The 64,011-nt window shown below is 48.6% G+C and overlaps 2 protein-coding genes across 6 annotated transcripts; one reads left to right on the forward strand and one right to left on the reverse strand.

Moving 5' to 3' along the window:
• Nucleotides 1-2,408: 2,408 nt before the first annotated feature.
• Nucleotides 2,409-6,994, forward strand: snu13b (SNU13 homolog, small nuclear ribonucleoprotein b (U4/U6.U5)). The gene is made up of 3 exons (XM_070900801.1): nt 2,409-2,572; nt 5,642-5,762; nt 6,562-6,994. Exons 1-3 carry the CDS (start codon nt 2,570-2,572, stop codon nt 6,822-6,824), a joined length of 387 nt encoding a protein of 128 aa, XP_070756902.1. The 5' UTR covers nt 2,409-2,569; the 3' UTR covers nt 6,825-6,994.
• A 4,566-nt stretch (nt 6,995-11,560) lies between these two features.
• On the reverse strand, nt 11,561-57,132 carry LOC139225838 (kelch-like protein 3). 5 transcript variants are annotated; one of them, XM_070856691.1, is made up of 9 exons: nt 57,092-57,132; nt 49,705-50,403; nt 41,540-41,726; nt 38,844-38,990; nt 35,268-35,396; nt 27,202-27,378; nt 26,264-26,410; nt 25,649-25,814; nt 11,561-12,016 (listed from the first exon to the last, which is right to left on the reverse strand). In XM_070856691.1, the coding sequence occupies exons 2-9, from the start codon at nt 50,386-50,388 to the stop codon at nt 11,857-11,859; spliced, it is 1,797 nt and encodes a 598-aa protein (XP_070712792.1). In that variant the 5' UTR covers nt 50,389-50,403; nt 57,092-57,132; the 3' UTR covers nt 11,561-11,856. The 5 variants fall into 5 exon arrangements, with proteins under 5 accessions (XP_070712792.1, XP_070712790.1, XP_070712791.1 ...); XM_070856689.1 differs by having other exon boundaries at nt 38,799-38,990; XM_070856690.1 differs by having other exon boundaries at nt 38,844-39,017.
• Nucleotides 57,133-64,011: the final 6,879 nt, after the last annotated feature.

Consider the following 64,011-nt stretch of genomic DNA (forward strand, 5'->3'; position numbering starts at 1 on the left):
GCATTCGATAAGGTGCCACATAAAAGGTTATTTCACATGATAAGAGCTCACAGGGTTGGGGGTAATATATTGGCATGGATAGAGGATGGGCTAACTAACAGAAAACAGAGTTGGGATAAATGAGTCACTTTCAGTTTGGCAAACTGTAACTAGTAGTGTGCCACAGGGATCAGTGCTGGGGCCGCAATTATTTACAATCTATATTAATTACTTGGATGAAGGGACCGAGTGTAATGTAGCCAAATTTGCTGATGATACAAATATAGATGGGAAAGCAAGTTGTGAAGAGGACACAAAGAATCTGCAAAGGGATATAGATAGATTAAGTGAGTGGGCAAAAATTTGGCAGATGTAGTATAATGTGAGAAAATGTGAGGTTATCCACTTTCATAGGAAGAATAAAAAAAGCAAATTATAATTTAAATGGAGAGACTACAAAATGCTGCGGTACAGAGGGATCTGGGTGTCCTCGTACATGAAACACAAAAAGTTAGCATGGAGGTACAGCAAGTAATTAGGAAGGCAAATGGAATGTTGGCTTTTATTGCAAATGGGGATAGAGTATAAAAGCAGGGAAGTCCTGCTACAACTGTAGAGTGCATTGGTGAGACCACACCTGGAGTACTGCATACAATTTTAGTCTCCTTATTTAAGGAGAGATATATTTGCTTTGGAGGCAGTTCAGAGAAAGTTCACTAAGTTTATTCCTGAGATGAAGGGGTTGCCTTATGAAGAAAGGTTGAGCAGGTTAGGCCTCTACTCATTGGAGTTTAGAAGAATGAAAGGTGATCTTATTGAAATGTATAAGATTCTGTGAGGGGGCTTGTCAGGGTAGATGCAGAGAGGATGTTTCCCCTCGTGGGGGAATCTAGAACTAGGGGGCATAGTTTCAGAATAAGCGGTCGCCCATTTAAAACGGAAATGAGGAGAAATTTCTTCTCTCACGGGGTCGTGAATCTTTGGAATTCTCTACCCCAGAGAACTGTTGAGGCTGGATCATTGAATATATTTAAAGTAGAAATAGACAGATTTTTGAATGATAAGGGAGTCAAGGGTTATGGGGCGAAGGCAGGAAAATGGAATTGAGGCCAAGATCAGATCAGCCATGATCTTATTGAATGGTGGAGCAGGCTCGAGGGGCCAAATGACCTACTCCTGCTCCTATTTCTTATGTTCTTATTAAGGTTCTTTTGAACGTTTTTTTAAATTTACAGGTTTATTGGCTGTTGATCTAATTCCCAATATTTAAAGAGTTGTACCCTGCGTTGCCCGCCAGTCACAGATTACGGATACAGTAGGGAGCAGATAAACCCTGACTTCATTTAAAAAACAATTGCACGCTGCATTGGGGAGACTTTGCAGCCATTCTGGATGAAATCAGCTTCAGATGGGCCGAGTGGTCTTCCTTATATATCAGCTGTGGCTCAGTGGGCAGCAATCTCGCCTCTGAGTCAGAAGGTTGTGGGTTCAAGTCCCACTCCAGGGACTTCAGCACATAAATCTAGGCTGACACTCCAGTGCAGTGCTGAGGAGCGCTGCACTGTTGGAGGTGCTGTCTTTTGGATGAAATGTTAAACCGAGCCCCTGTCTGCCCTCTAAGGTAATAAATCCCATGGCACTATTTCGAAGACGAGCAGGGGGAATTATCCACGTTGTCCTGGAAATATTTATCCCTCAATCAATAAAACAAAAACAGATTATCTGGTCATTATGACATTGCTGTTTGTGGGAGCTTGCTGTATGCAAACTGGTTTCCTACATTACAACAGTGACTACACTCCAAAAGTACTTCATTGGCTGTAAAGTGCTTTGAGAGGTCCGTTGGTCGTGAAAGGCACCAACGTTAGCGTCCTCAACCAGGCCAACATCTCCAGCATTAAAGCACTGACCACACTTGACCAGCTCCGTTGGGCAGGCCACATTGTTTGCATGCCCGACACAAGACTCCCAAAGCAAACGCTCTACTCGGAACTCCTACACGGCAGGCGACCCCCAGGTGGGCAGAGGAAACGTTACAAGGACACCCTCAAAGCCTCCCTGATAAAGTGCAATACCCCCATTGACACCTGGGAGTTCCTGGCCAAAGACTGTCCTAAGTGGAGGAAGAGCATCCGGGAGGGCGCTGAGCACCTTGAGTCTCGTCGCCAAGAGCATGCAGAAATCAAGCGCAGGCAGTGGAAGGAGCGTGCGGCAAACCTGTCCCACCCACCCCTTCCCTCAACCACTGTCTGTCCCACCTGTGACAGGGACTGTGATTCTCGAATTGGACTGTTCAGTCACCTGAGAACTCGCTTTTAGAGTTTCGATATGTTTCTATGGAAGCAAGTCTCCCTCGATTTCGAGGGACTGACTATGACATTGTCTGTAATTGATACAGCCGAGCGGAGGTGGCGCTGTGGCACTTTCTGGGCGGCGAGTGTGCTCTTGCCCAGCGGTGTGTGGTTGGTGAGCGGGGTAGTGAGCAAAGGCTGACAGTCGGGTTGGGTCCTCCGTGAAGCGGCAGCCGAGGGGACATCGCGACATCCAGACATCCAGCGGCAGCGAGTTCGGATTATAAATAAAGACGGAGATGGTGAGTGTGAACGGCGCGTAGGCCCGGCATCCTGCGTGTGCAGGCCGCAGGCTCCCCCTCCGTGCATGCCGCGGGCTGCAGCGCCTCACGTCGCCGAGGCCGCATACTTTGGGCTGGCTGTGGAGGAGGTGGGCCGCCCGCCTGCTGTCAGTGTGGGGGGGCCCCGGTTTAACCGGCTTCAGCGGCCGCTCCCGATCCGCTTGGAAGCGGCGGACTGAGGCCTAGGGGGCTCACCCATACGGTCCGCCTGTGGCTTGGAGCGCGAGCAGCCCAGGGAGGGTCACGTGTCTGTATAACTGGGGCAATGCATGTGGGGAATTGCACCCAGTCTGTGGGCTGTGAGAGAGACTGGGGCAATGCATGTGGGGAATTGCACCCAGTCTGTGGGCTGTGAGAGAGACTGGGGCAATGCATGTGGGGAATTGCACCCAGTCTGTGGGCTGTAGGAGAGACTGGGGCAATGCATGTGGGGAATTGTACCCAGTCTGTGGGCTGTAGGAGAGACTGGGGCAATGCATGTGGGGAATTGCACCCAGTCTGTGGGCTGTGAGAGAGACTGGGGCAATGCATGTGGGGAATTGCACCCAGTCTGTGGGCTGTGAGAGAGACTGGGGCAATGCATGTGGGGAATTGTACCCAGTCTGTGGGCTGTAGGAGAGACTGGGGCAATGCATGTGGGGAATTGCACCCAGTCTGCGGCTGTAGACCATGCTCACGTTTCCCCTGAACATTTTGGCATCTCCTTGTGTGTACTTTCGCTAACTTTTAGGTTGTATTTTGGAAAAGTTATTTAGCCAAATCTTTCCTGCTTATGTAACTGGAAAGCAAGTCTCCAACTGTACGCAGTCACCGGTGATGCCACATTTAGAATGTTATTTGCATCTTTGGACTCCCCGCTCTATAAAAGTACGTGTTGCAAAGGGTTTCGGGAGCATTGTGGGATTCTGAGTTCCGAAGAGACTGATTTAACTGAACTTTTCATTCGAGAAAACGGTGGTGCATTTACTGTCATTGTATCTGAGGGCCCTGAAGTTCTATCTAGTTTATAAGGGTTTTAGAATTTATTGCTGCGAGTACTATGATTGCACTGCTAACTTTTTTTTTGCATTTGTTACTTTCTGAATACAGAATCTAGCCTCTTCAGCTGCATTTTTGGAAATCTGGTTCAGTAACCAGAGCCTCAGCTCTGAGAACTGGGTGGTTTGTGGGGGAATGGTTTGTGCTAGTACAAAAGGGCATTGTTCTACCTTTCAGAGTAGACTCGATACTTTAATCTATTGAAGTTTGATTGAGGTGTATAAAATTATGAGGGGCCTCAATAGTGGATAGGAAGCACTTATTTCCCTTAGCATAGAGGTCAATAACTAGGGGGCATAGATTTAAAGTAATAGGTAGAAGGATTAGAGGCGGATGAGGAGAAATTCTTTCACCCAGAGAGTGGTGGGTATCTGGAACTCACTGCCTGAAAGGGTGGAAGAGGCAGAAACCCTCATTACATTTAAAAAGTAGTTTGATAGGGCTACGGATTAGGCTGGATAGCGCTTTGTCGACCGGCGCAGACACAATGGGTCGAATGGCCGCCTTCTGAACCGTAAATTTCTATTTCTATGATTCTATAACTTGATTTGCATTATTCTTGACGCTCCAGTGCAGTACCAAAGGAGTCGTCATAGGTGGTCCCTCGAACGAGGATGACTTGCTTCCACGAGTTCACAGATGTTTCAATGAAGGACCCGATGTTTCAGTCCTGAACTCCAGTTGAGGGTGGAAGATGCCTGTGCGTGGATTTTTTTAACATGTGGTGACCGTTGCACATCAGCCACCACACGGGCTCGACAGAGCTAGGCCTTTATCCAGTGGCAAGAGTTAACCAGGACGACTGGAGACCAGCTCTGCTGCACGGACCTAATGCGCGCACACATCAGTGTGGGCTGGCCCGTGCTGCCCCTGGGCCCTCGGCTCTTCTGGGCCCCAAACCTGAACCTTCGCCCACGATGTTCCAAAGCCCGACTCTCCAGCTCTATTTATGTGCCCGACCTGCGGTGGTGGTCTCGCACAGGTCGGGGCGGCCCACGGTACCCAAGGGATTGCTATACTGTTGGAGATGCAGTCTTTCAGGGAGATGTTCAACCAAGGTTCTGTTTGCTCCCTCTGGTGTCCTGGCCAATATTTATCTCGACCGTACAGACTACATGCCAGCTGAAAGAACTTTTTCAAATGTGATGGGGCAGAGGGGGGAATGTGTGTACTCCAGCATCTGCAGTATTCTGCTTTTGTCCCAGCTGTTTTGCTGCTGCCTCTGGTTGCTGTTGCAAGTTCACAGTTGCACAAAACTTGGGGCCATAAACCACATCCCCCATAAGCTGCACTGCCCCCTGTGGGGCCATGTTCCCACTCATTTTTGTGGGTGCGCTGCACCTTTAAGAGGCTGTGCAGCCCATTCGCAGTTTGGCTCATGCATGAAATGTAACTTCGAAAGAGCCAGTCCAGGCTGCACAGGACTGGCAGAGCTGCACAGCTCGGAGGGAATGTCGCTGCGTGGTCTCGGCGGTGAGCGGCCTGCGTGGTGGGACCTTCCAGGTGACGGCGCAGCCGCACAGCTTATCGGGAACATTGGTCGTCAATATAAGATGGTCAGTAATAAATCCAGCAGGGAATTCGGGAGAAACCTCTTCACCCAGAGTGGTTAAAATGTGGAACTCGCTACCACAGGGAGTAGCTGAGGCCAATAGCAGCGATGCATTTAATGGGGAGCTAGATAAACACATCGAGAAAGCAATAGGAGGATATGCTGATCCGGTTGGATGAAGTAGGTTGGGAGGAGACTCATGAGCATAAACACCAGCACAGCTTGGCTACAAACTCGGGATTTAATCATAAATTCTTCAGAGAATGTGATTGCAATGTATTTAGTTCTTCAGTGCACACTGATCTCTGGTGGTGTTGCAATACAGTTGCATGTTGTGTTCCGTAACAATTTCTTAACCTGCTCTTTAATCAAGACTTAAATATTGAGCTCCCCTCCTAATCAACCCAACTCTATATTGCTTGCTTTTTTTTTTATTGTAGACGGAGCAAGACGTTAACCCAAAAGCCTATCCTCTTGCGGATGCTCAGCTGACAAAGACGATACTGGATCTTGTACAGCAAGCGGGGAACTATAAGCAACTTCGAAAGGGAGCCAATGAAGGTACCTTGTGTTTGGCTTCCTGGGCATGGTATTAGATGTTAAATTGGTGCAGTTAGGCCACTTATAATCTGCAGGGTGTGATTCCACCAGCTCCTGACATTGTAAGACAGAACTTGCATTTATATAGCAACAGATCACATGCCGTACAACCAATGGATTGCTTTTGAAATGGCAGCCTGTTTGTGCACAGCATGTTGAATGACCCGTGGATCTATTTGGTGCTATTGGCCGAGGGTAGATTGTTGACCAGGGGATGGGAGCCATACACAGCGCATTTCAGTGATTCACATCTGCTGCCATCTGCGGAGGGTCAGAATGTAGGAAAGGCCGAGAGATTGAGTGCAGAACGGAACTCCGGTCATTTGCTTTGGCAAAAGTAAATTCTCACCCATGAATTTGTACATACTGTAGTAAGATTGCTATAAAAATTCAAAGCAATGTAGTCCGGGATGGATCATTGCGTGGGGGGGGGGAAGGTACGACATTGGGAGTAGCCCATTTCCCCGGGGGGGGGGGGGGGGGAATGGGACACTGGGAGTAGCGCTCTTTCCCCGGGGGGGTGGGGACATTGGGATTAATGTTCTTTCTACCCCACCCCACGGGGGAGAGAGACATTGGGAGTAGCGCTCTTTTCCCCGGGGGGGGGGGGTGGCTGGGAGTAGCGCTCTTTTCCCTGGGGGGTGGGGGGCTGGGAGTAGCGCTCTTTCCCCGGGGGGTGGGCACGGACGGCAAAGTATCGCTCTTTCCCTCACCTCTCTGGCAGAGGATGGATTTGATGGACATGTTCCTTTGTTTGCAGCCACCAAGACCTTGAACAGAGGAATTGCCGAGTTCATCGTGATGGCAGCAGATGCTGAACCATTGGAGATTATTCTTCATTTACCTCTGCTGTGTGAGGACAAGAATGTGCCGTACGTTTTTGTGAGGTCCAAGCAGGCTCTGGGGCGTGCGTGCGGTGTGTGTCGGCCGGTTATTGCCTCCTCCGTCACCATAAAGGAAGGATCGCAGCTGAAGCCACAGATTCAGTCTGTTCAGCAAGCGGTCGAGCGTCTCCTGGTCTGAATTGCCGCGGCAGGCAGTGGGATATTCAACGGCGGCACAGCAAATGGCTTCTGACCGTCAGACATGGACATTCCACTCTTTCTAAACTGCTTTAGAACATTGTGATAGGATTGCTCTAATGGCACATTTGTAACGTATGCTCATTTCTTAAATAAAGTGTTTATGCTCAACACTGCCTCAGGTTTGTACCCCTGAAACTTGCCTTTCCAATGCTGGAGCAAAGTACTCGCCTTTCCTGACTTCAGATGGTAGCACAGTTGACTGAAGGCCAGTGTTCTGATCCACAAAGTAAATTTTCAATCTTCCCTCAACTTGGAAACTTTTCTAACCCTGCCTTTGACCTATTGAGCACAAACACTTCTGCAGTAAAATGCTGTCTGTTGCTGATACAAGCAGTGTGCCTGGCTGCTCGAGTTTTGATCCAATCCAACAGGTTGGGTCTCCTCTGAAGTAGGGCTCGAGCGGGAAATGACAAGGTGGGTTGCTGTTGCTTTGCTGATGGCACCAAACTCAAGTAGTTGATAATGTAGGTACCGAACGGTACAGTGCGAGGATGCTATCTCTACAGAAACTTAACAGTACCAGCCACACACATACTGTGTCAACAAGAGGCTGGGTATTCTGCAGCGAGTGTCTCACCATCGATAAGGCACAAGTCAGGAGTGTGATGGAATACTCTCCCCTTGCTTGGATGAATGCAGCTCCAACACTCAATGCTCATCATCATCATCATAGGCAGTCCCTTGAGTCGAGGATGACTTGCTTTCCATACCATAAAGTTCACAGGTGTTTCAATGAAGGACCTAATATTCCAGATCCTGAAGGGTAGAAGATGCCCATGTGTGGATTTTTAAAAAAAGTGTGTGGTGGGCATTGCACACCAGCCACCACACAGGCTTGACAGAGCATGGTCTTGGTCCAGTGGCAAGGGTTATCCAAGATGACTGGAGACTAGCTCTGCTGCACAGACCTAGTGTGCACACATATCGCAGTGTGGGCTGGCCTGTGCTGCCCCTGGGCTCTTCAAAGTGTACTTCATTGGCTGTAAAGCACTTGGGACTTCCAATGGTCTTGAAAGATGTTATATAAATGCAAGTCTTTCTTTCCATCTTGCCCACAAACGATGCTCAATACCATCCAAGACAAAGCAACCCACTTGATTGGCACCTTAAACATTCACTCCCTCCACCACTGGCACACTGTGGCTGCAGTGTGTACCATCTATAAGATACACTGTGGCAGCACCTCCTAAACCCACTACCTCAAAGAATAGGGGTAACAGGCACATGGGAACATGAATGGATGGCGGTGGCTCACAACTACCTTCTCAAGGGCAATTAGGGATGGGCAATAAATGCTGGCCCTACCACTGACACCCACATCACAGGAATGAATAAAAAAAAAAAAATTGCAGCATTTTACACTGGTTTATCCAACTTGTGCTTCTCGGTGGTGGTGGTCACAGGAGGAAGGGTGCTGTCCAAATATGAGTTGCTGTAGTGCATGATCTCACTGCAGCCAGTGGTGGAGGGGTAGTCTAGTGGCAGGGAAACCAATGAGGTGGACTCATTCCTGGTGTCCAACTTCTTGAATGTTGTGGCTGCACCCATCTAGGTGAGTGATCAGTATTCTTTCTTTACTCCCGACTTGAGCCTTGTAAATGATGGAGAAGCTTTAAGGGGTCAGGTGAGCCACTTATGTGCCCAGCTTTTGATCTCTTATGAATAGGATAGGATGGCTATAACAGCTGGTCCAGTACATTCTGTTCAGTGTAACTCCCAAGCTGTTGTTGATGGGGGACTCCTGGTGCTGTTGAAGGTCAGGGGAGATTTCTGGGCTTTCCCTTTTTTAAAGTGGTTAGGAGATTGGTGGAGCAGCAGGAGACAGAATAGGGATAAGGGGCAAGTACTCTAATTCAGGGGGTCTCACCTGGGGTCTGCTAGTGTTGGCAAAAGCAATACTTGTTTTTGCCCTAATGTACAATGGCACCCACTCTCAAATGGACACTGCTCCATTGTGAATGTGGTATAATGAGGGCACGGGAAAGTGGGAAAGTGGGACAGCAGTTGGCAGCATGTTTAATACAAAGCACCTTGCACCAGGGATGGGGTCCAGACCAATGTACTGTCAGGCACCCTTTGGCCCCTGCCATTGTGCGATGTAGTGTTTGACAACATGCTGCTGATTACTGCAGAGAAACATGGCAACAGGGTTTTTAAGGAGACTGGAGCCTGAGGCTGGCTTCGTGCTGCAATCTTGCTCCAGCAATGTTCACAGTTAAGGGAAATCCTGGGGCTACTTCTAACTGCGACTATGCTCCAGGAGTGAGGTTATGGAGGAAAGCTGGATCCAGTCCTTCTCTGAAGTAGCAGAAAGACCAGTTGCATCTTGAATGACTGGTTGGATGGTGATTTAAAGACATTTCTGGGGGCATGGAGACAGAATTTTCTTTTAATAAATGGGACACAGGTCACAGGAGTACATTAGAAGGGATAACCAATGGTGGGTTTTAAGGTGGTGTTCAAGGCCGAGAGTGGAGGAATTCCAGAGCATGCGGCCCAGGTAGCTGAAACCTACATACTGGAAAGTGAAATTGAAGCCAGGAGGCGGAGAGATTTAAAACGAGGCGCTCGGGACTGGCTGCACAGTGATGGGTGACTGGGCCGCAGGGTTGGACATGCTGAAAGTTAGGTGGAAGATGGGGTGTTGGCCAGGAGCATGTTAGAATAGTCGAGTCATGTGAGGGTTTGAGCAGCCAATAGAGTGGATGTGGGGCTCAGCTTGGGGTTAAAAATAGGATGCCGCGGTTGCAAATATCTAGTCCAGTAATTATGAAAATATTTAATACAAAAGTTTATTATACATGTCAATATTTGCAGTGACTTATTAACAGCTTAGTTATAACTTGGATATACTGAGGTATGAAAGCATTCTTGCACATTTGAACAGAGTGGTTTTAAAAAAAAACCATCGGGTTATACAGCTTACATTACTGCTATAAAATCTTTAATGCTTAGTTCATGATTATAGTCTTTATAAGCACGGCATCATTCGAGTGCAATAAAAAATCGGTTTAGCTCTTTTAAAACATTAGAATTTATTTGAAAGATTAAAACTAGTCAAGTTTCCGAACCCTGATCAAATCGTCAACACTTCCAGGGTTCGAGAATGAAGTACCATTTCACTTCGCTAACTAAAGTCCATTTCAGCAACAAGAGCAGACAGTACCGTGAAATGGGCGATAGACAACCACACAGCAGCAATTCTTGCAGCAAATGGCCATTGAGACCCCAATTTGAATAGTTTGTAAAGGTGCCTTCTCCGCCCCGGAATGTAGCAGTTCCCTTGCGGAGATACAGTACCACAGGGCAGCGGCAATCTAGAATCACACCAACAGCCCGATATTGGTGTAGTGTCGGCTGCTGTATGGAGAGAGTGCTCAATACACAAGCTGCCAGCAGGGGCTGCTGTATAAAAGCGAACAGGAGCAGAATCCCTTTCCTAACCCAGTGCCAAACAGTGCCCCGCTAACTCTGGAGTCGGCATAGATCCGGAATCAAAGCCATTGTGACCCAGAAAGAGAGTGTGACTTCGGGGCATTTCTCCCCCACCTTTATAAAGGTTCCAGCTTCCTTACGGAGTGACTTCACCTCTCGGTGAAATCATTTTCTTCCATTCTGATAGCAGAACGGGTTGGATCTCCAGTACGTCTGCTTACTTACAAGATACGAGAGAATCTCACTAACGCCAGCAGGGTAACCAGAGAGTAACACCTGGTATTTGCACTGGGTACTTGCTGTCAAAGTCTGCAAACAGTTTGCAATGGCACGAGAAACCAGAACCTGGCTTTACTCAGTACTACATTCCAACCTATTTTAAAGTATGGGATACTAAAGCTTTAAAACTTGTACCTGTATAAGTGAAGCCTTTCCTGAAGTGCTAGAACAAGTTAAAAAAATTCCCTTGTACAGGTGGAGGGGAGTTTTTAAAACCCAAGCTGTAAACTTGCAGCAGTCTATATGGTGCAGGATCCTGGACCCCTGGGAACACGTGCAGTATCTGCAAATACCAAAAAGATGCAGGAAAATAGAACGCACAAAAATCAGCCTTCAGGAGGCTGGATGCTACTGCAGGAAGGAATGTGCGCGCACATCCTGAATACTTCAACTTCCGATACAGCGAAAGACCAAAGACCATGGTATGAAACACCTTCACATCTCACTGTGCTTCACAGACAATACATTATCTTTTGAAGTGTCAGTCATGGTTTCCAGTAGGGTTCATATTCAAAGAGGAACACAATAGAAGTAAAATAATTCTCAATGCAGGAGGGAATAAGCAGAAACAGCCCCAATAGTTCATGAGGTTTGTGCAGGGAACAACAATTGGACAAAATAAAGCCCCTTTTAGAGAGGACTGCTGCAAACTGAATCATTTATTACAAGGAAATTTTTACTTCAAAAAGGTCAGGCTACCTAAACAGGAAAGATGGCACCACTGCCATGAAAATATGGTTAGATTTTGTCATTGGAGGCAAAGACTTAAGTTTTATATTGCCCAATAACCAGCACCATTAAAGGATTGATTCAGAAATTCATGTTATATGCAGTCAGATCCTTTTGAAATGAATGAGGACATTTTCATCTTGGACAATAACCTGGCGAAGAGACCCCCACCCATGGAGACCTGCCTCTCCCCCAGAGACCCCTGCCCTGCCCTGCCCCCTTGTCCATGAAGATCCCTCCTGCCCTGCCCCCTTGTAAAACCCACCCAGTTTTCATCCAATTAAAAATGATGCAACTAAATCCAGGCGGGTTTTATAAAGGGTTCATGTCCTGCTCCCCGGGATTACTACCTGGGCTGCAATGTTGAAAATGGCCCCCAGTGCGCTTCTAAGCTTGTACCTGGTGGAACTGGGAGTCTTTCTGAAGAGATTACACATGTTCTTATTCTGCAAATTGCTGTCGACAGCCATTACACGAGGTTGCTGACAATGGCACAGATCCAGAGTGCATGAGAGGAGATTTTCTCCTCAATCCACACAATCTTCTTGCTCGGCTGTGTGGCTGGGCCACGTATCCTTCTGTATCTGCACGGAGACACAACTTAACCAACTGCGACTCGTGAGCATCTCTCCAAATATCTCCCATTTACCATTTTCTTCACTGTATTGCTCGATGGTGTCATGGTATCTGGAAACGAGAGTTACTGACAATCAACGAGAAGGGAAAGATGACTGGGCTTTGGTTACACGTTGTACACAACAAATCTGGAGTCAAATTAGTCCTTTCCACAGAATTCTACACCTAGCCAGATAATCACATGGGTAGTTTAAGAAAAACACATGAAATATTCTGTGCTGAATTTTACCACAGTTGCTACAGGACAGGCTCTGCAGTGAATGGAGCGACAGGAGAGGTTTTAATATTACACAATCTCCAAGAACAAAGAGAATTATCGTGAATTAAAACTAGACTTGGAAAGATGAGGTCAGTGATCTTCACAGCCCTGAAGTGTTTGCTGATCCCACCTCCAAAAAAGTCAGTTTGTTCCCCAAGGGCACTTAAGCATTGAAGTCCCCTAGCAACACCTCCATCCCATTACAGCATTACATTTACAACTGCTTGCATTTGTATAGTGCCTTTAACATAGTAAAAAATCAAGGCTTTTCACAGGAGCGTAATCATTCAAACAAACAGACACTGAGCTCAATGGAATATAGAAATGAGAATTACTGACACGAGGGCAGGTGATCAAAAGCTTGGTCAAAGAGGTAGGTTTTAAGCAACATCTTAAAGCAGGAGGGGCAGAGGGGTTTAGGGAGGGAATTCCAGAGCTAGGCAGCTGAAGGCACAGCCACCAATGGTGCAGCGATGAAAATTCAGGGATTTGCAAGAGGCTGAGATGACAAGTGCTCTACACAATTAGAAACAGAAAATGCTGGAAATCTCAGCGGGTCAAGCAGCATCTGTGGAGAGAGAAACAGAGTTAACGTCTCAGGTCAATGACCTTTTGTCAGAACAGAAAGGTCATCCACCTGAAAAGTTAGCTCGGTTTCTCTCTCCACAGATGCTGCCTGACCTGCTGAGTGTTTCCAGCATTCACAATTTATTATATATTTATGTGCCCTCAAATGTAACCTTTAAAATATTGGATACTCTTAAGGGCAAGGGTATCCTTTTGTTGCCCAAATGTCATTGTTGGACAAATGTCCATCCTCGTCAAAGGCCAAAGTACCTTTGCTTTAAAACTATCATCTTTTTGAACACTAAAGCTTGGCTCTGCATCTGCAAAACTGGTGACACAGGCCAGAGCTAAAGGAATACAAGAACATAAGAAATAGAGTCAGGAGTCAGCCATACGGCCCCTCGAGCTTGTTCCGCCATTCAAAAGATCATGGCTGATCTGATCTTGGCCACCACTCCACTTCCCTGCCCGCTCCCCATAACTCTGGACTCCATTATCGTTCAAAAATCTGTGTATCTCCACCTTAAATATATTCAATGACCCAGCCTCCACAGCTCTCTGGGGTAGAGAATTCCACAGATTCACAACCCCGAGAAGAAAAAAATTCCTCATCTTAGTCTTAAATGGGCGACCCCTTATTTTGAAACTATGCCCTAGTTCTAGATTCCCCCACGAGGGGAAACATCCTCTCTGCATCTACCCTGTCAAGCCCCCTCATTATCTTATACATTTCAATAAGATCACCTCTCATTCTAAACTCCAATCCAACCTACTAAACCTTCCCTCCCAGGAATCAATCTAGAGAACCTTCTCTGAACTGCCTCCAATGCAAGTATATCCCTCCTTAAATACGGAGACCAAAACTGTACGTAGTACTCCAGGTGTGGCCTCACCAACGCCCTGTACTGTTGTAGTAGGACTTCCCTACTTTTATACTCCATCCCCCTTGCAATAAAGGCCAACATTCCATTTGCCTTCCTAATTACTTGCTGTACCTGCATATTAACTTTGTGTGTTTCATGTACAAGGACCCACAGATCCCTCTGTACAGCAGCATTCTGTAGTCTCTCTCCATTTATATAATAATTTGCTTTTCTATTCTTCCTACCAAAGTGGACAACCTCACATTTTCCCACATTGTACACCATCTGCCAAATTTTTGCCCACTCGCTTAACCCATCTATATCCCTTTGCAGTGTGTCCTCCTTACAACTTGGTTTCCCACCTATCTTTGTATCATCAGCAAATTTGGCTGCATTACACTCAGTCCCTTCATCCAAGTCATTAATATAGATTATAAATAGATGAGGCCCCAGCACTGATCCCTGCGACACCCCACTAGTTATAGTTTATCAACTGGAAAATGACCCATTTATCCCGACTCTCTGTTTTCTGTTCGTTAGACAATCCTCCAGCCAGAATATATTACCCCCCACCCTGTGAACTTTTATCTTGTGCAGTAACCTTTTATGTGGCACCTTATCGAATGCCTTCTGGAAATCCAAATACACCACATCCACTGGTTCCCCCTTATCCACCCTGCTCGTTACATCCTCAAAGAACTAATAAATTTGTCAAACATGATTTCCCTTTCATAAAACCATGTTGACTCTGCTTAATTGTATTATGATTTTATAAATATCCTGCTACTACTTCCTTAATAATGGATTCCAGCATTTTCCCACTGAAGATGTTAGGCTAACTGGCCTATAGTTTCCTGCTTTCTGTCTCCCTCCTTTCTTGCAAAGGGATGTTACATTTGCGGTTTTCCAATCCGCTGGGACCTTTCCAGAATCTGGTGAATTTTGGTAGATTACAACCAATGCATCCACTATCTCTGCAGCCACTTCTTTCAAGACCCTAGGATGCAAGTCATCAGGTCCAGAGGACTTGTCCACCTTTAGTCCCATTAGCTTGCCGAACACTTTCTCTAGTGATAATGATGATTATTTTTAATTCCTCCCTCCCTTTTGCCCCTGATTTTCTATTATTGGGATGCTTTTAGTGTCTTCTGCCATAAATATTTGTCCAAAGTCTCTGCCATTCCTTGTTCTCCATTATTAATTCCTCAGTCTCATCCTCCAAGGGATGAACATTTATTTTCACTACTCTTCCTTTTTATATACCTATAGAAGCTTGAACTGTGTTTCTATATTTTGTGCTAGTTTACTTTCAATCTATTTTCTCCCTCTTTATTATTTGTTTAGTCATCCTTTGCTAGTTTCTAAAATTGCCAATCATCTAGCCTATCACTAATCTTTACAACATTGTTTGCCTTCTTTCAATTTGATACCATCCTTAACTTCCTTAGTTAGCCACGGATGGTTCATCCTTCTCGTAGAGCCTCTCTTTATCAATGGAATTTACCTTTGAGAATTATGAAATATCTCCTTAAATGTCTGCCACTGTTTAGCTACCATCATCTATTTCCCCAGTCCACTTTAGCCAACTCTGTCTTCATACCTTTATAATTGCCTTAAGACACTAGTTTCAGACCCAGGTTTCTCCCCCTCAAACTGAAAGTGAAATTTTATCATGTTATGATCACTCTTCCCTGGAGGATCCTTTACTAGGAGATTAATTAATCCCGTCTCATTACATATTACCAGATCTAAAATAGCCTGTTCCCTGGTTGGTGCCACAACATATTGTTCTAAGAAACCATCCCGAATACACTCCATGAACCCATCCTCAAGGCTACCTTTGCTAATTTGATTTGACAATCTATATGACAATTAACGTTGCCCACAATTATTGCCGTAGCTTTCTTACAAGCATCCATTATTTCTTGATTTATATTCTGTCCTACAGTGTAGCTACTGTTTTCAGGGGCCTATAGACTAGTCTCACCAGTGACTTATTTCCCTTGTTATTTCTTATCTCCACCCAAACTGATTCTACATCTTGATTTTCCAAGCCAAAATAATTTCTCACTACTATACTGATCTCATTCTTTGAGAGCTACCCCAACCTCCTTTTCCTTCCTGCTTATCCTTCCCAAATGTCAAATACCCCTGAATATTTAGTTCCCAGCCTTGGTCACCTTGTAACCACATCTCTGTAATGGCTATCAGATCATACCCATTTGTATCTATTTGTGCCGTCAACTCACCAATATTACGAATGTTGCGTGCATTCAGATAAAGAGCCCTTAACTTTGTCTTTTTACCATTTTTCCCTACTCTGACCCTATTTGCTGGTGCATTCTTATGTTTATATGCTCTGGTTATCATTACCCATATGGCTACCCTGAACTATTGCCTTGTCCTTTCTCTTTAACTTTCTAAATTTCCCCTCACTTGAACCTTCCCCCCCACTATTTAGTTTAAAGCCCTATCCAGAGTCCTAGTTATTCAATTTGCCAGGACACTGGCCCCAGCCTGGTTCAGGTGAAGCCTGTCCCAATGGAACAACTCCCTCTTTCTCCAGTACTGGTGCCAGTGCCCCATGAATTGAAACCCCTTCCTCCCAAACCACTGAGGCACGCATTCAACTCTATAGACCCTCTGCCAATTTGCTCATGGCTCAGGTAGTAATCCAGAGATTATTACCTTTGTGGTTTTGCTTTTTAATTTAGTCCCTAGCTGCTCATACTCCCTCAGCAGAACCTCTCCGTCCTACCTATGTCCTATGTAGGCCACGACCACAGCTAGCAATGAGATGGGTAATCTAACAGGCCCAAACCTTTGCATTTTACCATCATGGTTTGCAGTGTGACTTGATATCAAAGTCAGGTTCAAATCCTGCCTATGGGCTACTGTAATGTATGCACTGGTGAGGATGCTCACAGGTTTATAGAGCTGTTGTGTTGGGAGTGGCTTAGCCAGTCACGTGATGTTCACAAGACTCAAAAACCCCAGCCAATTGGATTCAGGGGATCCACGATGAGGCAAGTGGTTGTAAGCCTGGTGGATGAACTGGTAAACAGAAATATAGAAAATAGGTGCAGGAGTAGGCCATTCTGCCCTTCGAGCCTGCACCACCATTCAATATGATCCTGGCTGATCATGCAACTTCAGTACCCCATTCCTGCCTTCTCTCCATACCCCTTGATCCCTTTTAACCATAAGGGACACATCTAACTCCCTTTTGAATATAAATCGAACAAACTGGCCTCAACAACTTTGTGGTAGAGAATGCCAGAGGTTCACAATTCTCTGAGTGAAGATGTTTCTCCTCATCTCTGTCCTAAATGGCTTACCCCTTACCCTTAGATGTGGTAATGTGTAGTGTGATTGTTAAACTTTTGCTAATAAACCATCATCATAGGCAGTCCCTCGAAAATCGAGGAAGACTTGCTTCCACTCTAAGAGTTCTCAGGTAACTGAACAGTCCAATATGGTAATTACAGCCTCGGTCACAGGTGGGACAGACCGTGGTTGAAGGAAAGGGTGGTTTTTAAATAGTTCAACTAGTTCTTAATAGCAATGTTATGAATTCTTAAGCAAAGAACCCATGTAACAAATACATTAGATATACCATTAGTCTTTTTATTGTGTGAAATAAATGTAGTCTCTAAAGGGATCGAAAACCCTGACTGCCTAGACCTGGTCATACCCTGGCTGCCCAGTTTCCAGTGTAACTTCCACATTTCACCTCCTGGTGTACTGAAGGTTTCTATAAATCTAAGAGTGGTTCCTTCGGGTGAGCAATGCGAGGAGTGCCTCTGATTGACTGCAAGTAATATCTGGGGCTTCCTGGCGCGAGCTGCCAGGAAGCCCCAGATTCAGTTGGAGCCCCTCCAATAGATCAACAAACTTTGGGCCAAGTTTCCATGACAACATGTTCAGCTGAACTGCAACAACTGACTGAGTACACCAATCGGGCTTGTGTGGAACCCCTCTACTCAGTCAATCCCATTTCGTCCCACCCAATTGGCCCTCGCCCTTGTCTTCTCCTGCCCCACCCCACCTTTCCCCAGGTGTGTGTTACAGGAACTGGTATTAGTAACTGCAAAATATAGCCACTGGGTGGAACAGGATCTGGCAGCTTTGGAACTGGCAGCCCTCGCGAATGCTGCAGCTGTCCCCCATCTCACACATTTGGCCGTGCAGGTCAAGGCCGGCTGCAATACTTTCTCCCAGCTTCTACTGCAACAACAACTTGCATTTATAGAGTGCCTTGAACATAGTAAAACACCCCAAAAGACTCCCGAAACAAGCATTCTACTCCGAGCTCCGTCACGGCAGGCGAGCCCCAGGCGGGCAGAGAAAATGCTTCAAGGACCCCCTCAAAGCCTCCTTGAAAAAATGCAACATTCCCACCGACTCTTGGGAATCCCTGGCCCAAGACCGCCCAAAGTGGAGGAGAAGCATCCGAGAAACATAGAAAAAACATAGAAAATAGGTGCAGGAGCAGGCCATTCGGCCCTTCTAGCCTGCACCGCCATTCAATGAGTTCATGGCTGAACATTCAACTTCAGTACCCCATTCCTGCTTTCTCGCCATACCCCTTGATCCCCCTAGTAGTAAGGACCTCATCTAACTCCTTTTTGAATATATTTAGTGAATTGGCCTCAACAACTTTCTGTGGTAGAGAATTCCACAGGTTCACCACTCTCTGGGTGAAGAAGTTCCTCCGCATCTCGGTCCTAAATGGCTTACCCCTTATCCTTAGACTGTGACCTCTTGTTCTGGACTTCCCCAACATTGGGAACATTCTTCCTGCATCTAACCTGTCTAACCCCGTCAGAATTTTAAATGTTTCTATGAGGTCCCCTCTCATTCTTCTGAACTCCAGTGAATACAAGCCCAGTTGATCCAGTCTTTCTTGATAGGTCAGTCCCACCATCCCGGGAATCAGTCTGGTGAGCCTTCGCTGCACTCCCTCAATAGCAAGAATGTCCTTCCTCAGGTTAGGAGACCAAAACTGTACACAATACTCCAGGTGTGGCCTCACCAATGCCCTGTACAACTGTAGCAACACCTCCCTGCCCCTGTACTCAAATCCCCTCGCTATGAAGGCCAACATGCCATTTGCTTTCTTAACCGCCTGCTGCACCTGCATGCCAACCTTCAATGACTGATGTACCATGACACCCAGGTCTCTTTGCACCTCCCCTTTTTCTAAGGCACTGAACACTTCGCCAGGAGCACGCGGAAGCCAAGTACAAACAGTGGAAGGAGCGTATGGCTAACCAAGCTCCCAAACCATCCACCGTCAGCCCCACCTGTAACAGAGACTGTAGATTCCGCATTGGACTCCCGAGTCACCGGAGAACTTTAGTGTGGAAGCAAGTCATCCTCCACTCCGGGGGGTGGGCTGCCCAAGAAGAAAACGTCTCAAGGCGCTTCACAGAAGCGTTATCAGACACAAATGGGCCAATGACGGATAGATTATGACGCAGCCTCTCGCCTCTTCCTACATGTTTAGTCTGACTGCATTGCCAAACATGATCCACCACCACGTCGCACAGAAGTCAACCTTCATGCTCATGTAACTCAAATACAGAAACAGCAATATATTGATTGGTTGGGGGTCAGATCACATGATGCGATCTCAGATTAGATCTATCCATTATTAAGTTTCAAGAACAATTACATTAAAAAAAATTGATATATAAAAGCTATTGGGGGAAATAAAGCCATGAATGCTCACTGATTGGGAACAATCTAATTAGCAAGCACAAACTTCAAACAAAATGTCAAGTGCACTTTCAGATTATATCCATCTTATTACACAGAACTGTGCCAATATAAACAAAGCAGCAAATTGCAAAACAAATTGTCATACCACAGGGGTCTATTTAAAAAAACAAATTCCCTTAAAGCATTGGTTAGGCAAAAAAAAAGTTAAAATGTGACATGGAATTGAAGGGAGCAAGTCCGAGCGGAGACAGTGTCTGGGAGCCGGATAATTCACTTACAGCATCAGCCCAGCCTTCTTCACTTTCCCATCACTGATTGGCTGTTGAGACTCGACAGCCAGAGACATGGCTCATGTTAGGAAGCTACAGGAAAGAAATCGTTTCAAACCCAAGGAAAAATTTACAGGTCTGTGGGGAAAGAGCAGGTCTGTGGAACTAGTTGGCAAGCTCGGAGAGCCGGCACAGGCTCAATGGGCCGAATGGCCTCCTTCTGTGCTAAAAGGTTCTATGATGTTGACTTCTCCTCGGTCTAGAAGGAGCAGTAGGAAATGCTCCACAGCAAATATCAGCACCACCACTTCTAGGACTAGGGACATAGTCTAAAAATTAAAGCCAGATCTTGTTTGAGTGAAATTAGGAAACACTTCAACACACAAAGGGTGGTAGAAGTTTGGAACTCTCTTCCACAAACAGCAATTGATGCTGGCTCAATTGTTAATTTTAAATCGGAGATTGATTGCTTTCTGTTAACCAAAGGTATTAAGGGATATGGGCCAAAGGTGGGTATATGGAGTCAGGTCAAAGATCAGCCATCATCATAGGCGGTCCCTCGAACGAGGATGACTTGTTTCACATGAGCTCACAGATGTTTCAATGACGGACCCGATGTTCCAGTCCTGAACTCCAATTGAGGGGGTGGAAGATGCCTGTGCGTGGATTTTTTTTTTTAAGTAAACGTGTGGTGGCCGTTGCACATCAGCCACCACACGGGCTTGACAGAGCTAGGCCTTTATCCAGTACCAAGGGTTGAACCAGGACGACTGGAGACCTGCTCTGCTGCACGGACCTAGTGCGCAAACACATCGCAGTGTGGGCTGGCCCGTGCTGCCCCTGGCTCTTCTGGGCCCCGTACTCTCATTCGCCGAACCTTTGCCCACAATGTTCCAGGGCCCAGCACTCCAGCTCTATTTATAGCCCCGACCTGTGGTGGTGTTCTCACACAGGTCGGGGTGGCCCACAATGTAGATCATCTGATCGCAGATAAGCCTTGATCTCATTGAATGGCAGAGCTGGCTGGAGGGGCCGAATGGCCTCCTCCTGTTCCCATGTTGCAGAATCCCTGGGGCCTCCATGTGACATTAAACATCAATAAAACAGAATTTTTAAGTGTTACAGCCAGACACAATCCTTGTAGCACAAGATAAGTGGAAAAGAAATTACTGTCTGAAATTTCGGTTTTTCAAACTGTAATCTGAACGGATTAGGAATATTTCTGTAAGTGAATTGGTGTACAGCACTTGGGAATAAGGACAATCAGCCTCAAGAACCTCAGTGCTACTCCATCATCGTAGGCAGTCCCTCGAAATCGAGGAAGACTTACTTCCACTCTAAAAGTGAGTTCTCAGGTGACTGAACAGTCCAATACGGGAATTAGTGTCTCTAACAGGTGGGACAGAGACAAGACAGTGGTTGAGGGAAAGGGAGGGTGGGACAGGTTTGCCGCACGCTCTTTCCGCTGCCTGTGCCTGATTTCTGCATGCTCTCGGCGATGAAACTCGAGGTGCTCAGCGCCTTCCCGGATGCACTTCCTCCACTTAGGGCGGTCTTGGGCCAGGGACTCCCAGGTGTCGGTGGGGATGTTGCACTTTATCAGGAAGGCTTGGAGGGTTTCCTCTGCCCACCTGGGGCTCGCCTGCCGTATAGGAGAATAGATGGTGGGTGGAGAAAGCACAGGAGATCCAACAGCTGGCTGACAGCCATGACGTGCGAGGATTCTTCACCACATTCAAGTCCACCTCCGGCCCAAGCATCCAAGGCCCCACCCCACCCCACTGCTGGCCAAGAATGGAGAGGCACTCATCAAGGACACCGAAGCAGTCAGGACCCGCTGGAAGGAGCACTTCAAGATCTCCTTAATCGAGACTCTGCCTTTGACTAGAGTGTCCTTGACTCCATCCCACAGCATGCTACCCGCCACCATCTCAGCAAAACCCCTAGCCCTGCACGAGGAAGAAAAGTCCATCCGTCAGCTGAAGAACAACAAGGCATCAGGAGTAGATGGAATCCCCGCTGAGGCACTAAAGTATGGCGGAGAGGCACTACTGGCACGAATGCATGACCTCATCTCTCTCATCTGGAGGGAGGAGAGCATGGCAGGAGATCTCAGATGCAGTAATCGTGACCATCTTCAAAAAAGGGGATAAGTCCAACTGTGGCAACTACAGAGGAATCTCCCTGTTATCAGCCACTGGGAAAGTCATCGCTAGAATCCTCCTCAACCGTCTTCTCCCTGTGACGGAGGAGCTCCTTCCGGAGTCACAGTGCGGATTCTGTCCACTACGAGACACAACGGACATGATCTTTACGGCGCGACAACTGCAAGAGAAATGCAGGGAAAAGCACCAACCCTTGAATGCTATTCAGTTAGAAGTGACCCTCTGACCAGTTTACACAGAAGCAATGAAATGCAGCTGTACAAGTGAACTATTCTCAAACCCCCACAGGAACGATTTCTCGGAGGTATTTCATCATCCTGGAGCAACACCTTGAAATTCTCTCATTTCAGTATTACCGGACACAAACCAAGTCATTCAACTGTATAAAGGGCAATGGAACACTCTCCCTCAACAGGGTGCTGTAAATTTGAAAATGTCAATGCCGGGATTGATGGATTTTTTGTTGCGTGAGGGTATTGAGGGTTACGCAACCAAGGCAGGCAAATAGAATTAAGATACAGATCAGCCATGATCTAATTCAATGGTGGAACAACATTTATATAGCGCCTTTAACGTACTGAAACGTCCCAAGGCGCCTCACAGGAGTGTTCTGCGATAAAAATTTGACATCGAACCGCACAAGTCGAAATTAGCACAGGTGAGGTCAAAGAGTGAGGTTTTAAGGAGCGTCTTGAAGGAAGAGAGAGTTAGAGAGACAGAGAGGTTTAGGGAGGGACTTCCAGAGCTTGGGGCCCAGGCAACTGAAGGCACGGCCACCAATGGTGGAGCGATTATAAATCGGGGTGCTGAAGAGGGCAGAATTAGAGGGGCGCAGACATCTCTGGGAGTTGTGGGGCTAGAGGAGATTACAGAGATAGGGAGGGATGAGTCCATGAAGGGGTTTGTAAACAAGGATGAGAATTTTGAACAGGCTCAAGGGGCTGAATGCCCTTCTTTTGTTCCTGTGTTTCTCTCAATTCACCACAGTTTAAATTTTGACTTTCTTTTCAAAAGCACTTCAGCACCACGAACCATGTACACCCACCGATCCCGCACCCCCCCCACCCACCTCGCCAACCCACCGATCCCGCCCCCCCCCCCTCCGCACCGATCTCGCCCCCCGATCTCCCCGCACTAACCCAACGATCTCCTCCCCCAACCCACCGATCTCCCACCCCCCCCGCACTAACCCACCGATCCCCCCACCCCCCGCACTAACCCACCGATCTCCCCACCCCCCGCACTAACCCACCGATCTCCCCACCCCCCGCACTAACCCACCGATCTCCCACCCCCCCCCGCACTAACCCACCGATCCCCCCCCCCCGCACTAACCCACCGATCCCCCCCCCCCGCACTAACCCACCGATCCCCCCCCCCGCACTAACCCACCGATCTCCCCACCCCCCGCACTAACCCACCGATCTCCCCACCCCCCGCACTAACCCACCGATCTCCCCACCCCCCGCACTAACCCACCGATCTCCACCCCCCCCCGCACTAACCCACCGATCTCCCCACCCCCCGCACTAACCCACCGATCTCCACCCCCCCCGCACTAACCCACCGATCTCCCCACCCCCCGCACTAACCCACCGATCTCCACCCCCCCCCGCACTAACCCACCGATCTCCCCCCCCCCCGCACTAACCCACCGATCTCCACCCCCCCCGCACTAACCCACCGATCTCCCCACCCCCCGCACTAACCCACCGATCTCCCCACCCCCCGCACTAACCCACCGATCTCCTCCCCCCCCGCACTAACCCACCGATCTCCACCCCCCCCGCACTAACCCACCGATCTCCTCCCCCCCCGCACTAACCCACCGATCTCCACCCCCCCCGCACTAACCCACCGATCTCCACCCCCCCCCGCACTAACCCACCGATCTCCTCCCCCCCCGCACTAACCCACCGATCTCCTCCCCCCCCGCACTAACCCACCGATCTCCCCCCCCCCCCACCCCGCACTAACCCACCGATCTCCCCACCCCCCGCACTAACCCACCGATCTCCCCACCCCCCGCACTAACCCACCGATCCCCCCCCCCCCCCGCACTAACCCACCGATCTCCCCCCCCCCACCCCGCACTAACCCACCGATCCCCCCCCCCGCACTAACCCACCGATCTCCTCCCCCCACCCCGCACTAACCCACCGATCTCCCCACCCCCCGCACTAACCCACCGATCCCCCCCCCCCCCGCACTAACCCACCGATCTCCACCCCCCCCGCACTAACCCACCGATCTCCACCCCCCCCGCACTAACCCACCGATCTCCACCCCCCCCGCACTAACCCACCGATCTCCACCCCCCCCGCACTAACCCACCGATCTCCTCCCCCCCGCACTAACCCACCGATCTCCTCCCCCCCCGCACTAACCCACCGATCTCCTCCCCCCCCGCACTAACCCACCGATCTCCCCCCCCCCCCCACCCCGCACTAACCCACCGATCTCCCCACCCCCCGCACTAACCCACCGATCCCCCCCCCCCCCCCCGCACTAACCCACCGATCTCCCCCCCCCCACCCCGCACTAACCCACCGATCTCCCCCCCCCCACCCCGCACTAACCCACCGATCCCCCCCCCCCGCACTAACCCACCGATCTCCTCCCCCCACCCCGCACTAACCCACCGATCTCCTCCCCCCACCCCGCACTAACCCACCGATCTCCCCACCCCCCGCACTAACCCACCGATCCCCCCCCCCGCACTAACCCACCGATCCCCCCCCCCCGCACTAACCCACCGATCCCCCCCCCCCCCCGCACTAACCCACCGATCTCCCCACCCCCCGCACTAACCCACCGATCTCCCCCCCCCAGCACTAACCCACCGATCCCCTCCCCCCCCGCACTAACCCCCCGATCTAACCCACCGATCTCCTCCCCCCCCGCACTAATCCACCGATCTCCTCCCCCCCCGCACTAACCCACCGATCTCCTCCCCCCCCGCACTAACCCACCGATCTCCACCCCCCCCGCACTAACCCACCGATCCACCCCCCCCCCGCCCCGCACTAACCCACCGATCCACCCCCCCCCCGCCCCGATCCACCCCCCCCCCCCGCCCCGCACTAACCCACCGATCCACCCCCCCCCGCCCCGCACAAACCCACCGATCCACCCCCCCCCCGCACAAACCCACCGATCTCCCCCCCCCACCCCGCACTAACGCACCGATCTCTCCCCCCCCCCCCCGCACTAACGCACCGATCTCTCCCCCCCCCCCCGCACTAACCCACCGATCTCTTGCCCTCCCCCCCCGCACTAACCCACCGATCTCCTCACCCCCCGCACTAACCCACCGATCCCCCCCCCCCAGCACTAACCCACCGATCCCCCCCCCCCAGCACTAACCCACCGATCCCCCCCCCCCCAGCACTAACCGACCGATCTCCCCCCCCCCCCCCCCCCCGCACTAACCCACCGATCTCCCCCCCCCCCCCCCCCCCCGCACTAACCCACCGATCTCCCCCCCCCCCCCCGCACTAACCCACCGATCTCCCCCCCCCCCGCACTAACCCACCGATCTCCCCCCCCCCGCACTAACCCACCGATCTCCCCCCCCCCGCACTAACCCACCGATCTCTTCCCCCCCCCCCACTAACCCACCGATCTCTCCCCCCCCCCCCACTAACCCACCGATCTCCCCCCCCACCCCCCCCCCCCACATTAACCCACCGATCTCCCTCGCCAACCCACCGATCCTGCTCCCCCCTCCTTGCCAACCCAGTGATCTCTCCCCCTCTGCGCTAACCCACCAATCTCCCCACCCACGTATGATTCCCCCCATTCTCTCTCTCTCCCCCCCACTCCCCGGCACCTACCGATCCCAGCCTTCTTCACCCCCGAGGACGTAGATCTTGCCGTCGATGACAGCCACCCCTGGCCGGTAGCGCCTCTCGTTCATGGGGGCGCACATCCTCCACATGTTGGTCTTGGGGTCGTACTGCTCCACCTTGTCAGTGTTCTCCGTCGAGGCGTGCCAGCCCCCTGGGGAGGAGGGGGAAAAAAAGGAGATCGACCACTTACACAATCGGCAGGTTACTGTCGCATCACAAACTCATGTACCCCACCCCCCACGGTGCCCACCCCCCACCAGTCTGTGGCCAGGCGCAGTTTGTGGCAGGTTCCGCTGTGTAACGCAATGGCGGGGAGCAGCGTAACTGTGTGGTTCCTTTAACCCGGCGACACGGGGAGAGAGAAAGTGGAAGGGTGGTGGTGGTTTAGGGAGGGAATGCCGGATAGGGAGGGCGAGGCTATGGATGGATTTGAAAACGTGGACGAGAATTTTAAAACTGAGGCGTTGCCGGCGGGAGCTAGGGTCGGTCAGCGAGCACAGGGACTTGTTGCATGTTCTGAAGTACTTCATTGGCTGTAAAGCACTTTGGAACATCCAGAGGTCATGAAAGGCGCTACAGGAATCTTTCTTTCTCGCTTACCGATGACGTAAATCTTTCCTTGGAGGACGCAGGCAGCTGACCCCGATCGGGGAATCTGCATCGGGGCCACCTCGGACCAGGCGTTGACTTTGGGGTTGTACACCTGCACCAGGTCCATCCCATCTCCATCCTCCAGCACAGCCCCCCCTGGAAAAAAAAACACTCCGCAAGGTCAGCGCTACAGTGCAACAACCTCTACAAATCCTCAGTGCTCTTGTATGTAGCTCTCCTCATCTCATCTATCTCCCTCCCCCACCCCCCTCCCCTCAAATGGTCCAAAGCACCGCTGTGGTCATTGATGCTATTCCTGCTTCAGCCACCAGTAGCGCTCTCGAGCTTTCCCTCACTCCACAAACTTCAGGGCTCAATGCTGAAGTCAGCAACTTGGCCAAGATCGGTCAGCAACTCAATTCCCCAGGAGAACAAGAGGTCGAATGTGCCCTTGTCTGTTGACCAAAGGGCACGAATGCAAGCGGGAGACAAAGGCGGGCAGAAACCTCAAACATTAAGTTGCGGGATGTCCAAATTCCCCCAAGTTGTCCCTTTGCATTTAACTCTCCACTCTGAACAGAAGAGGTAAAACTCGATCGACAATGACCAACACTCGTCAACCACTAAAAGGACCAGCCGGAAAACTGGTCCTTTCTACAGGGGGGGGGGGGATGAACACACCCCAGATATTCTTCAATCGCAAGAGGGAAACAGTGGATCACGATTGTGGGAGTTTGCTGTGCGCTAACTGGCTGCCACGTTTCATACATTGCAACAGTGGCTACAAGTATTTCATTGGCTGTAAAGTGCTTTGGGATTTGGAGGTGGTGTATAAATGCAAGATCTTTCTTTCTTTTAACCGCAACTCACGAGGCAATTATATTCGTCACTCCCAAGTCGAGGGGGCGGGTGGGACTGGATCACGAGCTTGAACTTTTGACCTTTACCTGCTACATACAAGAGTCCATGAAGGGCCACCACAGCCGGGCTGGTCACCGCCATCTTCATGGATTCCAAGAAGTGCCAGGCGTTGGTGTGCGGATTGTAACACTCCACAGAATCCAGCCTCGAGGACCCTTCCCATCCTCCCACAGCGAAAACAAAGCCATCCAACATGGCCAGCCCTGAGAGAGGGGGAAAAAAAATCATCAATAAAACTCTGTCAAACTACACGCTGTACCAATGGTGCAGGCTGGACCACCAACACAAGTGCTATGCAACAAGGAAACAGATCTTTTAGGAGGGGAATGGACTGGTTTAGTGGGCTATTCACTAGCCTTTCACATCCGTTACTGAGGTTCAAAACCAGCCGAGCTGGGTATAGTAACATTACTGAACCAGTAATCCAGAAAACAAGTTCAAATGGCACTCTGAGAATTTGAATTCGGTTTTAAAATAATCTGGAAATAATAAACTGGGATCAAAGTGACTATAAAACATTTGGATTGTAGTAAAAATCCAACTGGTTCACTGATGTCTAATGGAGAAAGGTTGAGCAGGTTGGACCGATACTCATTACATAGAAACATAGAAGCATACAAAATAGGTGCAGGAGTAGGCCATTCAGCCCTTCTAGCCTGCACCGCCATTCAATGAGTTCATGGCTGAACATGCAACTTCAGTACCCCCTTCCTGCTTTCTCGCCATACCCCTTGATCCCGAGTAGTAAGGACTTCATCTAACTCCCTTTTGAATATATTTAGTGAATTGGCCTCAACTACTTTCTGTGGTAGAGAATTCCACAGGTTCACCACTCTCTGGGTGAAGAAGTTTCTCCTCATCTCGGTCCTAAATGGCTTACCCCTTATCCTTAGACTGTGACCCCTGGTTCTGGACTTCCCCAACAATCGGGAACATTCTTCCTGCATCTAACCTGTCTAAACCCGTCAGAATTTTAAATGTTTCTATGAGGTCCCCTCTCACTCTTCTGAACTCCAGTGAATACAAGCCCAGTTGATCCAGTCTTTCTTGATAGATCAGTCCCACCATCCCGGGAATCAGTCTAGTGAATCTTCGCTGCACTCCCTCAATAGCAAGAATGTCCTTCCTCAAGTTAGGAGACCAAAACTGTACACAATACTCCAGGTGTGGCCTCACCAAGGCCCTGTACAACTGTAGCAACACCTCCCTGCCCCTGTACTCAAATCCCCTCGCTATGAAGGCCAACATGCCATTTGCTTTCTTAACTGCCTGCTGTACCTGCATGCCATCCTTCAATGACTGATGTACCATGACACCCAGGTCTCGTTGCACCTCCCCTTTTCCTAATCTGTCACCATTCAGATAATAGTCTGTCTCTGTTTTTACCACCAAAGTGGATAACCTCACATTTATCCACATTATACTTCATCTGCCATGCATTTGCCCACTCACCTAACCTATCCAAGTCACTCTGCAGCCTCATAGCATCCTCCTCGCAGCTCACACTGCCACCCAACTTAGTGTCATCTGCAAATTTGGAGATACTACATTTAATCCCCTCGTCTAAATCATTAATGTACAATGTAAACAGCTGGGGCCCCAGCACAGAACCTTGCGGGGTACCCCACTAGTCACTGCCTGCCATTCTGAAAAGTACCCATTTACTCCTACTCTTTGCTTCCTATCTGACAACCAGTTCTCAATCCACATCAGCACACTACCCCCAATCCCATGTGCTTTAACTTTGCACATTAATCTCTTGTGTGGGACCTTGTCGAAAGCCTTCTGAAAGTCCAAATATACCACATCAACTGGTTCTCCCTGGTCCACTTTACTGGAAACATCCTCAAAAAATTCCAGAAGATTTGTCAAGCATGATTTCCCTTTCACAAATCCATGCTGACTTGGACCCATCATGTCACCATTTTCCAAATGCACTGCTATGACATCCTTAATAATTGATTCTATCATTTTACCCACTACTGAGGTCAGGCTGACCGGTCTATAATTCCCTGTTTTCTCTCTCCCTCCTTTTTTAAAAAGTGGGGTTACATTGGCTACCCTCCACTCCATAGGAACTGATCCAGAGTCAATGGAATGTCAATGCATCCGCTATTTCCAAGGCCACCTCCTAAGTACTCTGGGATGCAGTCCATCAGGCCCTGGGGATTTATCGGCCTTCAATCCCATCAATTTCGCCAACACAATTTCCCGACTAATAAGGATTTCCCTCAGTTCCTCCCCCTTACTAGACCCTCTGACCCCTTTTATATCCGGAAGGTTGTTGGTGTCCTCCTTAGTGAATACCAAACCAAAGTACTTGTTCAATTGGTCTGCCATTTCTTTGTTCCCAGTTATGACTTCCCCTGATTCTGACTGCAGGGGACCTACGTTTGTCTTTACTAACCTTTTTCTCTTTTCATATCTATAGAAACTTTTGCAATCCGCCTTAATGTTCCCTGCAAGCTTCTTCTCGTACTCTATTTTCCCTGCCCTAATCAAACCCTTTGTCCTCCTCTGCTGAGTTCTAAATTTCTCCCAGTCCCCGGGTTCGCTGCTATTTCTGGCCAATTTGTATGCCACTTCCTTGGTTTTAATACTATCCCTGATTTCCCTTGATAGCCACGGTTGAGCCACCTTCCCTTTTTTATTTTTATGCCAGACAGGAATGTACAATTGTTGTAGTTCATCCATGCGGTCTCTAAATGTCTGCCATTGCCCATCCAGTCAACCCCTTAAGTATCATTCGCCAATCTATCCTAGCCAATTCACACCTCATACCTTCAAAGTTACCCTTCTTTAAGTTCTGGACCATGGTCTCTGAATTAACTGTTTCATTCTCCATCTTAATGCAGAATTCCACCATATTATGGTCACTCTTCCCCAAGGGGCCTTGCACAATGAGATTGCTAATTAATCCTCTCTCATTACACAACACCCAGTCTAAGATGGCCTCCCCCCTAGTTGGTTCCTCGACATATTGGTCTAGAAAACCATCCCTTATGCACTACAGGAAATCCTCCTCCACCGTATTGCTTCCAGTTTGGCTCGCCCAATCTATGTGTATATTAAAGTCACCCATTCTAACTGCTGCACCTTTATTGCATGCATTCCTAATTTCCTGTTTGATACCCTCCCCAACATCACTACTACTGTTGAGGTCTGTACACAACTCCCACTAATGTTTTTTGAAGAATGAGAGGTGATCTTATTGAATCGTATAAGATTCTGAGGGGGCTTGACAGGGTAGATGCAGAGAGGATGTTTCCCCTCGTGGGGGAAAATCTAGAACTAGGGGGCAGAGTTTCAGAATAAGGGGTTGCCCATTTAAAAAGGAGATGAGGAGGAATTTCCTCAGAGGGTCGTGAATCTTTGGAATTCTCTGCCCCAGAGAGCTGTGGAGGCTGGGTCATTGAATATATTTAAGGTGGAGATAGACAGATGTTTGAACGATAAGGGAGTCAAGGGTTATGGGGAGTGGGCAGGGAAGTGGAGCTGAGGCCAGGATCAGATCAGCCATGATCTTATTGAATGGCGGAGCAGGCTCAAGGGGCCAAATGGCCGACTCCTGCTCCTATTTCTTATGTTCTTTTTGGGGAAGGAAACCTGCCATCCTTACCTGGTCTGGGCCTATACGTGACTCCAGTCCCACACCAACGTGGTTGACACGTACCTGCCCTCTGAAGTGGCCTAGCAAGTCACACGGTTGTATCAAACCGCTACACGCAGCGGTTCAAGGCAGAGGCTCACCACCACTTTCTCAGGTACCACTCGGGATGGGCAATAAATGCCGTCATTGCCAGCGACACCGAGAATGACCTTTTGAAAATGGAAGTCTCCTGTGGGAAATGCAACATGAAGAGGAATTTGTGTTGTCACAGCCCAGTGGCCTAAAGCACTAAGTTGGAATGAATTGGCCAGTCAGAGAGGCCACAGCATTGCAGGTGTGCAAATGTTGCAGTAAGGGGAAGTTTGTGAGGCACATTACACAGAGGGTTGTGGGGATCTGGAACTCGCTGCCTGGAAGAGTGGTGGATGCAGAAACCCTCACCACTTTTAAGAGATGGTTGGGTGGGCACTTAAAGTACCATAACCTGCAGGGTTACAAACCTAGAGCTGGTAATTGAGATTAGACTGGATGACCCATTGGTGGACGGTGCAGATATAATGGTAAGTACTGCAGGGAATCGAATACGGCCAGGGTGATCTCCTGGACTAGTTTCGATCGCCTGGATGGGTCGGAGAGGAATTTTCTCCCTACATTGGCCTGGGTTTTTAGCCTCTCCCAGGAGATCACATACCTCCAGTTGGAGTGGAGTGTAGAATGTTTCAGTATAAGGGATATCGCAGTTGTGTGAGGCGGACTGGGTGCTCTTTACCTTTCCGTCATTGTTCATTGGTTTATATGTAACCTTCAGGGCTGCTGACCGAGGGCCGTGCAGCTCTTTGTCGGCCGGCGCGGACACGATGGGCCGGAATGGCCTCCTTCTGCGTTGTAAATGTCTATGTTTCTATTACTGCGTTGTAAATGTCTATGTTTCTATTACAGGGAGCTTTAGTCCATCCAGCTGCATCACACCGGAACGTGAACACTCAATGCATGAATAAAATACAAAACATTCTGGGCCCTGGTATAAAGGCAAAATACTGCAGATGCTGGAAGTCTGACCGGTCAGGGAGCGCCAGTGGAGAGGAGCAGAGTTCACCTTTCAGGTACTATCGTACCTTTTGCCATTTCATCTTTCCTGCCAATCACAGACCTTCCCTTTCATTCTTTCCTCCCCTCCCCCCTTTCCTAAAAGACAAACCAACATTGCGGGTGAACAGAGGCTGTCCACCATCATCAGCAAACTGCCTTTTCTCCTTCAGATGCTCTGCACCTGCTTAAACCCCGTCACATCTCCAACATTCACCAGTCCCGAAGAAGGGTCACCGATGTGAAACGTTAATGCTGTTTCACTCTCCACAAATGCTGCCTGACCTGCTGAATGTCTCCAGCATTTTCTTTCTATTCTGTTCCCCGGCCCAGACATAACCTCACCTCGACCCTGTAAAAATATGCAGGCTATGGCAAAGTAAGATGGGAAGACCCGAGAGTAAGGTTAAGGTGCCTTGAATATAGAAATGAATTATCAATTGAAACTGAAGTTTAGTCAATCTTTTCTTAACATAGCCAGTAACAATTATAAACTAATCACCAGGGCACAGACGAATGTGTCATCAAAGGAGATAGGACAGATTATAGAATAGTGTGAACCTGGAGGGGAAACTCCACCCAGGCAGCGAGAACCAAGGACCCACCCTCGAGTGAAGCTGGACCTTAAGCTGGGAGCTTAAAGCAGACGCCAGTGGCAGAGGTTGATCACCTCTGTTAATGGGTAATACGGGAACAAGTGTTGAGGCTTATGTGCTTTTTTATACATTGTACTTTATTTACCAAAGTAGAATTAAAGTTTATTTGGCTTAAACGTAAAGTTTGTCGACAACTTTCTTTCAATACTCAAAGTCCCACCACATTGTTGCGACTGTAGTGACTGAATCTCCTCCCCCCCGCCCCCTTCCCCCGAGTAAACTGTCTACAAACCTAGTGAGTCTTGGGCAACAGACCCCAAGCTTCATGGAAACATTGACAGGAACAATGAGAATGACCCCCATGTGTCAGACCAAAGTGTGCTTTGTGCAGGTCAGCATTCTAAAGCGGTTAGAAAGCAATCTGACTGCGCAGCATAATGGGGTCAGCACTGACCTGACCAAACCAGCAGCACTCCTGTTCAGAGACGCCAAGAATGTCCTAGCACAGCACACGACATTCCAAGTCACATTCCAGCTCAGCTACTCTCTAATCGGCAGATAAAATCTAGGGAAGCGGATCAATATACACTTCGGTTTCTGCATGTAACGTGGTTGTGGTTGTGAAACGTTGCTGTAAGCAGAATACACAATCGCCTTTAAACAGGGGAAGTGGGTGAATATTTGAGAAAGAAAAACAAAGATGGAAGTGGGATTCATTGGTTAGCACTTCAGAGAACCACATGAGGCTGGACGGGCCGCGGGCCTTCCTATAAAGTATCACAATTCTATTTCAGGCAAAGGTGAAGCTCCAGGTTTACAGCTCCCGAAAGGTTTTTTTTTGGAAATTCGTAGCCAATCGTTCCAATTTGTTACAAACTTCAGCTCTGCTCTCGATATTTCCTGTGTTTGAGGTGTGTGGGCTGTTGTGGATAATCCTCAGTCACAACACACAGATCAGTTAGTATCAGCAACTCACGATGTATGCAAATGCACAGATTTAAGGACGCGCTTATACATAGTGAAAATGGGCACCTTGGTCCGCCCTTTGTCTCTGATTGGTCCCCTGGAGGATAAGCCACACCAGGAAGTTTCACAGGAATGTGTAACTGGAACCGCCCATCCCAAGGTCTCACTGACTTTGCAAATTGTAACTTGATCCACCTTGACTTCCTGAAGTGGCATGGTGTACGGATTGGTCACATCCATCTCTCTTGCTCCCCCAGGCCTGAGCAGGCAAAGAGAATCCAGGAGTGGGGGGGGGGGCAGGGAAAGAGAGTCAGGGGTTGGGGGAGAAAAGAGGAGAGAACGATAGTCCAGGGGTTGGGAGGCAGAGCTTAACAGGCATCACATTGCGGGGAGGGGGTCTGTCAAAAAAAGTGCAGTACAAATAGTCACAGTGCAGATTTAAGCTGGGGCGTTTTCCCCTGCTCTCCCCGGCCGAGACTGTAGGTGGCGCTCAGACAAGGAACTCTGGGACAACTTGTGCCGTTGTTGCAGTACCGCTTTTCTACCACCGAAGGGAGCTCTACCTTCCTACACCGGCAGGGCAAACCTAGCAACGTGTCTAAAGACACAGACCACCATCTCGGGGAAACTCCAGCAAGCGAAGGATTGCTCACCAGAGACCATTTTGTTTTGGTTACGAATTGATCTTCATTCCCCATAAGTTGCGAGTTCTCCCGAGAGCTGCTCCCATTCCCTTGCACTCTCCCCAGGCCCTTTTCCTGTTTCATTTTAAAATTCAAATATTTATCCACTTTCCTTTTAAAAGCCATTATGGATTTTGCCTCCAGCACAGTTTGTGGTGGGTGGTCATCACGGGCTGACCCTCGCCCAGTGCGGGGACCTGAACCCTGGGGCGTTCCACGGTTGCTCCGTCGCCCTGGGGTCGCCTCACCTGCAGGTTGCGCAGGTCGCCGTCCAAGTCAACGAACAACTCGCCCGCCTTTTGGCGACATGTCTCCATCAAAAGCCATCGGCACTGCCTGGAGGTGGGCTGGTGACTTAACCGGCATTTAGGGTGGGCCAGTGGCATGTGGTCCCGTCTACTGCCATTCCAGTCAATGGTGATGTATGCCCGACCCGACACCTTGGTAAGACATCATAGGAACAGGAGCAGGCCCGACCACATTCTACCCAAGTAAACTAGATGATCCAAAACTTGGCAGCCATGTCCTAACTCGCACAGAGTCCCGCTCACCCATCACCCCCATGCTCGCTGACCTACATTGGCACCCGGTTAAGCAACACCTCGATTTCAAAATGCTCATCCTGGTTTTCAAATCCCTCCATGCCTCGCTCCTCCCTATCTCGGATCTCCTCCAGTCCCCCCTCCTCACCCATCGGTGGCCGTGCCTTCTGTTGCCAAGGCCCCAAGCTCTGGAACTCCCTGCTTAGACATCTACCTCTCTCCTCCTTCAAATCTATCGCTTTGACCAAGCTATGATGTTTCACTACATTAAAGGCGCTATATAAATACAAGTTGTTGTTGTTTAAAAAAAAAACCTCGTCTCAAAAATCTTTGCCAACCCCAGACTTTCACTTGGTAGGACAGCGCCATGTGGAACCAGACCAGTCCTGCAGGGGGCACTAGCTATGGAAGAGTCATCTTCACTGCCCCTCCACACACAGCGCTCAGGACAACCCATCACATCTACCATCGGAAACAAACCGGAGCACCAAGCAATCCTGGGGATCACTCCGCTTTCTGCGAGGGAATCAGCCAGCAAATCTTTACATTTTCAAGGAATACTATAGTGCCCGAGAGAGGGAGCGTGCAATGTTGGGTAAAGGCGGTTACCGAGCTCTGAACGGGCCACGTTCATTGGTGCCATCTCATGCCACACATCAAAACACGGGTCGTAGCGCCACATCTCCTTGCTCGCAGAACCATCCGGAAACTCCCCTCCGGCCAAGTAAAGGGTAGAACCTCGGCAAAGAAACGGACTGTTATTCTTCAATCGCCCAACATTTATAGACAAGGTCATCCAGCCACCCCGACTGTCCAATCACGCGACAGTTATAGACAAGGTCATCCAACCACCCTGACTGTCCAATCACGCGACAGTTATAGATAAGGTCATCCAACCACCCTGACTGTCCAATCACGCGACAGATATAGACAAGGTCATCCAACCATCCCTCTCAGCAGAAGGTACACAGCAAGCTCCCACAAAAAAAAAGTGTGGAGAAATGCTACATTGTGTCCAGGATCAGCACAATGCTTTCATGATGTCTGTTGAATTTGTGCTCACTCTAAACATTTCACGTGTCAAAAGGGCAGTTTCTAGAACAGACCAGAATATACACCCTCCACAGATCAACAATTACCCTTTGGTTAGTGCACAATGTTCTGGAGTTCCCCTGGAACTCAGTCCCGAAACCTCGCCATCTCTCTTTCTCCCCAAGACACTCCTTAAACCCACCTCTTCGACCCAGCTTTTGGCCACCAGTCCCAATATCTCTGTGGCTCGGTGACACATTTTGTTTTATAATCGCTCCTGTGAAGCGCCTTGGGAGGTTTTACTATGTTAAAGGCGCTATATAAACACAAGTTGCTGTTGTTGTTCTACATACGCAATTGTTGCTGTTGGAGACCATGAGTGCACCACCAACCGAACCGGCAATGGGCGATACAGGATTATAAGAATCCCTATTTTCAGTATCGGAAGTGCTAAAATAAGGCAGCCAGCTCCACAATGTGGTTTCACAATAGCTCAATACTTTAGATGATCAACAAGATGCACCAGACAGCTAAAAAAAAATGCAGTTTGCTTTTGTTATTTTAACCCGAGCTGCTGCCCCCAGTGACCATTCTTCTTGTGTGGGTCTGGAGTATTACAGGATGTTGGACTGTGGGAGCAGGGGGTAAGGAGATGGCCATTGTTCCCCTGGTAGTGCACAGTTTATGTCGAAGTGCCTTCGGAGAAACCACTCACAGACACCACTCCAAAATATCACAAAGTGAAGACAATGTGAGCATCTGTTTTATTAGGGCCTGCCCTCAATTTAACATCCTAGTACTAGGTTTCCATTGGCCCATTTCATTCATTCTTTCCCCTGAATGTATCTACACACACATCCAACTCCAACAGGCTGAGTGGAAAGCAGAGACTGCCAATGAAAACATCCTTCAAACTTAAACCCTCTACGATTTACAGTTCGGAAGTACTTCAGCATTTGAAATAACGTGAAGGCAAATAAAGGCTTCAAGTGACCGGTTACATTCTGCAGCAGGGATGGTCCAGCGGGGCCAAGGTGTATAAAGTTATGAATGGCCTAGATAGAGTGGATAGGAAGGACCCGTTTCCCTTAGCAGAGGGGTCAACAACCAGGGGGCATAGATTTAAAGTCATTGGTAGGAGGTTTAGAGGGGATTTGAGGGGAAATGTTTCCATGCAGAGAGTGGTGGGGGTCTGGAACTCACTGCCTGAAAGGGTGGTAGAGACAGAAACCCTCACCACATTTAAAAAGTACTTGGATTGCACCTGAAGTGTCATAACCTACAGGGCTACGGACCGAGAGCTGGAAAGTGGGGTTAGGCTGGATAGCTCTTGGTCGGCCGGCGCGGACACGATGGGCCGAAATGGCCTCCTTCCGTGCTGTAAATCTCTCTGATTTTATGAAGGTGCTGGCCACGAGAGGAGAAAGACAGAATGCGAGGTGGAGTGCCAGTGAAGAGCTCAGCCACGATTTTTTGAGAGGTGAGATAGTGAAGCAGGATCTCTTTCTTCTGTAAGAATCTTGACAAAACACCAATGACCTTCACATTTAATATCTTGCCTACCACTCCGTGTTCTTGATCCCATATCTATATAAAAAAAATGTAGACAAAGGGAAAAAAAAAACTTGGATTTATATAGCGCCTTTCACGACCACCGGACATCTCAAAACGCTTCACAGCCAATGAAGTACTTTTCAAGTGTGGTCACTGTTGTAATGTGGGAAACGCAGCAGCCCATATGCGCACAGCAAGCTCCCACAAACAGCAACGTGATAATGACCCGATAATCTGTTTGTGATGTTGATAGAGGGATAAATATTGGCCAGGGCACCGTCTCCCTGCTCGTCTTCAAAATAGTGCCATGGGATCTTTTACGACCACTTGAGGGCAAACAGGGCCACGGTTTAACGTCTCATCTGAAAGACGGCACGTCCGACAGTGTGGCACTCCCTCAGCACTGCACTGGGAGTGTCAGCCTGGATTTGTGCGCTCAAGTTCCTGGAGTGGAACTTGAACCCACAACCTTCTGACTCCGAAGCGAGAGAGAGTGTGCTGCCCACTGAGCCACTGGCTGAGAGAGGACATCAAATCCCTCAGTTTCCTACATTACAAAGTGACAAGGGAATGTTGGCCTTTATTGCAAGGGGGAGGGGTGGAGGGGGGATGGAGTATAAAAACAGAGAAGTCCTGCGTACAGTTTTGGTCTCCTTATATAAAAGGAGGGATATACTTGCATTGGAGACAGTTCAAAGAAGGTTCACGAGGTTGATTGCTGAGATGAAGGGGTTGTCTTGGAAAGAAAGATTGAGCAGGTTGGGCCTATACTCATTGAAGTTTAGAAGAATGAGAGGTGATCTTATTGAAACATACAACATTCTGAGGGAGCTTGACAGGGTAGATGCAGAGAGGATGTTTCCCCTCGTGGGGGGAGGGGGGGGGGGGGAAGAAAGAAAGAAAGAGTGAATATAGTCTCTGATACACTCGTAATAAAAGATGAAGCTGAGTACTGTGAGCAGTGAGTAAGTGTGACCTTACTCCTTTAACAAGACTCCAGAGTGCAGGTACCTCGTGGGTGGCCTGCTTATATACTGTGCTCCCAAGGGATGCTGGGATCCCTTGGGACTCCAACTGGTGGGCCCTCTGGTGGTGGTGTGATACAGGTTGAAAAGGGTTAAGTACATAACAATCTCAGAATAAGGAGTCGCCAATTTAAAACGGAGATGAGGTGGAATTTTTTCTGAGGGCCGTGAATCTGTGGAATTCTCTACCCAGAGCGCTATGGAGGCTGGGTGATAAGGGAGTCAAGGGTTATGGGGAGCAGGCTGGGAAGTGGAGCTGAGTCCATGATCAGATCAGCCATGATCTTATTGAATGGCGGAGCAGGCTCGAGGGGCCAAATGGCCTACTCCTGCTCCTATTTCTTATGGTCTTATGTTGTTAGGTGACTACACTTCAAAAAAGTGGTTGTAAAGCACTTAGGACATCCAGAAATCATGAAATAGCTATAGAAATGCAACTCTGTGTTGCTGTGTCCACGGAACGATGCAGTGAAACCTGCCCAGGAGGAAACATTGAAAATTCACCTTGACTGAACATACACACACTTACTGTGAGAAAGACACGGTGGTGGGTAAAGCTGCACATCAACCATACCTGATGCAACAAGTCCGTGTTTACTAACAGCAAAGGGCAAACAGGCAAGGCATTTCCACTGTCGGCCCACGGGATCAAAGCTCTCCACACTGCGGAGAACCACTTTGTCATCTTCCCCTCCAACAGCAACGATCACTTCGCTGGTACCTGGAACAGAGAATGGCAGGCGCCGCCCTGAAGCTGGACCATTAAACCAACAACTGGCATAAAGACTTGCATTTATATAGCACCTTTCGCAACCTCAGGACATCCCAATGCATTTCCTAGCCAATGAAGTACTTTTTGAAGTGCAGTTACTGTTGTAATGTGGGAAACGTGGCAGCCAATTTGCGCACAGCAAGCTCTCACACACACAAATCACGACCAGATAATCTGTTTTAGTGATGCTGGTCGAGTGATAAATTGTTGGCCATGACAACGGAGACAGCTTGCCTGTTTTTCAAAAATAGCCATGGGTAGACAAGGCCTTGGTCTAACGTCTCTTCCTTTCATGCTGGCACTGGGAGTGTCAGCCTGAATGATGCGCTCAAGTGGGACTTGAACCCACAATCTTCTAACGCAGGAGAGAGAGTGCTACCCACTGTGTCACAGCTGGTACGCTCCCCTTCACTGAGTTTATCGATATGGGGAGGGGGGTTGGAGGAGAGAGAGAAAGCAATGAATACAAGGAGTGTCCATTAAGGGTACGGTAGCCTAGTGGTTATGTTAATGGACTAATGCTCCAGAGACCAGATCCCACCACAGCAGCTGGGGAATTTAAATAAATGTGAATGAATTAATAAAATGAGCAGCTCATGCTGTTGGTAGCCCTCTCCCTCCCCACACTGTACGGTTAGGGTTAGGCATGAAATGCATTCCAAACCCTCTGTACGGCAGCACGCGCCCTGGTGTACTCCACAGCGGAGTACAGCTCTCCAGCATGGCTATCAAGTGTCAAATCTGTTGATGTCCAGCTGAATTCTGAGATTTATCACCGGTACGCTTTTATCGACACCAACACCTTGGCTGCCCGTGCTTGCAAACATCGCACCACCACACCTACGCTGTGAATATACAGTCTCCAGAGAATACACCAGCAAAGACATGCCAATCCAGAGCGACTTGAACAACCGACCACCAACCCGTCTCAAATCTAGACGGCCATTTTGGACTATCGCCCAAGCCCTTCAGCGATCTCCCCTCGGCTTTGATGACCGACAGCAAAATGCTTGGAAGAACTGCGACATATGGAATGGATTCCCTATGGAGGGCCCCACAGTACAACCTGAAGGATCAAACCTTCCTCTTAAACACTGGACAACCATCAACCGCCTCAGAACTGGTCTCGGTCGATGGTGCCACCTTCTACATAGGTGGAAGATTAAAGCGTCCCCATCATGTGACTGTGGAGCTCCTAATCAGACCCTGGAGCACGTCATTAAACACTGCCCTCAGAGGGGATTCACAGGCAGCCTACAAGATATCCACGCAGTTACATCGCAAGCTTTGGCGTAAATATCCAACTTGGATACTGAGGTTTGATTTGCTACAACCATATGAAAGAAATTCAATCCCTGAAAGCAAGCCCAGGGTGAGGGCCATAGTCAGCGCCTGAGAGAGAGGACACAGATGAATCCTCAGCCATCATTCACACTGTGCTGCCAAGTCCACGTGGGCCAGATATTGGATGCAGTTTGAGCATCTTACACCGACTACATTGGGCGAGTTGAAGGCCAGCGGGTGGTAAATTTAGCACCAACACTCCGGCAGCTTACAATCGATTGACCTTTGGCTCAGGCGGGGTCAATCCCACAGAAGTCTCGAGATAATCGCCTCCCCCCCCTCCCCTCCCCTCCAGAGAAACACAGCAACAGGAGAAAGCACAATTACAAGCTGCACATTGCTCTTACAGGGAGCGGCAGCAATCTGCTGAGTGGACACCATTTGCTCCGTACTTTGAGTTCCTGCATCGGAATCAAGCACCACAGAAACAATATGGAGGTCCAAATACATTTTTGGGGGTGTGGGGATTGGAGGAAAGGAGGAAGCAGCAGCAAATTTAGCCACAGAACAAGTTGTCAAGAATGAAACATTTTTAAAAAACAGGAAGAAAATGTCCGATAGTAATGTAGCTCTGTTTAAAAACAAACTCCATTCCTCGCTGGATTGTGAAACAGGCCACCATGCTCTGTGTTTGCAACAGCCCAGCATCTTGACATGCGTTAGCTGCAGCTCAGTGGGCAACACTCCCGCCTCAGAGTCAGAAGGTTGAAGGTTCGAGCCCTACCCTAGGGACTCGGCCACAAAATCCAGGCTGGCACTCCTGGTGCAGTGCTGAGGGAGTGCTGCACTGCCAGAGGTGTTGTTAAACCAAGGCCCCGTCTGACCTTTCAGGTGGATGTAAAAGATCCCGTGCCACTATTTCACAGAAAAGTAGGTGTGTTCTCCCGTGTCCTGGCCAATATTTATCCCTCAATCAACATCATTTTTAAAAAAAGAGCACGCTATTGTCTGGTCATTGTCACATTGCTGTGTATGGGAGCTTGCTGTGCACAATTTGGCTGCTGTGTTTCCCACATTACAACAGTGACTACACATCCAAAAAAGTACTTCATTGGCTGTGAGGTGCTTTGGGACGTCCCGGGGTTGTGAAAGGCGCTATATAAATGCAAGTCCTTACTTTGAGAAGTATGGGGCCAGGTAGCTGCAGCACTCACCAGTCGCTCTGCGAGGCCGGGTCCTGGGGCTGAAGAGCTCCCCTCGCCTGTCCTGTAACAGGAGGTAGTCCTTGGCTTCGGAAATCAATCGCTGGCAAGGGAGGGACTCCTGGATGATGCTCTGTGACTCGATGATGTCGTGGATGTAATAAGGGCTGATCAAGGGCAGACGGATGTGCTCCAAAATCTGAAAGGAGTTTAAAGTGTTACTGCAGTTTGCTAAAAAAATAAAAAGCCGTGCCAATGTGGCACTAAACATCACCCCGCCCCCGTCCCCCTCAGTTATCCCTGCGTCCACACCCCCCCCTCAGTTCCAGTCTGAAAGCAGATCAAGCAAACCTCTTGCAACAAAAAAGCAAAATACTGCAGCTGCTGGAATCTGAAATAAAAACAGAAATTGCTGGAAATCTCAGCGGGTCGGGCAGCACCTGTGGAGAGGAAGTAGAGTTAATGTTTCGGGTCAATGACCCTTCATCAGAACTGGAGAGAGTGTTCGGAAAGAACAGATTCTTAACCAGCACTGCAAGGGGGAGGGGAGGAAAGAACAAAAGGGAAGATCTGTGATAGGGTGGAAGGCAGGAGAGATTAGAGCGACAAAAGGGATGGTGGGCCAACTTGAGACGATAATGGCAGGAGTTAGAAAAAGGTTAGTCTAGATAGGGTGTGAATGGTGGGATACTGACCGGCTGCCATTAGAGACAAGGAGAGAAAATTACATGAGATCGGCGGGGGATAAAAAAGGGAGCCAAATATGGGCAGAGATTATGGTCTGAAAGTTCGAGACCTTGCTCAGGCATAATGGGCAGAATGGCCTCCTGTGCTGCACCATTCTCGGACGCGGTGATCCTGCTCACCGTTGGTCAGGAAGTGGTCCAACCAATTCAGCTCTGTTTGTTGCAACAGGCCGAGAGAGGTTTCAGCGCCACCTCTGGAGGAGGCAAGAACAGCAGGCAGTGCTAGCCTTTGATCTTAATGGCCTGGGGCTGTGATATCACTAAATTAACAAATGTATGTCCAGTGTCTACAAGAGGAACAGTCAGGCTGCCGGGCCCACAATTTAAGATTGAGGGGGGGGGGGGGAGGAAGTGTGAAAAATGACTGGACTGAGAATTTTTGAAGCATTAATCGTCTCCATTTCAATTCCAAAATGCTGTAATTGACTTGGTTCCAAGGGCGACAGTGTCCCTAACTCACCAGCTACACTGGGGACACCGTGGGCACAGCGGGTCAGATCACACGACAATCGCCTCCTTAACATAACAAATAGGAGCAGGAGTAGGCCATTTGGCCCCTCGAGCCTGCTCCACCATTCAATAAGATCATGGCTGATCTGATCATGGACTCAGCTCCACTTCCCCGCCCGTTCCCCATAACCCTCTACTCCCTTATCGGTTAAGAAACTGTCTATCTCGGTCTTAAATATATTCAATGACCCAGCTTCCACAGCTCTCTGAGGCAGAGAATTCCACAGATTCACAACCCTCAGAAGAAATTCCTCCTCATCCCAGTTTTAAACGGGCGGCCCCTTATTTTGCTGAGAAATGGAAGCACACGGACTGATGTATTGGAGAGGACTTGTGGAAGGGGGTGATGTGAGGAGAGAAAGCAAGTCATTCGGAGAATCTTGGAACTGTACCAAGAACACAGGAGATTGGTTGGTTATACAAGGCAAACCAAGAGATTTGTGTCAAGGAGACACAGTATGATTGCCAGCTTAAAAAAAAACCTTTTTGCTCAGAGGCTTAAAAATCTGGGTCTATTCACTTGAGAATGTGTAGTGATTGATAGAAGTTTATAAAAAATGCAACTTGTATTTATACAGCCTCTTTATCTGGTATGTTTCAATAAGATCACCTCTCATTCTTCTAAATGCCAATGAGTATAGGCCCAACCTGCTCAACCTTTCTTCATAAGACAACCCTTCATCTCAGGAATCAGCCTTGTGAACCTTCTCTGAACTGCCTCCAATGCAAGTATATCTTTCCTTAAATAAGGAGACCAAAATTGTACGCAGTACTCCAGGTGTGGCCTCACCAACACCCTGTACAGCATGGATGAGATTGTGTGTTGCTATTAATAGATTGGGGAAGACTAGAGGTGGTGTATACAGGTAATGCATGGGTAGGGCCACATTAGATGTTCAGGTAGTTCTTTTCCCATATGCCCGTACTTTTTTTTTAATAAATAGATTTTTTCATTTAAATTATGCAAATCGAATAAGTAACGTTGAAATCCAAAGTGTGCAATCTCTTAGCAGAAAGAAGGATATGCTGTTTATGAAAGGCCCAATCATTTGTAACTCTTTATTTTGATTTTATAGCACTGATGTGCAGATCTTGAGATTACTGGTAGATTAATCAGAGTTGTAATGGTTTAATGCTGGAACATTAAGATCTACATCAGCACAATCCAGTTGTACACAGGCCAATATTCAAATAAACCTCTGTGGGAATTTGATTAGTCTTTCTGAACACTGATTATGTTCGCGTGCAGGTTTATAAATCAGATCTGTAATCTCCAGACACAGACACACAGAGGCTGCACATACAACCGAGCGGTCTTAAAGTTCAAGCACCAGGCAACGTAAATCACTATGGCAACGTCCATGTTCATTGTCCTGGGTGATGACAGATGTCATCTTCAATGAGGAGTTAACAAGTGTGCCCTTCTGAAAGGGGCACAACAGATTCATTTAAAATTTGTTTAACTTAGTTATCAAATCAAATTAAATTGGGTTCGGGATGCGGGGGGGGGGGGGGGGGGGGAGGGGAAGAGGAGGAGATGTGCTGTGATGAAGCAATCCAGACCCTCACCGGTCGCGGAAGGCTGCGTGCTCCATCTCCAGGGACACCCTGGGCGCAAACGTAGCCGCGGAAGAGGCAGGCAGTCGGGCTGAACGACCCTCTCAACCACCCGCTGCCTGGACCCCTGGATGGTCCGGGAATGGGAGGGCCCAAATGTCGTCCTCCTGTGGGAATACAAGTTGTGAGGAGGATGCAAAGAGGCTTCAAGGAGATATAGACAGGCTAAGTGAATGGGCAAGAACATGGCCAATGGAATATAATGTGGAGAAATGTGAAGTTACCCATTTTGGTATGAAAAATAGAAAAGCAGAGTAATTTTAAAAACATTTTTTTTTAAATAAATGGAGAGATTGGAAAATGTTGGTGTTCAGAGGGACCTGGGTGTCCTTGTACACGAATCAGAGTTAACATGCAGGTATAGCAAGCAATTAGAAAGCAAATCGAATGTTGGCCTTTATTACAAGAGGATTTGAGTACAAGAATAAAGACATCTTACTGCAATTATATCGGGCCCTGGTGAGACTGCACCTGGAGTATTGTGTAGTTTTGGTCTCCTTTACCGAAGGAAGGATATACTTGCTATAGAGGGAGTGCAGCGAAGGTTCATCAGACTGATTCCTGGGATGGGGGGATTGTCCTATGAGGAAAGATTGAGTAGACTAGACCTATATTCTCTCGAGTTCAGAAGAATGAGAGGTGATCTCATTGAAACAAACAAAATTCTTACAGGGCTTGACGGAGATGCAGGGAGGATGTTTCCCCTGGCTGGGGAGTCTAGAACCCAGGGGTCACAGTCTCAGAATAAGGGGTCGGCCATTTAGGACTGAGATGAGGAGGAATTTCTTCACTCAGAGGGTGGTGAATCTTTGGAATTCTCTACCCCAGAGGGCTGTGGAGGCTCAGTCTTTGAGTATATTCAAGACAGGGATCGCTAGATTTTTGGATATTAAGGAAATCAAAGGATATGGGCATAGTGCAGGAAAGTGGAGTTGAGGTAGAAGATCAGCCATGGTCTCACTGAATGGCCGACTCCTGCTCCTATTTCTTATGCTCTGATAACCCCGGCCCCTCCCGATAACAAGCTACTGTGCGGTGTGTCCGGACAGCAGACAAAGGTGATGAAGTGGAGAGGGTGCAGGAGCAGACCCCCGCGCAGAGTGGAATGGCACAGAGGGGACTTCCGAGAGGCGGCTCACAGTGCGAGGGAAATACTGCCAAGGGTCCCCTCACCGATGGGAAATTCCATCCGAATGCCGGGGGGGGGGGGTGGGGGGGGGTTGTCAATTCGGACAGGATCGCTGAACACGCTCGAGCCTCCAGAACACACCTAGAGGAGTTGGGGCCGAGGGCCTCCTAGCACCTCGATGGCAATATCCCACTCCGCCTGCTGGTCAGCCCCTACCCCTGACTTGTGTCACCTTACCAGCCACACAAAGCCAGGCGGGGCTGGGCCGATGCAGATTCCTGAGCAGCCACTCCCGACGGGGGAGAACTCCAACTAGAGGCGACAGTGTTCCAGACCCGATCAGTTCCTGCTAAAGGAAAGGACAGGCAGCTCCGGCAGGGAGTGGAGGGCACCGCCTCACCATGCCGCTATATCTGCGTGTTCCGGAGGTGGAACGCCACAGCCTGGGCACGGGCGCCCACGGTCCCTAAGCAGGAGACTCCGGTCCACGGCACAGACCCAATGCTTCCTCTTGTCCTGGAAGAAGTCGATAACATTGCTCTAACTTGGTGACACTCCCGGGGGAAGGGGTCACTGTGATACCACAGCAGAGCAGCCTCTAGCCGACTTATGACCTGCGCTCGACCCCTGCATTCTCAGAGACTTCTGCCATATTAAAATATTGAAAGGATTATTATAGAAATCACGACATGCAGGCCGTGATCCTCATCAACGGATCCATTACAGACCCAATCCACATCCAGACCGGGGTCAAACAGGGCTGCGTCATCACTCCAACCCTCTTCTCAATCTTCCTCGCTGCCATGCTCCACCTCACAATCAACAAGCTCCCTGCTGGAGTGAAACTAAACTACAGAACCAGTGGGAACCTGTTCAACCTACGCCGTCTCCAGGCCGGGTCCAAGACCGTCCCATCCTCTGTTGTTGAGCTACAGTACGTGGACGATGCCTGTGTCTGCGCACACACAGAGGCTGAACTCCAGGACATAGTCGACGTATTTACTGAGGCATACGAAAGCATGGACCTTACGCTAAACCTCCGTAAGACAAAGGTCCTCCACCAGCCTGTCCTCACTGTACAGCACTGCCCCCCAGTCATCAAGATCCACGGCATGGCCCTGGACACCGTGGACCACTTCCCATATCTCGGGAGCCTCCTATCAACAAGAGCAGGGATCGACGATGAGATTCAACAATGCCTCCAATGCACCAGTGCAGCCTTTGGCCACCTGAGGAAAAGAGTGTTTGAAGACCAGACCCTCAAAACTGCCACCAAGCTCATGGTCTACAGGGTTGTAGTAATACCCACCCTCCTGTACAGCTCAGAGACATGGAGCATGTACTGTAGACACCTCAACCACTGGAGAAATATCACCAACGATGTCTCCGCAAGATCCTACAAATCCCCTGGGAGGACAGACGCACCAACATTAGCGTCCTCATCCAGGCCAACATCGAAGCACTGACCACACTCGACCAGCTCTGCTGGGCAGGCCACACAGTCTGCATGCCAGACATGAGACTCCCAAAGCAAGTGCTCTACTCGGAACTCCTTCACGGGCCAAAGATGAGCAGAGGAAATGCTACAAGGACACCCTCAAAGCCTCCCTGATAAAGTGCGACATCCCCACTAACACCTGGGAGTCTCTGGCCAAAGTCTGCCCTAAGTGGAGGAAGTGCATCCGGGAGGGCGCTGAGCAGCTCGAGTCTCATCGCCGAGTGCATGCAGAAAACAGGCAGCGGAAAGAGCGTGCGGCAAACCAGTCCCACTCTCCCTTTCCCTCAACAACTATCCGTCCCACTTGTGACAGGGATTGTGGCTCTCGTATTGAACTGTTTAGCCACCAAAGGACTCACATCAGGAGTGGAAGCAAGTCTTCCTCGATTCCGAGGGACTGCCTATGATGATGATGATGATGATGGAGAAATCACAGTTGGCCCGAGATACTCAGCACCTGAGCACTGCACACACACTGTAGCCTGAGAGAGATGCCACATTTTGCTCTGGTATTATTAATTTCGGTCAACTCATTAACATGCTGGCTACTCAACTGATACAGGCTTCACACCTGCAACCAAGTTTTTCTTCGCACAAATCAGGGTATTACATGCCAATGCACCCATGACAGGGAAGTTACATTTAGATTTGTTCTCAGGATATGGGCAGTGCTGACAAGGCCACATATACTGCCCATCCCTTGGTGCCCTGAAGGAGGCGATTATGGGATCTCATTCATTAACAAGACTTTCACTTCTATCACGCTTTTCACAACCACCAGACATCTCAAAGCGCTTTACAGCCAATGAAGTACTTTTGAAGTGTAGTCACTGTTTTAATGCAGCAGTCAATTTGTGCACAGCAAGCTCCCACAAACAGCTCCCCTGCTCTTCTTCGAAATAATGCCATGGAATATTTTATATCTACCGGGGGGGGGGGGGGGGGGCAGGGGGGAACTCAGTTTAATGCCTCATCTGAAAGACGGCACCTCCAACAGTGTCGGCCTAGATTTTTGTGCTCAAGTCTCTGGAGTGGAGCTTGAACCCCCGACCTTCTGAATCGGAGGAGAGAGTGCTACCAAGCACTGCTGACACGGAGCCACTGTTTTACAGATTGCTAGGCCACTTCAGAGCGCTTCAAAGAATCGTGTGGGATTGGAGTCACTTGTAGGCCCAGACTAGGTAAGGACGGCAGATTTCCTTCCCTGAAGGACATTAGTGAACCAGTTGGGTTTTTAAAACAATCCAACAGCTTCAGGGTCAGCTGTTTTTCCGGTTACCAGATTTATTGAATTCATTTTCAATCTATTCGCAGCATGGAACAATATAATTGTGGCCCAACAATCTTCAGCCAGTGTGAGAAGCTTATAAACTTACATCTGAAGAAACCCAGTTGAAAGCAAATCCTAGAGAGAGATCTCTACTAATAGTGCAATGTTGTTCCATGTTCTAAGACGTGAGATGTTTAAAGAGGGAGACCGATAGGAGGGTTGGAAGAGAAAGGGCGGGCAATTGAGAATTTAAAAAAAGACAGAACTAGTGAAATGGCAGAGCAGGTTCAAGAGCTTGCCTGTTGCTGGAAGTTAAATCGAAACACAGTTCATTCTTCAAGATCAACATAAGTGAAGGGGAAAAAAATTGCAGGGACATGGGGAAAGAGTGGGGGAGTGGGACCAACAGGATTGCCCTTCAAACGAGCCAGCGCAGATTCGATGGGCCGAATGGCCTCCTTCCATGCTGGACTATATGAAATTGCTCGCACAGTGAACGGCACAGAATTACATTACACAGAAATTACACCATGGACACACGCCACTCAGACCCACCAGGCCATGCTGGTGTTTATTCTCCACATGAGCAATGGTCCTAATCCCACGTGCCTGCCCTTTTCCTATATCCCTCCAGAAGAACATAAGAAATAGGAGCAGGAGGATGTCATTCAATAAGGTCATGGCTGATCTTCTACCTCAACTCCACTTTCCTGCACTGTCCCCATATCCCTTAATATCCAAAAATCTATCGATCTCCATCTTGAATATACTCAAAGACTGAGCCTCCACAGCAGAGAATTCCAAAGATTCACCACCCTCTGAGTGAAGAAGTTTCTCCTCATCTTAGTCCTAAATGGCCAACCCCTTATTCTGAGACTGTGACCCCTGGTTCTAGACTCCTCAGCCAGAGGAAACATCCTCCCTGCATCTATGCTGTTGAGCCCTGCAAGAATTATGTTTGTTTCAATGAGATCACCGCTCATTAAACTCTAGAGATTATAGGCCTAGTCTACTCAATTCTCCCCCCATCCATCCATCCATCCATCCCAGGAATCAGTCTGGTGAACCTTTGTTGCATTCCCTCAATGGCAAGTATATCCTTCCTTAGGTAAGGAGACCAAAACGGTGCACAATACTCCAGGTGCAGTCTCCATCTATCTAATCGGTTCTTAAACGTTGACCTGGTCACTAACTCCAGTTGTACATTCTGCAGCCCCGTATAGAAAAATGCTTCTTCTGCTCTCTGCCCTGAATCTCTTACATTTAATATCTTATAGCCACGTCCCCTCGTCTTAGAACCCCCCGGCCCCCCCCGCCTCCATCGACCCTGTCCCAGCTCTCTGTAAATGTTAAACATTGCCAGAAGGTCGCTACGTGAAGGGAGCAGATCAGGAGAACGCCCTTTACCTTCTCAAAGTTCTGTTTCCGTGACGGATCCTTCTCCAACCAGAGGATGACCGCCTCGAAGACCATTTCCTCCGTGGCGATGCTCAGGTCGTCGCTGGCGATGATCTCGGTCAGCTTGTCGGCGGAGAGCGAGAGGAACTCCTCCTGGCCGTGGACTACGCTGAAGTGGTGCAGGATGTAGTCCAGGCTCTTGGCCTGCAGTTCCACGCAGGAGTGGGCCTCAGCGAAGCAGTGGATGCCCACGCAGTTGGTCTCGTCCATCTGGCGCTCCATGAAGCGGCAGCAGGCCTGGCGCACGGGCGTAATGTCCAGCAGGTTGGCGGCGGCCAGCAGGGCCTGGACGTTGGCCCTGGTGACCAGCACGCGGGCGGTGTAGGAGTAGGCCACCAGCAGCCCCACCATCTGCGGCTCCACGCCATTGATGGCCACCCGCTCCTGCCGGGATTCCGCCAGGTCGGCCGAAAACATGGCCCGGAAGTAGGAGCTGAAGGAGGCGAGGACAATGCGGTGGCACGGGAATTCCTGGCCATCGCAACACAAAATAACATCGCAGAAAGCATTGTTCAAGCGCAGGCTGTTGAGTCCGTCCAGAACCTTGCCAGAATGCTCCGATTCGAGAAACATGTAGTCCTCGTACTCCAAGTGGTTGCCAGTGTCCTCAGTGATCGAGTCCATGTTCTCCATCTCCCCAAAATACCCCTGTCAAATTACAAAAGGGAAACAATATATAAAAAGCCAACAGGTCGCCCTTTGACAGTGTCCACCAGTTGGGTGGAGTGCAGAATGTTTCAGTACAAGGGGTGTTGCAGTTGTGTGAGGCAGATTGGTTGGGCTGGGTGCTCATTGCCTTGCCATCATTGTTCGTAGGTTTATGTCACCTTTAGGGCTGCTGACCAAGGACCGTGCGGCTCTTTGTCGGCCGGCGCGGACACGATGGGCCGAAATGGCCTCCTTCTGTGCTGTAAATTTCTATGTTTCACAACACCAGAGGATACCAATGCTAATAAATGGATCACAGAATCTTACAGCGCAGGAGGCCATTCGGCCCATTGTGCTCTTTAAAAGAGCTATGTATATCGTGCACTAGGCAATGCATTATTCTACTGCCAAAGGCTTGCGCAGAGCCCTCGCTCTGGTGGCATTCTCTCGTCTGAGTCAAAAGGTCGCGGGTTCAAGCACCACCCCAGAGATTGGAGCCCAGAATCCAGGCTGACACTCCAGTGCAGTGCAGAGTGAGCGCCGCACTGTCGGAGGTGCCATCTTTCGGATGAGGTGTTAAACAGAGGCCCCGTCTGCTCTCAGGTGGACATAAAAGACCCCTTATTTGAAGAAGGGCAGGGGAGTTCTCTCTGGTGTCCTAGGCTAATATTTATCCCCCAAATCAACATCACTACAAACGGATAATCTGCTCATTGTTGTTTGTGGGAGCTTGCTGTGCGCAAATTGGCTGCCGTATTTCCCACATTACAACAGTGACTACACTCCAAAAGTACTTCATTGGCTGTAAAGCGCTTTGGGACATCTAAAGGTCATGAAAGGCGCTATATAAATGCAAAGATGATGATAAATGCAAATTTCGTGTTTCTCTAACCCTTTTATGGACACGCAACTCAATGACTGCAACATCCTATTTTCAGCTGAAGAAATTTCCCTTGTTAATAAAAAAAGAACCAAAATGTCTGTGTGACACAAAACATCTCCCTCTTCCCTCAGTGAACGATCCACCAATACTCAGCAGCCTGCTTGGCAACATGGAGAGCAGTCACGTGGCAAGAATTGGGTGAGGTACCCGAGGGTTATCAGCTCTGCCCACCCCTCCACTTACCTTCAGGACACAATTGGGAGGCACAGTACAAGCAACTCGTGCTTTCTGAACAACTCCCTTGGCTGTCAGCCCAAGAGATAAGCTACTCAACTCCTTCACATAACTGGCTAGCAGCAACCTTTGTACATGAAACAGTTGCTACTGACTCTGCACGCTCCAGGGCACAGCTCTGCAGGCTCCAGGGGACACCGAGGGTTAATGGCTCCCTGAGTCAACTGCAATAAACGTACAATGAACTTGCATCAGAACTGGAGGCAGTAAACAGTTCGTACGTGCGCTCTCTTCTCCAATTACTCAAGTGGCAGCCAAATCAAATACTAGAAATACTCAGCAGGTCAGGTGGCATGTGTGGAGAGACACAGAGTTAAGGTGTCAGGTTGGTGCCCTTTCATCAGCGATCTGAAACATTAACCGTTTCTCTCTCCACAGACACCACCCGAGCGTTTCCAGCATTTGCTGTTTATATTTCAGATTACCAGCACCTGCAGTATTCTGCCTTTGTACTAGCTGACCAAGGTCAACGCAAGGGAGACTTTGGGATATACTGGAACTGATGAAAGGGTACCCAACATAAATCAGGAAACACCAGCTTGGATCAGTGACTAGGGGTGCAGCGAGTATTGCTGACTGTCCCAACAGCAGAGTAGGAGTGGTTCACTGTATGGTCCTAATGAGGCACAAATTCATCTGGAACCAACGTCAGTGGAGCAGGAACATCAGTCACTGTAGATCCAACAACTGAACTAACAACTTTCAGGACTTTTAACCCTTGCCCGAGTGAAACTATGTTCTCGGAGTTACAGTGTACAAGGGAAAATAATATTAGGGTTCAGAAAAGATGTACATCTTCGGAACACAATCGGGCACTGTTTCAAGACTTGGACAAGCAAACTCCCCAACTCAAGTTATCCAAATCCCAGGTCACTGCTGACCAACCTTTACTGAAGCAGCAACAGCATGGCAGCACCCTTACAACGGCAGAGGCTGGCACCATCTCCTTCTCACCTCTTCATTCCCATTTGTTGCTTTAGAATATCAGGCGAGGCGGCCCGCCCAGAAGCAGCTATTTTATGTCGAAAAGATCCCCCTGCATTATTAGCGTCTGCTGACCAATACCATGCACAGGGGCAGTGGATTCAAAGTAGATCGTTCACCAGTCTCTGGAGTGGAGCTTGAACCTACCACCTTCTCACTGAGGCCAAGGGTGACCACTGAGCCACAGCTGACCCTTAGGAAGTGGATGACCTCCACAGTTGCAGCTTTAAACAGAGAATTATGTATTGTTGTTCCCATAAGTTGTGGGTACTGTGGTTTGAAAAGCAGTTGAAAAGCTTAAGGCTCATAGCCAGAGAATCACCTGCAACGGCTTCTCTTCCCGCCCCCGCATCATTACCCCCAAGGATCGATCCTTGGCCCCTCCTATTTCTCAATTATATACTGCCCCTTGACAACATCATCCGAAAACACAGCATCAGTTTCCACATGTACGCTGATGACACCCAGCTCTCCCTCACCACCACTTCTCTCGACCCCTCCACCGTCTCTAAATTGTCAGACTGCTTGTCCGACATCCAGTACTGGAAGAGCTGAAATTTTCTCCAAATTAAATATTGGGAAGGCTGAAGCCATTGCCTTTGGTCCCGGCCACAAACTCCGTTGCCAAGCCACAGACTCCATCCCTCTCCTGAGCATCTATCGGAGGCTGAACCAGACTGTTCACAACCTAAGCGTCATATTTGACCCTGAAATGAGTTTCCGGCCACATATCTGCAGCGTAACTAAAACCGCCTTTTTCCACCTCCATAACATTGCCCACCTCCGCCCCTGCCTCAGCTCTTCTGCTGCTGAAACCCTCATCCATGCCTTTGTTACCTCTAGACTGGACAACTCCAACGCGCTCCTGGCTGGCCTCCCACATTCTACCCTACGTAAACTTAAGGTCATCCAAAACTCAGCAGCCCGTGTACTAACCCGCTCACCCATCACCCCTGTGCTCACTGACCTACATTGGCTCCCAGTTAAACAACGCCTCGATTTCAAAATTCTCATCCTTGTTTACAAATCCCTCCAAGTCCTCGCCCCTCCCTATCTCTAATCTATTTCAGCCTCACAACCCCGCAAGATGTCTGCGCTCCTCAAATTCTGCCCTCTTGAGCACCCTGATTATAAAAATCGGTCAACCATCGGTGGCCGTGCCTTCAGCTGTTTGGGCCTCAAGCGCTGGAACTCCCTCTCCGCCTCTCCTTTCTCCTTTATGACAGCCCTTAAAACCCACCTCTTTGACCAAGCTTTTGGTCATCTGCCGTAATTTCTTATGTGGCTCAGTGTCAAATTTATCTGTTTGTCTTAAAACACTCCTGTGAAGCGCCTTGGAACGTTGTACTACATTAAAGGCGCTATATAAATAAGATTTATTGTTGTAGTAGTCGCCCCAAGACTGACTCTGACATCTTCAGGACAGTCTCAGATATCACGGGACAGATCCAATGGGATATTATTTGCATCCTCCTGGCTTTAATTTTTCTTAATTCATTCTCAGGATGGTGTCATTTTTGGGCAAGCCCACCCTTATTGCCCATCCATAGTTCCCCCGAGAAGCTGGTGGTGGGCCTTGCTCTTGAACCGCTGCAGTCAGTGTGGATTTGTCACGGTTTGATACAACGGAATGGTTTTGCAGGCCACTGCATAGAGCTTAGAGTCGAGCAATACTCACAGCTCAGTCTGACAGCAAGAAGGGGCCATCGGATGAGGTACAGGAACAGACAAACTCCTGGAGCTGTACCCCAGTGCGACCCAGCACAGGGACTCATGATTCAGCTCTCCCTCTTGATGGAGCCCTCCTCCTATTGTCCTAACAGGAGAGATTGAGTAGACTAGGCCTATATTCTCTAGAGTTTAGACGAATGAGAGGTGATCTCATTGAAACATGCAAAATTCTTACAGGGCTTGACCAGTTGGATACAGGGAGGATGTTTCCTCTGGCTGAGGAGTCTAGAACCAGGGGTCACAGTCTCAGAATAAGGGGTCAGCCATTTAGGACTGAGAGGAGGAGGAATTTCTTCACTCAGAGGGTGGTGAATCTCTGGAATTCTCTACCCCAGAGGGCTTTGGAGGCACAGTCTTTCAGTATATTCAAGGCAGAGATTGATAGATTTTTGGATATTAAAGGGAACCAAGAGATATGGGGACAGTGCAGGAAAGTGGAGTTGAGGTCGAAGATCAGCTGTGATCCCATTGAATGGCGGAGTAGGCTCGAGGGGCCGAATGGCCGACTCCTGCTCCCATTTCTTATGTTCTTCCCATTAATAAAAGGGGTCTGCCTGCCTTAGCCAGGAATTGGCTGAGAGAATGTAATGGGAGGAACAGGTCACTTCCTGCCTGTATTGCTGGAAGTTGCTGAGCCGAGGTTGGGGGCCAGGAATCAGAGATAGGTGCTGTTTTCATAGAAAACAGAATAGGTGCAGGAGTAAGCCATTCAGCCCTTAGAGCCTGCACCACCATTCAATATAATCATGTCTGATCATTCACCTCAGTACCCCATTCCTGCTTTCTCTCCATACACCTTGATCCCTTTAGCCGTAAGGGCCATATCTTAACTCCCTTTTGAATATATCTAACGAACTGGCATCAACAACTTTCTGTGGTAGAGAATTCCACAGGTTCACAATTCTCTGAGTGAGTAAGTTTCTCCTCATCTCAGTCCTAAATGGCTTACCCCTTATCCTTAGACTTTGACCCCTGGTTCTGGACTTCCCCAACATCAGGAACATTCTTCCTGCATCTAACCTGTCCAATCCCATCAGAATTGTGTGTTTCTATGAGATCCCCTCTCATTCTTCTAAATTCCAGTGAATATAAGCCGTGTCGATCCAGTCTTTCTTCATATGTCAGTCCTGCCATCCCAGGAATCAGTCTGGTGAATCTTCACTGCACTCCCTCAATAGCAAGCACGTCCTTCCTCAGATTAGGAGACCAAAACTGTACACAATATTCAAGGTGTGGCCTCACCAAGGCCCTGTACAACTGCAGTAAGACCTCCCTGTTCCTATACTCAAATCCCCTAGCTATGAAGGCCAACATACCATTTGCCTTCTTCACCACCTGCTGTACCTGCATGCCAACTTTCAATGAATGTACCATGACACCTAGGTCTCATTGCAGCTCCCCTTTTCCTAATCTGTCACCATTCAGGTAATATTCTGCCTTCCTGTTTTTGCCACCAAAGTGGATAACCTCACATTTATCTACATTATACTGCATCTGTCATGCATTTGCCCACTCACCTAACCTGTCCAAGTCACCCTGCAGCCTCTTAGCATCCTCCCCACAGCTCACGCTGCCAGACTTCTGCTAATCGCCATTTAAACAGAACCTTTCCCTTTTTCTAGTTGGATACAAAACAGAAATATAGGGAGAGAAATCCAGACAGTGACAGAAGCAAACTGTCTTTTCCTGTGACGGTTATCTGTCCAATATTTGCCAGTCCTGAACGAGCTGTACCCCATACAGTTAGTAACCAGAACAAAAACAAATACACAACAGATACAGCCTGCAAGTTGCCACACTTATCAGTGCAAATAATGCCTGCAGCAGGTCAAAGTTCGAATTAAACAACATGACAGATCTGGGTGCAAACCCAGGACACAAATCTGAAAATGACTGGTATGAGGGAGACAAAGATTCATAGTGAAAGTACCGCAGGAGGGAAAGGGGTTCCAAAATGGGGAAGGAAAGTGCATTTGGAAGCTGCTTTGGTACAACGTTGACTGCAGCAATACCCAGCGACAGGAGGAAGTTTGGTCCACCCGGACAGCCCAGTGCTCCCGGCACTTCACAGGTTAATTTACAAGCTCCAAGACACCGGACTGCCACAGTATCGGCTGTTAATGGCAGTCTGCATCAAGATGGCAGCACGAGTTCATGGAGCAGGGCTCTCTCCCTCTCCAGCCGGAATGTATTTAATCATCTAGCTCATTCGTAGTAAAGGGGCAGAAACAGCAACGGCGCTGTCATCTTCCACTACAATGATAGCTTTCTAACAGAATGAGACAATTCAAAGCAAAAAGGACCACTGCAGCATCTGGCAAACAAAACTGGGCAGATACTGTTCTTCTAACACTGAGGACAATGTCACTGTCACATGGGGTGGGTGGGGGAAGAGAATAAATGTTAATCTAACGACACAGGCATCAATAAATACAATGCATTCGTCGGTATTGACGAGTGCAGCTGAACTCCGTTACCAGATCCCCAGTTTGGGTTGTGGACAATCAGACATGCAGAGAAAGGCAGTCTCTGCAGCATTCAATCCCGCTCTGTGCAACAGGTAAGCAGCACCTCTAGCCCCGTGCGCAATTGCCCTGCAGTTACCCCAGACCTGCCCTCCCCGGGCAGTGCACCCACCCAATTGCTCAATGGACACCTTTCGCTTTTGCAACGCGAGTGTACGAGTTGGGGTGCGGCGTAGTGGATATGCCAGGCAATAGCTGGGCTGGTGCGCTGTGTGAGAATCCCGGGAGCTGAGCCGCACCACCTGTCTGTCAATCACCCGCCCGCACTTACCTGGCTGGCTGCGCCGCGCAATCCAACTGCGCTCAATGCAACTCTATGCGGAAGCGGAAATCACCCGCCTCCTCTTATTTCCGCCAATTTAGCTCCACCCACTTTCACACACAGTTCCAGAGCCCACCTACAGGGGGACCTCTGCAAAAAAAAGAGAAATATTTGCATTTATATAGCGCCTTTCACGACCACCGGACGTCTCAAAGTGGCTTTGCAGCAAATGAAGTACTTTATGGAGTGCCGTCACTGTTGTAATGTGGGAAACGCAGCAGCCAATTTGCGCACAGCAAGCTCCCACAAACAGCAATGTGATAATGACCCAGATAATCTGTTTTTTTGTCAACTTGATTGAGGCCAGGCCACCGGGGCTCCCCTGCTCTTCTTCGAAATAGTGCCCTGGGATCTTTTACATCCACTTGAGGGAGCAGATGGGGCCTCGGTTTCATGTCTCATCCAAAAGACAGCACCTCTGACAGTGTAGCTCTCCCTCAGTACTGCACTGGAGTGTCAGCCTAGATTTATGTGCTCAAGTCCCTGGAGTGGGACTCAAACCCACAAACTTCTGACTCAGAGAAGAATGTGCTGCCCACTGAGCCACAGCTGACACTTGGAACTGAATAGGTACAGAACCTTGCAGCACAGGAGGATAAGAACAAGCCACAATCCAGTTACTAGTTGGTGTTGCATGTGATCCCCTGTCTCTCATAGAATCACACAGCACAGAAAGCGGCTCGACCCATCATGTCTGTGCCGGCTCTTTGAAAGCACGATCCAGTTAGTCCCACTTCTCCCCCGCTCTTTCCCCACAGACCGGCACATTTTTTCCCTTCCAGTATTTATCCAATTCCCGTTTGAAAGTCACTATTGAATCTGCTCCCACCGCCCTTTCAGGCAGCGCATTCCAGATCACAGCAACTCGCTGCGTAACAAAAATTATGTGCAAGAACACAGAAACAGAACATTCGGCCCATTTTGGTGTTTATCCTCCACATGAGCCTGCCGTATTTCATAAGAATATAAGAAATAGGAGCAGGAGTGGGCCATACGGCCCCTCGAGCCTACTCCGCCATTTAATACGATCATGGCTGATCCGATATGCCTTTGCATGTGCCTTTATTCTCCTTTCCTTCCACTCCCATCTTCTCCTCCTCATCATCATCATAGGCAGTCCCTCGAAATCGAGCAAGACTTGCTTCCACTCTAAAAATGAGTTCTTAGGTGACTGAACAGTCCAATACGGGAATTACAGTCTCTGTCACAGGTGGGACAGACAGTGGTTGAAGGAAGGGGTGGGTGGGACAGGTTTGCCGCACGCTCCTTCAGCTGCCTGCGCTTGGTTTCTGCATGCTCTCGGCGATGAGACTCGAGGTGCTCATCCCTCCTGGATGCTCTTCCTCCACTTAGGGCGGTCTTTGGCCAGGGACTCCCAGGTGTCGGTGGGAATGTTGCACTTTATCAGGGAGGCTTTCAGGGTGTCCTTGAAATGTTTCCTCTGCCCACCTGGGGCTTGCTTGCCGTGTAGAAGTTCGAGTAGAGCGCTTGCTTTGGGAGTCTTGTGTCAGGCATGCGAACAATGTGGCTCTCCTGTATGGCTCAGAGACACGGACCATATACAGGAGACACCTCAAATCGATGTCTTGGCAAGATCCACCCCTAGCTTGGTCTCAAATGGCCAAATTTAGTTTAATTGCATTCCTGTGAAGCACCTTGGGATATTTAACCACGTTAATGCAGGTTGCTGTTGCTGCATTGCACAGCCTCATAACATTCTGGGTAACAAAGTTTCCCCTGCTCTCTGTCCTAAATCTCACACATTTAATCTAATCTCGATGTCCCCTCATTCTCGACACCCCAATCAGTGGAAATAGTTTCTATCTACCCCATCTCATCCCTTCATAATTTCAAATAGCTCGATCAAATCATCCCATAATCACCTCTGCTGTAGTGAAAACAGTTACAACTGTAAAATTCTTTCTATTGGTATTTCCTCACACCAGGCAATATCTGAGTGAATCTGCGTTCCACCCTCTCTATCGTCTCAACGTCCTTAACAGTTACTGGTGACATTTACCATCCTGCCAGTGATAGAGGAAGGAATAAATGTGTGACAAGGCTTCAAGACAATACATTTGAACAAATGGTAATATTTCAAACAGAAAAGGTCAGAAATGCCCAGCAGGCCAGTCAGAAAGTAGAACAGAAAGAAAGACAGGTTCATTTATTGGGTGATGGTCCTTCAGAAAATGTTAAATAAAGTAAATATACAATATTGGTCATTAATGTAAATATACAATATTGGTCATTAATGTAAATATACAATACTGGTCATTAATGTAAAAAGTTACATTTTCAAATGAAAACTTAGAAATTGAATAATTTAATAAATAACTGTTATGTTTATATGTAAACACGCCCGTTACAATTTGCAGGATCACAGATTGCTTCAATGTATTTCATTTCACCAGATCAGCTCTTTGTAATTTCATGAACACAAATTTACATAAAGAAACATCCAAGCATTATACGTGTTGAGTGAAGTATAAAAGAATAAGTATTATGTACCAAATACTTACTACATGACTGTGATTAACATTTCTTCTAAATGTATAACAACCTTCAATTTAAATATACATTTCTATAAACATGTGTTAATTACATACAATTATTCTCCCTGTATGATGCTGCAGACCCATTGATTAAACAAAGTCTTTGTTGGTACTGCAGAGGAGAAAAATGTTTTAAACAGTACTAAATTAGCTCCCATGCACTCAGTAATTGTTTAAAAAATGTTAAAAATCAATTTAAATTGAATGTGAGATTCAGAAAGATTAATAGTTTATCTTTTTGCGAAGTAGGCTTAAGTTTGGGGTGCAGGCTATATGCAGCGGAGCTCTATACGCATGTCAATATGATTGTCATTTTCTGCTTTGTAAGCCACAGCCTCTGATGACGGATAAAAATGCTTCTGATAAAATGCTGGAGCAGTTTTAGCCCAGTTTGCGTGCCAATACATTTATTGTGATGTAAAGTGTTGTGCATCTGTAAAGCATGCACTCCCATGTTCCGCCACCAGGGAGCTCATCCCCTGAAGTCCCAAGGAACCCCAGCATCCTTTGGGAGCACTGTATATAAGCCGGCCCCTAAGGCCTGTTCCTCACTCTGGAGTGTCTTATTAAAGACTGAGGTCACTGTTACTTTAACCTCCCTGTGTGCAGCCTCATCTGTGTGAGGAACACAATAACTGGTGACGAGTCTACGAATCCAACGCAAAGATGCAGCAAACTGTGGGCATCCTGGAGAAGTTCTCAGAGGGTGAGGACTGGGAAGCCTAAGTCGAACGGCTAGACCAATACTTTATAGCCAACGAGCTGGACGGAGAAGGAAGCGCTGCAAAAAGGAGAGTGGCCCTCCTTACACAGTCTGCGGGGCACCGACCTACAGCCTCATGAAGAATCTTCTGGCTCCGGAGAAAACCCACAGATAAGTCGTATGAGGAGCTGTGTACACTGGTTTGGAAGCATCTTAACCTGAGGGAGAGCGTGCTGATGGCAAGTTATTGGTTCTATACATGCCAGCGATCTGAAGGTCAGGAAGTGGCGAGCTACGTTGCTGAGCTAAGGCGACTTGCAGGACAATGTGAATTTGATGGCTACCTGGAGCAAATGCTCAGAGACTTTTTTGTACTGGGCATTGGCCACGAGACCATCCTACAAAAACTTTTTGACTGCAGAGACACTGACCCTCAGTAAGGCCATTGCAATAGCATAGGCGTTTATGTCCACCAGTGATAATACCAAACAAATCTCTCAAAGTGCTAGCAATGTTCATAAATTAACTGGAACTGTGCTTGCAAGCAGAACTGTACAGGGCAGAACCCACGAGTCTGCAACTGCCAGCAGACCTCAGGTGACCCAGATGACTCAGAGTCCCCAACAAAGGATGAATGCAAGGCAATTCACACCTTGTTGGTGTTTTCCATTCAGCCTATTTATGCTGCTTCAAAGGGTATGTTTGCAAGAGCTGTGGAACAATGGGGCACCTCCAACGAGCTTCAAGCTCTGCAAAACCTGCTAACTACCACGTGGCAGAGGAAGATTGGTCCATGGTGGATCAAAGCAATTTCAAGCCTCAGAGAGGAGGCAGATGCTGAAGTATACGGGGTGCACACATTTTCGACGCAATGTCCACCTATAATGCTAAACGTAAAATTGAATGGCTTGTCCGTAGCCATGGAACTGGAAACTGGCGCTAGCCAATCCATCATGAGTAAAAAGATGTTTGCGAGATTGTGGTGCAACAAGGCATTCAGACCAGCCCTGAGCCCCAGCCACACGAAACTGAGAACGTACACCAAAGAGCTTATCACTGTCCTGGGCAGCGCCATGGTCAAGGTCACCTACGAGGGCACGGTGCATGAACTGCCACTCGTGATTGTCCCAGGCGAAGGCCCCACACTGCTTGGAAGGAGCTGGCTGGGCAAAATCTGTTGAAACTGGGATGACCTCCGAGCGCTAACACATGTCGATGATGCCTCATGTACCCAGGTTCTTAACAAATTTCCTTCCCTTTTTGAGCCAGGCATTGGAAACTTTTCCAGGGCGAAGGTGTGGATCCACTTGGTCCCAGAGACACGACCCATTCACCACAAGGCGCAAGCGGTACCTCACATGATAAGGGAGAGAGTGGAAATCGAGCTGGACAGGCTGCAACGCGAGGGCATCATCTCCCCAGTGGAATTCAGCGAGTGAGCCAGCCCCATTGTTCCAGTACTCAAAAATGATGGCATGGTCAGGATTTGCGGCGATTATAAAGTAACTATTAATCGTTTCTCGCTACAGGACCAATACCCGCTACCTAAGGCAGATGACCTATTTGCGACGCTGGCAGGAGACAAGACGTTCACCAAGCTTGACCTGACTTCGGCCTACATGACGCAGGAGCTGGAGGAATCTTCGAAGGGCCTCACCTGCATCATAGAAACATAGAAACATAGAAAATAGGTGCAGGAATAGGCCATTTGGCCCTTCAAGCCTGCACCACCATTTAATGAGTTCATGGCTGAACATGCAACTTCAGTACCCCATTCCTGCTTTCTCACCATACCCCTTGATCCCCCTAATAGTAAGGACTACATTTAACTCCTTTTTGAATATATTTAGTGAATTGGCCTCAACAACTTTCTGTGGTAGAGAATTCCACAGGTTCACCACTCTCTGGGTGAGGAAGTTTCTCCTCATCTCGGTCCTAAATGGCTTACCCCTTATCCTTAGACTGTGACCCCTGGTTCTGGACTTCCCCAACATTGGGAAAATTCTTCCTGCATCTAACCTGTCGAAACCCGTCAGAATTTTAAACGTTTCTACGAGATCCCGTCTCATTTTTCTGAACTCCAGTGAATACAAGCCCAGTTGATCCAGTCTTGATTTGTCAGTCCCGCCATCCCGGGAATCAGTCTGGTGAACCTGTGCTGCACTCCCTCAATAGCAAGAATGTCCTTCCTCAAGTTAGGAGACCAAAACTGTACACAATACTCCAGATGTGGCCTCACCAAGGCCCTATACAACTGTAGTAACACCTCCCTGCCCCTGTACTCAAATCCCCTCGCTATGAAGGCCAACATGCCATTTGCTTTCTTAACCGCCTGCTGTACCTGCATGCCAACCTTCAATGACTGATGTACCATGACACCTCTCCTTTTCCTAATCTGTCACCATTCAGATAATAGTCTGTCTCTGTTTTTACCACCAAAGTGGATAACCTCACATTTGTCCACATTATACTTCATCTGCCATGCATTTGCCCACTCACCTAACCTATCCAAGTCACTCTGCAGCCTCATAGCATCCTCCTCGCAGATAACACTGCCGACCAACTTAGTGTCATCTGCAAATTTGGAGATACTACATTTAATCCCCTCGTCTAAATCATTAACATACAATGTAAACAGCTGGGGCACCAGCACAGAACCTTGCGGTACCCCACTAGTCACTGCCTGCCATTCTGAAAAGTACCCATTTACTCCTACACTTTGCTTCCTGTCTGCCAACCAGTTCTCAATCCACATCAGCACACTATCCCCAATCCCATGTGCTTTAACTTTGCACATTAATCTCTTGTGTGGGACCTTGTCGAAAGCCTTCTGAAAGTCCAAATACACCAGATCAACTGGTTCTCCCTTGTCCACTCTACTGGAAATATCCTCAAAAAATTCCAGAAGATTTGTCAAGCATGATTTCCCTTTCACAAATCCATGCTGACTTGGACCTATCATGTCACCTCTTTCCAAATGCACTGCTATGACATCCTTAATAATTGATTCCATCATTTTACCCACTACCGATGTCAGGCTGACCGGACTATAATTCCGTTTTCTCTCTCCCTCCTTTTTTAAAAAGTGGGGTTACATTGGCTACCCTCCACTCCATAGGAACTGATCCAGAGTCTATGGAATGTTGGAAAATGACTGTCAATGCATCCGCTATTTCCAAGGCCACTTCCTTAAGTACTCTGGGATGCAGACCATCAGGCCCTGGAGATTTATCGGTCTTCAATCCCATCAATTTCCCCAACACAATTTCCCGACGAAGAAGGATTTCCCTCAGTTCCTCCTTCTTACTAAACCCTCGGACCCCTTTTATATCCGGAAGGTTGTTTGTGTCCTCCTTAGTGAATACCGAACCAAAGTACTTGTTCAATTGGTCTGCCATTTCTTTGTTCCCCGTTATGACTTCCCCTGATTCTGACTGCAGGGGACCTACGTTTGTCTTTACTAACCTTTTTCTCTTTACATATCTATGGAAACTTTTGCAGTCCGTTTTAATGTTCCCAGCAAGCTTCCTCTCGTACTCTATTTTCCCTGCCCTAATCAAACTCTTTGTCCTCCTCTGCTGAGTTCTAAATTTCTCCCAGTCCCCGGGTTT

The sequence above is a fragment of the Pristiophorus japonicus genome, chromosome 15 (genome assembly GCF_044704955.1).
Source record: "Pristiophorus japonicus isolate sPriJap1 chromosome 15, sPriJap1.hap1, whole genome shotgun sequence".
In the NCBI taxonomy this organism is placed as follows: Eukaryota; Metazoa; Chordata; class Chondrichthyes; family Pristiophoridae; genus Pristiophorus; species Pristiophorus japonicus.

What these genes read in the sequence shown, in the direction of transcription:
- snu13b (XM_070900801.1), top strand. An exon ending in TCGAAAGGGAGCCAATGAAG is followed by an intron (nt 5,763 to 6,561) that starts GTACCTTGTGTT and finishes CTTTGTTTGCAG; the next exon opens with CCACCAAGACCTTGAACAGA.
- LOC139225838 (XM_070856687.1), bottom strand. Translation starts at nt 50,388, where the DNA reads ATGGAGAACATGGACTCGATCACTGAGGACACTGGCAACCACTTGGAG. An exon ending in CGTGGCCCGTTCAGAGCTCG is followed by an intron (nt 27,379 to 35,267) that starts GTAACCGCCTTT and finishes CCCCTCTCTCAG; the next exon opens with GGCTGGCCATGTTGGATGGC. An exon ending in GGTGAAGAAGGCTGGGATCG is followed by an intron (nt 12,017 to 25,648) that starts GTAGGTGCCGGG and finishes TCTCGTTTCCAG; the next exon opens with ATACCATGACACCATCGAGC.